We start from the raw sequence: 72,089 nt of genomic DNA, 5'->3' as shown, positions 1-72,089 counted from the left end.
TCGATGTGGAAAGATTGTGAGACTGAACTTCTTCTTCTTCTCATTCCTAGAAGATTCGCTACTTGAATGCAAAGAAATTGGGAATTGGGGACTGGAATTCGAAGCCATGTCCTTCGAATTGGAAATTGGGGAAGTGAGTGAGTTTCGGCTGAAGACTTGAAGTGAATCGGCGTTGAAGACTTGAAGTGATGAAGATGGATTTGGGGAAGAACTGAAGACTTGAATTTGGGGAAGAAGAAGAACCGAAGGTGTGTTTCAGGGGCTAGGTGTGTTTGATCGAAAATGACTAAATGCCAGGTAGGTCTGCAGTTATGCACATGCTTCAGTATAATAGGTCCACATATATATATATATATATATATAATTATATACAAAAGCTAATGGACTCACATGCTTTGCCAGCTTTGGTAGTTCGGTATAATGGGTCCACACACACACACACACACATATATATATAATATAAGCTATTGGATTCACATGCTTTAGTATAATATATATATTATCTAACATATACTCGGTTCTTGCCGGTTTTGAGTGTTGCAGAAAAGAAGAACGGGAACCGGAATCGAACTGCTATAAGGGGAAACGGTTCGGTGCAGACGAAAATGACTTCTTTCAAAACTACAAACCGAAAAGAACCGCCTGTTTCGGCTAGGTCCGGATCGGTTCCATCGGTTTTCAGTTTGAAAATCCCAGCCCTAGTTTTGATGATCTCATTATTCTTCATTTAATTGATTGCTTGCCATAGATTAAGTTTAATGGACTAGAGAATGTTAGAATTCACTTTTATGCTTGTTGAGACTTTTATCAACACATGTCCCTAATTCTGGAAAGGATAAAGGCACCTTAGGAATTACCACCATTGCCAAATATGCCATGTGTCCCTGATTGTATGCACAAGTTGTACACCCCTTAGATAAACCCCTTTAAGCCTACATGTATAAGCCTTTCTTTCATCACCCACATAATCTTCACCATGTGAACCTTAGTATAGTTTTAACTCTACCCTTATACTTAGAGCCTAGTAGAGCTTGATTTTGTGATGTATTGTGTGAAGGGATGATGAGAAATAAGTGTGGGGGTGGATTTGTCCAAGAGAAAAAAAAAAGGCAGTAAAAAAAAATGATGAAAAAAAAAAGTGTTGGACATGATTCTTTGTCTGTGAATTAGGAGTTTTTGTATGTTGAAGGCCCAAAATCATAATACGAGGCCTTTGTTCTTTTTCACAATGATGCAAGGAGTTGAAAATGATTGTTGGGCCTAACAAAATGACATCTAGCCCTTAATATGGAGACATAAGGTGAATTGTAAATGCTCTGCAAGGTTTTTAGGACACTTTGTGAAAATCCTTATCCCTTTGTTTCTTAAAACCTTTAGCCTTGGCCCTATTACAACCCTTTATAAGACCTTTTTGATCTTTAAGATGGGACAACCTTTGATCTGTGGAGATGAGTTATAAGAGTTGAACCTATGGCTTGGGTCCATTTGTGCAAGTAGTTGATATCTTTCATAAGATTTTTGAAAAAATTATATTCACAAAGAGCCTTTCGTTTCTAATATATGTGAGCTATTTGATTGCCTTAAAATATTTTCTCTCACATATAATTGAGTGATTACAAGTTTTTAAGCATTGCCTTGATTTGAGAAAAGAAAGAGTGGATATATCTTATGAGAATATGAATCATACTTGTCTAAAACATGCTAAGCTCCATCCCATCACCATTGTTACAACCAAGTCCTACTTATGTATATGCGGATTATATATTTGAATTAGCTCTTGAATATCTTGATTCTTGGTTGAGTGCTAAACTTTTGTGCCATGAAAGTATGAGATTTCTGAGAAAACATACTAAAGGGTGTAGTAGTCTCTTTGTGAGTCGACATTTTTAAGTCTTGCTGTCTTCAACATTTGCATGTTCTCTTTAGTCTTCTTTGTGTTTTACGATTTGCTTTTGTGTTTTGTGTTTTCTATACTTAGTTGTTTTCTGTAGTTTTAGTTTAGTTTTGTTATGTTGATTTTGCTAAGCGACTAGCAAAAGTAAAAGTTTTGTCATCAATTTAGCTGAAATTTTGTAGAGATGATCTATACATTAGTACCTAAAAACTGAACGGTCGAGATGTGGATATGAGACCGAAAAGTGAACCTAAACTCCAACCTCACACTTTAATTTCAGAGTGAGGCCTCACTCTGGATAGGATCTATATACACACACACACACACACACACACACACACACACACACATACACACACTGTAGAGAGATGGAAAGCATACTTTATTCCTGCTAGATTAGGTTTCTGGACTATATATAACAAGAACAGATCTGAGCATATAACTATGACATTTCACTCCACCCATTCTATTTATTTCAAAAGGCTCATAAGAGATTTTGAACACTAGATAAGAGTATATAACAATAATTTAGTACTTAACTATATGCTACTGGTATGATAGTTTTATATAAAAAGAGTAACAATGCAATGACACGTTTACAAAAAGTAGTTGTCATTTGCATGAATAATTAGCAGCCACAATCAAAAAGTATTACTGTCAACTAGTTTCGAAAAGCCTTACCAAACATCAACATCAACAAACAGCAAATTTATCAATATGAAACTATTGGATCATCATGTTCTGTCTTTCTCTTTGCCGTTGTCTTCTCTTCCATTCGTTGAACATTTTTTAGCCAAATCATCCCTCCATGTATGCCATTGATCAGATGGAGATTCATCTCTTCTACTAATATTAGATCGACTAGAACTTTCCACCCTCGTTATACCATTGTAGTTTAGATTTACTTGCTGCTCCATTGGATCTTAAGACATTTCTCTTCTAATAAAGTTATGCAGAAGACAACAAGCAAGAATTATTTGTGTCTAAGTATCTATCGGATAGAAGGAAGGACTTCTTAAGATAGCCCAACGACCCTTAAGAACTCCAAAACATCTCTCAATCACATTTCTTGCAAAGGCATGCTTCATATTAAAGTACTGCTCACGATTTCTTGGTCTACGACTCTCCCATTCCTCAATATGGTAACTAGTTCCTCGATATGTGGCAAGAAAGCCTTCACTATTTGCATATCCAGCATCCACTAGATAATAGAAACCTAAGAATTAAATAACAAAATGAGTTCAGCTTTTAATGGTTAACATTTTCATCAAATCTCTATGCATCTTGATCTTACCTATGAGAACTTTTAATCCGTTAGGCCTACTCAATGCATCACAAAGAACTCTAGAATCTGAGCCTGAACCCTCCCATGCATCTTGAAAACACATAGATGAACATCATGTTTCGATCACATATACCTAGGACATTTGTTGCAATTTCTCCCTTCCGTGTTCGATATCTTGGCTTATCAACCTCCGGTACTTGCATCCTAATATATGTTCCATCTAATGCACCTAGACAATTCTAGAGAAACAAAAATATCAACTCTACAACACTAAAAACAATTTGAATTCTATCAATGACAATATAGATTATAAACTTATAATGACCCACACATACCTTGAACGGTTTCCATCTAGCATCACTCTCATTATCACGCACAGGTTTTGGTGCTTTTAGTAGCTGACCTTGTAATCGACACACTCCTTTTAAAACCAAATTAAAATACCTACTTATAGTCTCTCCTGAGCGTTGGAACCTATCTTGTATTGTACGGTTCTTTACATGGTGAGCAAGAATGTGTAGGAAATTACGCACTTGCTCCTCTACCGGGACTGAACCATCATTCGTCAACCCCCGATCATGACGAAGTAATTCACATAACATGTGCAATGCCCTCCTATCCATCCGGAGTTCATTTATACATGTTGTGTTACTTGAATTTATGAACTTATCTAGAAGACTAAAACGAGTATCATGCCTAACAAATATTCGATCACTTAAAACCTTTCTTTTCTTGCGGGATCTATGCACCACAACACACAAATACAAAAACATCATTGCACCTATGATTTGTTTTTGTACATGCAGCTGCCTTACCAACAAAAACATCCAAATTTTTCTTCTATCATCATCTAATCATTAAAAACATGCCAAGAAGAAAAGAAAAGACAATAAGTATGTGACAGAAAAATTTAGAAATGACTATGAAACTTTCATAAAAACTACAGTAGCAAAACACATACAGTGACTATTCTCAGTAGTCAATAAATATAACAATATATATATGTGTGTGTGTGTGTGTATAGAGAGAGAGAGAGAGAGAGAGAGAGTTACTAGAAGAAACACCACTAGAAGCCATGATAACTCTGCACACATACAAAGAAGCATTTCATATCAAAAACTTATCACACTACTGAAAAGCACTAGACTAGAGGGAACTCCAAACCAAAGATATGAAACAGAATAGTACTAATGAGTTGCAATGAACTCTTAACTATAAAAATGGAAACGAGAAAGAAACCATGGCAATGCAACACATTATTTTCAAAATTTTCCACTCCTTGTTGCAGTTAGGCCATGTATAAGACACTTCTAGATAATCAACACATTGTTATCAATTCCCATCTAAGACACTTATTCATGAGTCCGATTGTTGCAACAAGAAGAGGGGAAAAATAGTAACAATCAAAATTGAAAATTACCACATTAATACAAATACATACAAACTACTTCATGACCTCCATTCTCAATGAATTAATCACATACATACAAACCAAATCTCAATTAATCAAAAATTCATATTACCCATGAATTAAACTTACAATCCCAGATAAAAACTACTTCATGACATCCATTCTCGATGAATTAATCATATACATACAAATACATACAAACCAAATCTCAATTAATCAAAAATTCATATTACCCATGAATTAAACTTACAATCCTTGATAAAAGGAGAAGAAAACCCATCAAATTAAAGAGAAAGATGCATTACATATGATTGAAATTGAATCTCCTAGAGAAAATAGCAGCTACAGATCGAGAACCACAAACAAGAGCTAAAATCGAAGAGAAATTTATCTCAAAGTGTCACGCCCCGAATTTTGAATAAAGAAAATTCAAATCCGAAACGAGAGAACAAACACAAGAAAACAAATATAGAAAATTTTTCATTTAAACTAAGTAACAAACAAACTGAACTCATAATGTCAATACCGACTCGTTCTTTAGAGTCACATATTACATTACAGATAGTTTACAAATCAAACTGAATGACAATTCAATAAGTAAACACACCCACCACAACTCACTACCCAGCGGAAGACTTAAAACCAAGAGCACCCTTCCACGTCCACGCCATCGAACATACACCTCAGCTTTGATAATGATCACTCGATAATCAAACCTGCACAAAAACCCCTACACCATAGTATAGTGCACCGGGAATGAACAAAACAAACCCTGTAAGCTTTTCAGCCTGTATGAGTAAACTCAATTAAAGTGACTCACGTCACTCATGCTTATAATTTCTCAACTTGTGAGATAATTAAAGCAACAATATTTAATTCCACAAAACACAACCAAACATCAAGTTCATATCATATCATATCATCTCAACGACAAATCACACTCACTTCCTCTCAACATAAAGCATTTGTCAAAACGATGACCTCACAACTCATTCCCCAATCACTACATATCACAACCCACAACTGTACCCACAATAAGAATTAAGCAAAATCAGTAATCCCTGCATAGAAACTTAGTTCAGGAGATCACATGAAAACGTACAAAAGAAATCATATAAATCCCTGCATAGAGTTTAGTTCAGGAATTTACATTAAAACAAACAATACAAAAAGCGGTAATCCCTGCATATAACTTAGTTCAGGAGATTACATTAAAACAAAAAATTCAAAAGACAGTAATCCCTGCATATGACTTAATTCAGGAGATTACAATTAAATCAACAATAGAATTCATAGAAATCCAAATCTCATGTATAAATTAAAGAAAGAACATCAGCAACATTCCTCGAAAACTACGTACTCATGATGCAGTAACACAGTTACCACCATGACCGCACGTATACAACAGACTACGTAATCATGATGTTGTAACCCAGTTACCACCATGACCGCACGCACGCATACCACAGACTACGTACTCATGATGTCGTAACCCAGTTACCACCATGACCGCACGCACGCATACAACCCAGTTACCCCACAACACAAGGTACTCTTTACAATACTTGGTTTTACAATCTAAAACCAATCAAAACTTCAAATACTCTTCCACACAAATAAATCAACAATTCACATTTCCGACAAGAGTAAATGCTTCAATATAATAATCTGAATAAAATCACAATTATTATACTTCACACAATGCCACACCATCCATATATATATTCCACGTAAATATATATATATATATATATATATATATATATATATACACACGAAGTCATTCACGCAGGAATGACCACTAATACCAACTATAGTTCATAAAATATACTTCTCAAAAATCATTTTATATCAAAACATTGTTTTAACTTACCCATGAACTGTTGTCGATCAAGTTCATATATTTTAAAACAAATAATTTGTTTCGAAAATGATTCAACAATTAAACAAGTAATTCCGAGTAATAATTAAATCTGTTCGTAAATGAACCACATGAGATTTACTCACCTCAATCCAGCTGCGTCTTCAATACAGCCCAAAATCACAATCACAACCGTCCGCCCAACCAAAACCGTCAATCACCTAATCAAAATACGATCCTAACTTAGCAATTGATTCATAACCCACTTAAACGACAATCCAATGGTCAGATTCTCACGGATTGCCCTTGGGATCATCCTATCAAAATTATTCGAAGATCCAACGGTCATATCTTCGCGAATTACAAACCGAAGATAATGCTTTAAACCGAAACCCTAGCATGTATCAACTTTCTCCACAATAACCTTATAATATATCAAAATGACCGTATCGATGCGTAGATGAATAAACTGAAAACAAAACACAAAAAGGAAGCTGGATGAGCCCCCATGCGCTGTCGGCAGTGGGCGGTCAACACCCGGTCAACGGAGGCAAGTCAACAGTGGTCAACACCGGCAAACCACCTCCGATGGCAAAGTGACCAACAACAAACTTGTTCAAAATGAAGAGATGAGCAACTTTCATACCTAGAGGTAAGTCTGGATCGGCCTAGATCGTCCTAGATCAAGCTTGGAAGTTGGATTAATCTTGGCCCTATGATCAGATTCCAGATTCGACCAGAACGGTCGATTTAGTCAAACCTTGATCTTTTGCTCCATACTCCAAATCATGATGCAAGGCCTATATAGGGATGATCAGCAGGAAAAGCCAATCCCAAAACAGTGAAGAAATCGGCCGGGAAGTCGCCGGAAACTGGGAAATCCAACCGGTCAGTCCACCGTCACTGTTCACGTCTCCGATCTCCTTCTAGGTTGCTCCACCGGCGCAACTGACACCAGCGGTCGAAGGAGGAGAGCTGGACGAGTCGATCTGGGCGAGTCCGCTGTCTTAAGTCACCGAAAAATGAAGATGGATTCAGGTCGGGTCGAGCGCAAGCTGTCGGGTCTGAGGAGAGAGAACGGAGAGAAATCTGGGGAGGAAAAGGAGAAAAACAAAACTTTTGGGATTTAATGAAAAATCAAGAATTTTCTTATATTTATAGAAATTTCTCCAAATTTCAATCGCTCATAACTTTCTCATACAAACTCCGTTTCTTGCGTTCCACATGTCCACGAACTCATATCAACGCGCTCTACAACTTTCATGAAGGAAGTTTTCGGAGAAACCCAACGTATAAAAAGTCAACCTTTGCGCTCCCCTAAAGTCATACTTTCCGAATAAAAATTCGTCCGAAACACTTCCGCTCCACTCTCGAATCACAAACTCGTACAAACGAATACTTTATTAATTCCAGGAAACATTTAGGAATTAATAACAAATTTCCGAGGTCTTACACAAAGATAGCAGAATGAGATCGGAGAAGGTTAGAGAAGGTCGGAAGCAATCGAAAATGGCCGCAAATAGTTGGAAAATTGGGACGGAGCAGATAGCAAGATGAACGTTTAGAGCGTTTTGCATGGTCAGAATGAGTCGAAAGAGAGAAATCAGAAGATGGATTTGTTTTATGATACCATTCTAAATGGATTTGTTATCCATGTCTGATAGGACACAAGATTTCAGGCCCAACCATATCTGGGCCTCCAAAAATGACTAGTGGTCAGATTTGACTTTTATTTTTCTATCTAGTCCTTATATATATGAAGGAAAACAAACCCGGCCAAATTTGTCTCCAATATGGTGCCAGATCTGAGAGACTTTGTCTTGAAACTATCCAACTACACATGATAGTGAAATATCTAATAAAGTCGATCCATCTAAAGTCACAATAATTGAATTTGACAAAGATTGCCAAAAACACCCAAAACTCGAAAATGCAACAAATAAAAATACTATGCCGTACAATTTAAAAACACTAATGCATGCTACATGATTCCAATAAATAGTTTGATTTTGTCTTATGTCCCTTTACTATGCCAAAAAAAGCTATCAACAAACACACATCAAATGACAGAAGGCCAATTTTCTATCATTTGAGTTTTTCAAACGTTTAAATGTGTTGTCTGAATACACAGAGAAACCATATTTTGAACTTTTTGAAAATATAGTCAGATTCAGACCACAGTTATATGTTGTTTTAATAGATTGAGATTTTCGATCTATATTGAACCCTAACAAAAAATTTAGAATTCCTTCTAAGAAGTTTAAGTATTTCCTTCTGAAGTGCACCTGCTCGCTGTCTATCAGGAACTCTGCATAAGAGGCGAAGAAATCTAACCATCCTTCCTTGATCTCTTTTGTTGTTGATGGAGGGAAAGTGACATGTTATCCACCGCGTCGTCACCATCCTCGCGGTCGTTTTGCCGCCGCTTCCTCTGAAGAGCAGCACCCTCGGCCCCACTGACACCTGCTACCCTTGCCGAGGTGTCAGGCTCCAGATCCGCTATGGTGACGGGCTTATTGGAGCTGGGCTCCTTCCGCGACACGACCTTCTCCTTTGATGTGTGCGGCGATCGCCAGAGACCCTCTAGGCCACCTTCTCAAGCCGGCTACCAAACAGGCCCCCTCCCTCTGCCGCATGCTCCAGATGGGTAGCAACTAGCCGGACAACAATCTCCCCGGTGTCGGGTAGGTGAGAGTGGTAGGGCATCGCTAGCAAGACCTCATCCTCTGAGGGATTGACATTCTTAGTCTGTGGGTCGACAACCGTCTTCCGTGCATTCATCCCTGAGACAAACATACCTTCTAGGTAGTTGTTTAAATCTGCGTTATCCATAACTTTCTCAAAGGCCGCGCGACTCAATTTATTGCCAGGAAGGGGATCTGCAAAACCAAAGATGAATTATACCGATAAGTAAAAAATAACGGTCCTCCAAGTCCAAACCACCACAAGAAGCATAAAGGTACGTACCTGGGAATTGTGTGAACTTCAACTCCACCAATAGCTCCCAGCCGGTCAATTGGCGCAGGTCAAGAAGATTGCGATTCTTCTAGCAACCAGCTATCCTCGCTATACGGCACATCTCATCTGGCGTCAACACAAAACGCAGTCCCGCTACCAAAAAAAAATAAAGAGGTTGGAGGAATTGTTTATTTACATACACGGTAAAACTAAGGCGGTACAAACAGAGCAATAAAGTTTCAGTGGCAACCTCGTATGGGTTGGAATTTAGATTTAATTCTAAACGTCGGTTCTTTTGTATTTATGGTCGCGTTGTACTCCCAACCCTTGGTTGCAATACAAAAGGTTGCCCACCAGGGGGACATGGAATCTAGCGGATTCTCAATCAACTAGGGCGCTCTAGTACGGCGAGTCAGATTCACTTGCCCGCTGCTGCCTTTCCGCTTGACATACATCAACTCGTAGAAGTGGAGCACCTCCGCCACTATAGGACCCTCGCAGCCGAATAAGTTCCAAAGGGCATTCAGCCCCATAAGCATCTTCCACCTGTTTGGACAAACTTGTCCAAAAGTGATATCGAACTCACACAACAATATTTGTAGGTTCGGCATCAGCGGAAACCTGAACCCTGGAGGAACACCGCCTAGTGCATGGCCACTTACCCCACTGGCAAAGAAGAGGCTCCCTCACCCTTTAGTGACGTCCTTAACCTCAACACCCCGGGAAGCTTGTAAACCTGCTTCAGTCTATTAATGGCCACCTGCAGCATCAGACCCCCCGCCTCGTCTACAGGCGTCCCATCCGGCAACTCCTATGATGACTCTACACTACCATAATTGCCGAGATGGCCGCCCTCTTCATGAGAACCACTAGCAACACTGTGTGGCTAGCCACCCGCTCATCTCGCTGACGACTAGCGACGGTATCCTCCCCCGCTGCTATTGATGTTTCCGCTCGTTTGCCATCGGCTTGTTCACCCACACCTATAGTCGGGTAGATCGTTTGTAGCAGTTCGATGTCTAGCGGATTAGACAGTGAGGTTCCTGCAAGGGCAAACGAATGCAACGAGTCAATAAACACTACACCAATAACGGGCTATAGAGACACCTAAGTTTTGCCACTAGAGAAGCACTAGGGACAAATTTACATTAAAATCTGTCCCTACAAGTATGAGTGACGAAGTAATAATTCGTCCCTAATTCTTGCATCTCTAAAAACTATTAGAGACAACTGACCCCAACTATCCGTCTCTATTAATTAAAGGCTGCCACATGGCAGAATGTGTCAGAAAACTTAGAGACACTGTATTCCATCTCTAATAGTATTAAATATAATATATAAAAAAAGTCTTCTTTTTATGTATTATAATTATACATAAAAAGCAAAAAAAGTCTTAACACACAATTTATAATTTTAACAACAAAACTAAAATTTGTATTTAAAAGATACATACAGTGAGTTCAAGTATTACACTCTAGAACTAAAGATTAAAAGTAAAAATAAAAACTAAATATTCTTCTTCAAAAGTCAGTGTAGCTGCAACCTTCAACAAAAAAGACCAGTGAACATACGAACTCTTACAATATTCTTTCAAGTAGCAGTGATTTTCCCAAGCTTAAGTTGCAGCATCACCCTTTCCCTAAGCTGTGGAAAAACATAATAGATCAGCATAAAAACCAAATGGTGGCATATCATAGTTAATTTACATTTCTAGTTTGAACAAATACTCTTAATTAAGTACAATATGATACCAATTTGGTCTAGTAGTAAGTAACAAAAGTTAAACCAAATAATCCACAACTATTGCAGCAATCTACTTAGGAAGTTAAGAATGAGCATTGTACATTACTAGCTCGATAATTTGCAAGGCTAATGCAGTGATTGATACCTACTTTGCACAATAAAGCTAAATTAAAACGCCCAATCCATACCTGGACAAAATGGAGTGTGAATTTAGCACATCTTTGATCTCTTATCTGAAATCCACAATAGGAAAAGATAAAAAAGGAACAAGAAAATGAATTAGGTGAGATAAATCTATGTAACATGGAAACTAAATCAAATATGGTAGTCAGGTACAACCATATATTTAAAACTTTAAAAGTAAAAAGCCTTCTATTGTTTAAGCAATCAACAGAACAACCATGCAGAAGAACACCGAAAACTGATAAATTACCTGACCCTTCCTCAATATGACACAACGATAATCACCAGCATTGGCAACAACAAGTTGGTTGTTTCTAAAAATTGCAACACAAGTTGTGCTCCCAGAAGTTAGACCACTAAAGTCGAAGTGAGACCACTGAAAAACATAACAGAGTTTATATTATGGAATGCATTGACACCATCATATGAAACCTATAGGTATGAGGAATTGAAAATAGGAGTTCAAGTGATTCCGTTTTCTTAAATGTAAATATAATGATACCATTTTCTCTATGTTCATTATAAGCTAGTTATCAGATTAATTTCAATGTAATTCAATAATCAAAGAAAGAATCTTGCACTTATTTAAGCACACCGATAAAACTACTGCAAATTCTACTTTCCTCTATCAATTGCTACTAAATGAAGGCAATTTTTACAATCAATCAAATTATCTGGGTCTTATTCATGCATCCAAATATAAACATCTGAGGGATAGAGGAGCAGGACATTTATACTATGATTGAAGAGGGACTTGGAGAGGAGTGGGCCTATGGTCCGCATAATTGTTTAGAAATTTCTCCTTGCCATTGTTTCCGCAATTGATTGGTATCAACTCCTCCTCAACAATCTTAGTCAATTGATCCTTTAGGATTGACAGCAAACAAACACAAGTTTGCAACCTGCAATTTAAACCAAAGGCAACATACAACCAATCAATAGAAAACCCATTGTTGGAGGTGAAAAATTCCGTAGAGGAGTTTTGACAGGTCCCGCCCCGGATTTCACCCTGAAATCCGAAGTGACCCTGAAATCCGAAGTGGCCCTGCGGGGTCCACCTTAGAAGAAATTCTTCCAAAAATTTGGCAGAACTTCCCCTAAAATGAACTACCCAAAACCTGTAGAAAGAAAATTTACACTCCTCAATCAATTCATCCTTATGCTCCTGGAGCCACCCTGCTCCCCAAATCAACATCAGTCTCCAATTCACAAAACACACATCTCAACTCGAGTAGCATAAATCACATAGGTAATCAGAGAAATTCTAACAGAAAGGTATAACAGGAAAACCTAATTCAAAGGTAGATGCGGAAGCCATGCTGTTGACTATGCCTCAACTCCATGTACGCCCAACCTCAACCAATTCGCCTGCAAACTGGGCATTTGAAACCGAAGGGCCCAGGGGAAAGTACATAAAATACGTTAGCGTGAGTGGACAAAAATAAACAATTTTTAAACCAAATGGATTTTATACTTTCCCACATTTATTTCCTTAAAAACTCTCGATGCATGCAACGATTTAGAAAACAAATCACGAGAAGCTCCGCTCAAGAAAAACCGACTAGCCCCGCTAGTCACAAACAACTGAGAGGAAAGATCAAAACTCCGATACTCAACAGGATAAGACCAGCCCCGCTGGTTACACGGAAATCAGACTAGGCCCCGCTAGTCGAGAAATGATAGGATATGGGGAAGAGATATCACCATACGGGAAATGGAGCCTCCCAGGCTCTACCTACCCTCAACTGCCACTCACACATAGATTGTGCGAGGAGGAGAACTAATAACCTCAACTTCCACTCACACATAGATTGTGCGAGGAGGAGACCAAATAACCTCGACTGCCACCCACGTGAGGAGGAGAATAAATCACCTCTACTGCCACTCACCAACACAAAGTAGGTGAGGAGGAGAACAAGCTACCTCAACTGCCACTCACCAACACAAAGTCAGTGAGGAGGAGACCTAATCACATAACCAGCGTATGGTGAGGAAAAATCATCGAAAACCAGTAAATCCATGTAGCTTCCCCACATTTCTCACGAGATAGAAACCATGTATTCAACGACGTGATCCCGCACGCCAAGATTACTTTCAATCTCAAAATGGATAAGTGAGAAATAGGAATAAATCGATGGCGTGTCCCACACGCCCAAATATTCTCAAATCCGTAACCAAAACCGGAAATTAGTATAAGTAAATCTCATTTCCAAAAATCTCTCAAAATCTCCAAGAAGCCAACCAAATCCAAAATCCTTAATTAGGCATTCCCGATGCCAAAATCGAAAGTCAATAAACAATTGAGAATATCCAACTCCATTGAAACTCATCTTAAAAATCTTCCAGGAGCTTAACTCGGTGATTAGGGATATGCTTAATTCCGGAAATTTACCTCGGAAATAAGGAATTCATCAACTAATATAATAAATCAAAACCAACCTTTGAAACTCATTATTGAAAACAAATCCATGATATGATTCGAAATCAATTTCCGAAAATTAATTCATTTCCTCAAAAAGTAATATGAATAATCACTAGGGCATTATTTTAAGAAAATAAATGCATGCATCGCTATTTAAAACAAAAGTCCACTCACAGTACTATTTCGACGATCACGCATTCGTGTTCCGTCATCGAGCAATAGCTGGGTACGTCGTCCTGTACACAATTATATTCCGTGAATAATTCTTCAATAATTTAATACAATTCCTAAAATCAATTCCTCATAATTTCGCCTCCCAATCCTCCTCGGATTTAGCCCAAATTATACCACTAATACCAATTCGTTAATTTAAGGGTTCCAAGGCAGAACCGAGAGATATCCGACAGTCGGATTCTCGTAATTCGATAATCAAAACCCTAAACTTCAAAAATTCATAATTAATTTCAAGTTTCTCCAAAAATTACCAAACTTCACATACAACCTCTACACAATTTATAGGATTTAATGGGCTAAAAACCGGAATTAAAACACTGCCCTACACGCCTCCACGCGCCACCAACAGTGGCAACGCGTGGGCCCCACGCGCCGGCGGCAATTACCTCCGATGGCCACCAAAATTTGGCAGCACCATCTACTCAACAAATCCAACCTCTTTCTTAACTACAACAATTTCCAATTTTACCTGGAAGAGCTCCAATTTTGCCGGTGAAAATTTTCCAGAAATTCCAAGAACCCTAGAAATTGAAATTGTTAATTCGACCTCTACACTGCAAATTGAAATGAAAGACCTTAGGGGAAATGATCTATGTCAAAAACCGAACCTTCGACGCCAATTTGGTGGCCGGAGACTGCCGGAATCGGAAAATATAGGCGTTGGCTCAAAACTGCTACAGTGACCGTCCTCTTCTTCTCGTTGCTGCACCTTCCACAGTTCATATTAAGCTACGAAACAAACCCAGAAATGAAGAGAAGGAAGAGAGCTTTCCAACGACATCTTACACGTCAAAATCCGTCGCCGGAAGGGGGAGTTATGGCCGGAAGAAGGTGAAGAGGTCGGAGAAGAAGAGAGAATCGGGGAGAGAGAAGCGAGAGGCTCGGTAAGTTTCCGAAAATGGAAACTTACCACAGTAACTCGGCTATTTATAGAAACTTACCATGAATAGTAACTTTAGTATTTTGGCCATAACTTTCGCATACGAACTCCGATTTTTACGTACCACATATGCACGCGCTCGGTTTAACGTCCTCTACAACTTCCATGAAGAACATTTTCTCAAATTTTGACCCGAACAAAAAGTCATATTTTAGGGCCCCCTAAAAGTACTGAAACGATAGTAAAAGTGAAAGTAAATGTCGTTTACCGTCCTAATGATTAGTAAATCAGTAAATTTAGGTTCGGGACGTAACAAGTTTGACCCAACAATTAATGCGGACTGGAGCGAGAGCTGACCTGGGAACAATTGAGAAGCTTCCCTCAAGCGTTGACCTGGAGTTTGACCGTCGGCTCGAGGAGAAGGGGGGTACCTGCAGAAAACCCTCCGATACCTAAGTCAGTATGTTTCTCAGTAGTGGAGTAGAAATAATTGGAATTCGATGGATTACTTGGACGTCGAGCCTCCTTTATATATGCGATGACTTACTTCAGGAACAAGCCGCCATTATTTCTGCTTTGATGGCTGCATGTATTTACACACTTATAATGACAATTATTGCCGTACTAATAACAGTTAATCATTGCATACTTACGACCATCATAAACCATCATTCATTGCGTATTTATGATAGTCATTCATCGCGCACTTATAATCATAATAATTGTGCGTAGTTATTGTCGTAATAATCGCCGCATTCATGACTGAAATTTAACGCCATATTAACTGCGGAGTTAATCGCCTTAATTGCAGGCCCAGCAGAATTTGACCACTCCCACAGTGCCCCCAAATTTTCTCTTTGGACACTGGTCCTAAGAGGAAATTTCCATTCTCTAGCTGCTTCAAATCTTGCCTCGAATATTTCCTTGAGCCCTGGCCGTCCCGATTCTTTCCTCGAGCCCTGGCCGCCCCGATTCTTTCCTCAGGCCCTGGCCACCCCAATTCTTTCCTCGGGCCCTGGCCATCCTAGCCGCCCAGAATCTTTCCTCGGGCCCTAGCCGCCTCGATTCTTTCCTCAAGGCGAAGATTCATTTTCAGCATGAGACATGGAATTGCCCCCATTTCCCTTTGAATCTGATCAACAATATTTTATTCTCCTTGGCCACCGGCCTTGGGTATTTACTTTGGACACCAGCCTTACACATACATTTCAATAACACTGACCACAAATATATTTCAAATATAAAAGGAAAAAGTCAGAATATGATTACTAAAGGAAACGCTAGTCTACGTTACCCAGACTTTTGTCACTTTGGGGCTTGTATTCCATCACTCCCAGTCCTTAGTGACAGAAATGGAATCCCGTCAGGGGCAGCTCCCGCCATCACTTTTTAGGGATAAGTGTTTCCCACAGACGGCGCCACTTGTTGGAGGTGAAAAATTCCGTAGAGGAGTTTGACCCAACAATTAATGCGGACTGGAGCGGGAGCTGACCTGGGAAAAATCGAGAAGCTTCTCTCGAGCGTTGACCTGGAGTTTGACCGTCGGCTCGAGGAGAAGGGGGGGTACCTGCAGAAAACTCTCCGATGCCTAAGTCAGTACGTTTCTTAATTGTGGAGTAGAGATAGTTAGAATCAGATGGATTACCTGGATGTCGAGCCTCCTTTATATAGGCGATGACTTACTTCAGGAACAAGCCGCCATTATTTCTGCTTTGATGGCTGCATTTATTTACACACTTATAATGACAATTATTGCTGCACTAATAACAGCTAATGATTGCGTACTTACGACGGGGCATTGTGAGAGTGGTCAAATTCTGCTGGGCATGCAATTAAGGCGATTACCTCCGCAGTTAGTATGGCGTTAAATTTCAGTCATGAATGCGGCGATTATTACGACAATAACTACGCACAATTATTATGATTATAAGTGCGCGATGAATGACTATCATAAATACGCAATGAATGATGGTTTATGATGGTCGTAAGTATGCAATGATTAACTGTTATTAGTGCGGCAATAATTGTCATTATAAGTGTGTAAATACATGCAGCCATCAAAGCAGAAATAATGGCGGCTTGTTCCTGAAGTAAGTCATCGTATATATAAAGGAAGCTCGACGTCCAGGTAATCCATTGAATTCCAATTATTTCTACTCCACTATTGAGAAACATACTGACTTAGGCATCGGAGGGTTTTCTGCAGGTACCCCCCTTCTCCTCGAGCCGACGGTCAAACTCCAGGTCAACGCTTGAGGGAAGCTTCTCAATTGTTCCCAGGTCAGCTCCCGCTCTAGTCCGCATTAATTGTTGGGTCAAACTCCTCTACGGAATTTTTCACCTCCAACAAGTGGCGCCGTCTGTGGGAAACACTTATCCCTAAAAAGTGATGGCGGGGGCTGCCCCTGATGGGACTCCATTTCTGTCACTAAGGACTGGGAGTGATGGAATACAAGCCTCGAAGTGACAAAAGTCTGGGTAACGTAGACTAGCGTTCTTTCCTTTAGTGATCATATTCTGACTTTTTCCTTTTATATTTGAAATATATTTGTGGTCAGTTGTTGAAATGTATGTGTCAAGCTGGTGGCCAGAGTAAATACCCAAGGCCTGTGGCCAAGGAGAATAAAATGTTGTTGATCAGATTCAAAGGGAAATGGGGGCAATTCCATGTCTCATGCTAAAAATGAATCTTCGCCTTGAGGAAAGAATCAAGGCGGCTAGGGCCCGAGAAAAGAATCGAGGTGGCCAGGGCCCGAGGAAAGATTCAGGGCGCCCAGGGCCCGAGGAAAGATTCGGGGCGGCTAGGAAGGCCAGGGCCCGAGGAAAGAATCGGGGCGACTAAGGCTCGAGGAAAGAATCGGGACGGCCAGGGCTCGAGGAAATATTCAAGGCAAGATTTGAAGCAGCTAGAGAATGGAAATTTCCTCTTAGGACGAGTGTCCAAAGAGAAAATTTGGGGGCATTGTGGGAGTGGTCAAATTCTACTGGGCATGCAATTAAGGCGATTACCTCCGCAGTTAGTATGACGTTAAATTTCAGTCATGAATGCGGCGATTATTACGACAATAACTACGCACAATGATTATGATTATAAATGCGCAATGAATGACTATCATAAATATGCAATGAATGATGGTCGTAAGTACGCAATCATTAGCTGTTATTAGTGCAGCAATAATTGTCATTATAAGTGTGTAAATAAATGCAGCCATCAAAGCAGAAATAATGGCGGCTTGTTCCCGAAGTAAGTCATCGCCTATATAAAGGAGGCTCGACATCCAGGTAATCCATCTGATTCTAACTATCTCTACTCCACAATTAAGAAAAGTACTGACTTAGGCATCGGAGAGTTTTCTGCAGGTACCCCCCCTTCTCCTCGAGCCGACGGTCAAACTCCAGGTCAACGCTCGAGATAAGCTTCTCGATTTTTCCCAGGTCAGCTCCCGCTCCAGTCCGCATTAATTGTTGGGTCAAACTCCTCTACGGAATTTTTCACCTCCAACACCCATCAAACCAAAACCTAATTTCTAATCTGAACCATATAATTTTAACCTAAACAGCAAAATTGAACAAACCAATTGGGAATACTTAAAGCAAACCAAAAATTAAGAAGCTTTCTTTTATAAAATACAGGACGAAGACGAAGGATAGGGTTTGGGGTGGTTTCGTTGAGATATGGGAGGGTGTTGGGGGTTTTACGGAGGTAGTGGAGGCGTGGCGACCTAGAAGACTCTCTACAATCTCTGAGAGAGAGAGAGAGAGAGAGAGAGAGTAGGGATAAAATTAAAAAAGATGGTGATTTTTTTTCCTTTTTTTTTATTGATAGGATGAGGGTTTTATTTTATTTTCTATTTTTACATAATTTAAAAAGTGAAACTCTAGGTGTTAGAGACGGAATAACATCGCCTCTAACATTAATTTGTAGTGTGGTGGAGATTTCATTCACAATGAGTGTGCATTAGAGACAGTTTTATTATTTCGTCACAGGGCATTGTCACTATAGCGTGTTTTTGGTGTAGTGAAAAATCCTATCAGAAGCGCTGAATGACACATCAGATGTTGATGTTTCCTCTCGTTCGCCATCAGCTTGTTCACCCACACCTATAGTCGGGTAGATCGTTTATAGCGGTTCGATGTCTAGCGGATCAGACAGTGAGGTTCCTGCAAAGGCAGACAGATGCAACAAGTCAATAAAAATCCTATCAGAAGCGCTGAGCGACACGTCAGACTCGAAATCCTCACTGCTTGAGATCTCTATGACGTTAGCCATCACAAACACCCTAAAACCCAAATTGTTAGTTTCAAATGAATCTAAACTACCCCTATGTCAAATTTTATCCAAGAACACCAAGAGCAAAGGTACAGAGAAACCCAGAAACCAACACAAAGAAAATAAAAACCCTTTAAACCCAGATTCGACCATCTAGCAAGTTACCTACCAAGAATCCTGTATTCAACCACCAAACTGCCCAAAATTAGTCCCTAAAAACCCTTTAGACCCTCAAACACATGTCAACAACACCATCATAAACTCAAAACACCAAAGTAAGCACAAAACCAGAATAAAGAACTCACAGGAACACGAAGCAAGGGACAGAGATCACTAACTTGAGAAATTTGAATCTTTTGACGATTGGACTGGATAAGTGTTACCTCTGATATTGCTCGATGCGTGTCAGCTACCTACTGGGCTAGTGTATGCTTGTAGATGCCTGGTTCAATCTGTCGTTCAACCTTCTTTCTCTTAACTCGATGCTCTAGCTCCAAACTCAAAACCTTGCTGCTGCAGTTTCTCAAAGGTGAACAATCTTGAAGACGAAGGCCAAAGTTTGAAATATAAAGCAAAGTGTTAACCCCTCTGGGTTCCCCCTCTTTTATGTCAACATCGGATAAATCTGAGCTGTCCATCATAATATGAGACTGCACAAGATGCGTACACGTGGCCCACTTCAGCATTAACTCACATTTATTGCGAAGAGATGGGCATGCTCAGGGGACGCACAACCACACGCCAGCCCAGTAGGCAGCGGACATGCGTCGGGCGATATCAGAGGTAACGCTTATCAAGTTCAACCGTCAAAAGATTCAAATTTCTTGTTAGAGAAGTCTCCGCTAAGCGAAACACCACTAGCGGAACTTCTCACCTTCAAATTTCGAGGGAGAATGCCTCCGCTAAGCGAAACACTGCTAACGGAACTTCTCACCTTCAAATTCCCAGGAAGAAAGTCTCCTTTAAGCGAAACATTGCTAGCGGAACTTCTCACCTTCATAATCCAAGGGAGAAAGTCTCCGCCAAGTGAAACTTCGTAGCGAAACTTCTCACCTTCAGACTCCAAAGGAGAAACTCCCCTCTAATCGAAACACCGTTAGCAGAGCTGCTCATTTCCAATTCTCAAACGGAGAAGCTAGCACCTGCGACACCCCTCGGGGCAACACCTATATCATCAACGACCTCCACACGGTGTTGTAGTCAAGTTTTTCTCCTTCGGAAGAGAGTAAATAGACAAGTCAACAAAGTCTTCTACTGCCCTGATCAGGTAGTTCACCCCCAACACTAGGGTATCAAAGATTAGGTTCGCTCCCTAACACTCACTGCTCAACGCAGCTTCCCTCATCAAACAAAAATTCAGCCAAACGGAGGCCCATCTCAATCAGGGAGTGGGGGACTCCCTGGGGGGCCTAGCAGGGGCCCACCAAAAAGGTTTAAAGTGTTTTCTCATAAAAAATCCATGGTTGACAACGCACTAATACTAATTATGCTTAGCAAGACTAGCAAAAGTAACTCTTCATAACTGCTAGGCAACTCCCCAACCGAGATAACCCTCCTTGACTGGGGACTTGGGGGACTTGTACTTACATAAGCATTTGCCTAACCATAATTAGCTATAATGAGCTACGCTCATACCACCTCTAGAGGTACCAACAACCAATAAGGGTGTGACTTACGAAAACACCACCAAGCGGGCTATCACTTGAGCGTTGGCTCAGCCCGAGATCACCGCTGAGGCGCAGCCACGAGCCGCACCAAGGTCACCTCACTGAACCATCAAAAGCTGGGAACTAAAGCATATCAGTCCCACATCGAAAAAAAAAAAAAGAACAGTCTCTCCCTCACCTATAAAAGGTCCACTTCTCTCTCTTCATTAATTACGCATTCACTACTTACCTAATGTTATTCTGTCAACATAAATACATTGACTGACTTAGGCATCGAAGTAGAGAAGACCGCCAACTGTGGTCTTCCTTTAATGCTTTGTGTATTTTACTAGGGGTGGGCAAAAAACTGATTTGGACTCAAAAACAGGCCGAACCGGACAGGAATTCCAGTTCGGTAACCAAACCGCTTGCAAAAAACACTGAAAACTGCATTTACTGAACCGAACCAAATCTTTTTGGTTCGGACCCGGTTTTGTCACTTAAACTGATCAGAGAAAACCGAACCGCCCGGATTAAAAATATATGTATATTTTTTTAATGTGTTGTCGAATTTTTAGTGAGTAAGGTTTATTTTGGGTGCACCTTACCACACACGATCTTAACACCTACTATAAAAGCTAGCAACCCTAGAAGCTTTTCTCATTTCCTCACCTCATCCCTCTCTCTAGATGTCTCAGCCGCTTCTCTCTCACGTCTCAGACTCTCAGCCCTCTCTCACCCTTTTCTCTTGCACCCTCTTCTATCTCACGTTGTCAACATGAGGTCCACCGCATCCACTACGTCATCCACCGCAGCCTCTCCTATTCAAATTAAGGTACTTCTCTGTTATACTGTTATTCTTTCATAAGTTTCATGTTCATAGATCTGATCTCTTTCAGTTTTTTTTTCGCTTCATGTTTTGGATTCATTGAAATTATTATAGATTCGACTAGATTCATGTTCATAGATATGCTATTTCTCTTTCAATTTTGATACTTTAGATTCGATCAGTATGTAATGGTGAGATATGGGTTTGTAAGCATCTGCCTCCCTTTAGATTACATGGGTTTAGAACAAACTTTTTAGATCCGAGAGGTTTTTGTTTCTGTTAGAGAAATTAGTTGCTTGCATATTTGGCTGGATTGGAATGATTATAACTGATTATTTACATAGTGTTTCTGATGTTTGCAGAGAATTAATAAAACCTTTGCCAAGAAATATATAGGCGATGGTGATGTTAACCTACAGATTCCAAATGGGAGCACTTGGCCAGATCAAATGATTTATTATTTATAATAGTTTGCAAATTTAGGCTAATAAGCTCAGAAAATAATAATCGGCAAATCTGAGCTATTAAGCTGAGAAAATACCAATTCATGAATCTCACAAGTTAGTTCATGAATTTCACTTTGGAACAAAAAAGAAAATACCAATGTTAGAAAACTGGTATAGTATTTGTTTTTTTTTTTTTTTAATACTTTACGTAAAACTTGGGCCTTCAAATTGGTCCAAAAAAAGGCAACTTAAAAGGAAAAATGGGCCAAAACTGAAAGTTCGGCCCAACTGGAAACCGAACCGGGCCGAGCCGAAAACTCGGCCTACTCATTTTTTATTCGGTTGTCGGTTTGAAATTGGGCCCAACCGACTACTTCGGGTCTGAAACTGTTTGGGCTTCAAACCGAACCGGCCGGACATATGCCCAGCCCTGTATTTTACTTGACAGGTAGCGGAAGCACTGCACTCTCCTCAGTAGTGGTCTTAACGTGGACCAGCGTTAAACAAAATTTAGCTATCTCTGAATCTTAGACATTAACAGATACAAACATGTGGGTATGTTTAATTAGTTTTGTGTTTGCTCGACCCGACCCGACCCGACCGACCCGACCCAACAAATTCTCTCTCCTCTGGCCATGACCCGGCCCTCGCCGTGCTCGTCGCTCCATGCCCAGCCTCCTACTGCCGTCACTTTGCCCTGCCGATGCCAGGAAAGCTGGATCGAAGACACCAAGCCAAGCCGATTCGGACCCGGCCGGAATTCCATTTTTTCCGGCGATTAATGGGCCGATCCTTCCCATTTTCGTGACCTCCTCCTCCCCCTGATCATCCTCATATCCTCCTTGCACGACGATTTTGAGTGTGGAGTGAAAGATCACGAGTTGAAGATTTCGACGTCGCTGATTCGATTTGGAATCTGATCAGACGCACGAGATTAATCCAACTTCAAAGCTTGATTCAGGACGATCTAGGCCGAACCAGACTTAGCTTTAGGTATGAAAGTTGATCACCCTTTTATTTTGAAGAAGTTTGTAGTTGACGACTTTTGCATCGGAGGTGGTTGACCTGCGTTGACCGCCGCGTTGACCACCATCTGACCGCCGCTTGTGGCGGCGCGTCTGACCTTTTTTTGAGTTTTCATTATCCGGACGATGATCTACGCATCCATACGAGCGTTTTGAAATATCACAAGGTTATTTTAGAAAAAGTTGATAAATAGTGGATTTACGATTTGACGTTACTATTTAACGTTTTTACGTTTTATCTTCGGTTTACGATTTATGAAGATCAGATCATCGGTTTTACTTCAAATTTTAATATGTTGATTGTATGACTGTCCCGATGAATTTGTGTGGTCACGGGCGAAGATCCGACCGTTGGATCTTCGTATAATTGTGAATTAGTGTTTTGGAAGGCGATTTGTGAGAATCCGACCGTCGGATTTTCTTATAAATCTGAGGAGATGTTAGTAAAGGCGATTCAGGAAGATCCGACCGTTGGATCTTAGTGACAATTTCGGGAGGATGATCCAAAGGGCGATCCGTGAGGATCTGACCGTTGGATCATAGTATAATTTCGATCCGACCGTTGGATAATAGTTTAACTTTGATCTAACCGTTGGATCATCATTAATTTAAAATCCGACCGTTGGATTGTAGTATTTGTGTGGTTTATGAATGATTTGCTAAGTTAAGATCGTATCTGACTAGGTGATTGACGGGTTGAGTTGGTGGACGATTATGAATCGTATTTTGAGCTGTTACGAAGACGCAGCGAGATTAGAGGTGAGTAAACCGCACATGGTTCATTCACGAACCGAAGTTCTAAATATTTATGTTTATTTGTGGAAATTGTTTTGAATTAAATAATTGTTTTGAAAAATATGAACTCGATCAACTACGGTTCATAGGGCTACGGCTCGCAGGTAAGAAAATGATTTTAAGTATAAAAAAAGGAATATATTGCTTTATTGTACGAGATCTATAGATGGTATTAATAGACATTCCTGTGTGAATGTCTATGTACATATATTATTCACATGAAAAATATATATGTGTTGATGGATTTGGTTTAAATCGTGAACCACGCTCTCGCGTCGGGCTGGTGGTTGCGATCAGTTAGAGCTCTAGTCTGTCTGCCAAATGTTGAGTGATCTTATGAGGGTAACGGGGAGTGACTCATAAGTGTATACATACATATATATATATATATATATATATATATATGAGAGTGAGAAAGTGATTGTGATGTTTCTACATTTCTATACTTGAGTTAAAGGAAATGTATTTTAATAAATCAACAGTTCATTCTTGTTTACTCATACGAGCTGTCAAAAGCTTACCGGGTTTGGTGTTGTTGCAATCCCGGTACACTATTCAAATTGTGTAGCGGTTAATCCTGCAGGTCAGGAGAATCAGGGCGGTGATCGTGCGGGTTAGAACATTTGTTATAGATTTACAGAAATTGTAATAGTGAGGTGAGTTAAGCTCATTGAGCCTTACAATTTGATTGGATTTTGTAAGAGTGTGCTGTAATAAGAAATTGAGTAGTTGGGTATTGTAATATTGAGTGGTGTGAGGCGTGTTACTCTGAAAGAAAAAATTTAGTTTGGTATTTGTAATTGTAATTATTCATGTTTCGGATTTGAATTGGTTATTCAAAATTCGGGGCGTGACATGAGTTTTGTTATAAAAATGATTTTTCGGGCTTTGTGATACGTGAACTATAGTTAGTATTAGTGACATCCCTGAGTGGCTGCCTATGTGTGTGTGTGTGTGTGTACACGTAGAAAATATATATCTTAGTGGAATTGGGTGTTTTGTTCACTATTTTGTGGGATGTGATTTTGAGAGAAATAAATGATTTTGGCAAAGAAATGATGGTTTTGTTGGCTTTATGATTTGAGTGTTTTGAAGTGTGGAAACAATATTTGAGGTGATAAGTTATTTTGCATTATAGAGATTTGGGATTGCGTTTTTAGTTGTACGTATTATAGAATTGTGTGATTGAGATGTGGTGGTTTGTGTTTTGATGACAAAAGTGGTGATAATATGTGTAGTAGTATCAAAGTGGTGATAATAGTGGTGCGGCGACCTTTGTGGTGATTGGCTTGTGTGGTGATTGTTGTGTTAAGAATGTCGATTGTTTTTGAGTTATTAATGATTGTGTTTATTACTATTTCTTTGATTGATTTATTTTAATTAATGTAATCTCCTGAACTAAATTCTCTACGGGGATTACTATTTTCTAAATTGGTTATTTTAATATAATTTCCTGAACTAAACCATATGCAAGGGTTACTATGAATGCGAATTGATTGTTTTAATGTAATTTTTTAAACTAAATTCTATGCAGAGATTACTTTGTTTTGATTTGTGCTTTTATTATGATCTCCTGAACTAAATTCTATGCAGGGATTACTAGGCCTTATTTTCATTAATTCAAGAGGGCTGTGATGGATCGAGATGTACGTCGGTTTTAGCAAAATCACTATTGCATTGAAAAATGATTTAAAATGTTACGAGGGTGACAAATGTTTTGTTTTCTAAGAAGCGAGTTATGATTTATGTGGTGCTAATTTCGTGTTCACCTCTAACATTACATGAGGTGAAACTATGTTGGGTAAGGTTTGGGTAATTGAATGTTGAGTTGAGAGTCAGAGCATGTGGGTTTTAGTTTATGAATTGACTTACGTGAGCATGATATTGAAGGATGAGAACTTGATTTTGTCGTTATGATATAATTGCTTATCAATGTTGTTAGGTTGAGATGATTTAAGCATGTATTTCTGTTTTGTTTTGTTGAGCTTACTCACACGAGTTTCATAAGCTTACTAGTTTTGTTGTTGCAATCCGATGCATTATTCGATGATGTAGGGTTTATCCTGCAGGTTAGGGTGACCAATTGGAGCTGAGAAGTGTCTTGCTGTTGCAGATGTAGGTTAATTTAGAAACTTGTTAGTCTTCGCTGTGTAGTGAGTGGGGTGCGTGAGTTTACTTATTGAATTGTTGTTTTAGCTTAATTTGTAAACTTAGTGTAATATAATATGTGACTCTAGAGAATGGGTCTATATTGACATTGTGAGTTCAAAATATCTTTGTGTATGTGCTTGTTCTTTAAAGAAATTTTTTTTTCAGGTATTTTAGAAAAAAATAACAAAAACTCTAAAATTTCAGGGGAAATTAGTATTTTTGAGTAATTTACCTTAAATAAAAAAGTCAACAAGAGAAAAACTGAAAAAAGAACACAAGAGGTTTGGTCTAGCAAAAATTTGGCTTGGCCTGTAAGTTGGGCGAATGTGAGTAGTAAACTCAAAGAGGTCCAGCGTGCAATCATACTCTTGTGAAAAACATTACCTGAAGAGAGCTCTATTCAAATCAGGTCCCGGCTCCGGATGTTAGCACACTTTGCGACTGTATTAGAAAAAAAAAAAAAAAAAAAAAAAGTAAAGCCAACTAGGCAAAAAAAACGGCACGTCGCACGAAACACAATGTACAAGAACTTGCACAACAAGCTGGTGCGCTTTGATGCCTTCCTGACTCCTAAAGCCACGCTAGTCGTCCTCTTCTTCTCCTCACAAAACCCAGTTCTGCTCTGATCACTGAAACTAAAACCCTCACGCTCTCCCATGGACATGAATATCGATTTCAAAGAGTACCAATTGCGCTGCGAGCTCCGCGGCCACGAAGACGACGTAAGATCTCTCTCACCCCCTCAATTTTCTTGTTTCTCAGTTTTTTTTTCAGCAAATCAATAATCTCCGTACTGTTCTAGACCTTCAAACAAGAATTGAATACTCTGTGATTGAAATTTACTTAATCAATTTAGGTTCGTGGAATTTGCGTGTGCGGCAATGCGGGAATAGCTACTTCTTCACGTGATCGAACTGTTAGGTTATGGTCCTTGGACCCTTCCGACGAACGCCGGTATGCGCCGGCGAAGATTCTGCTGGGCCACACGAGTTTCGTGGGCCCATTGGTGTGGATTGAGTCCAATGAGGAGTATCCAGAAGGCCGAATTGTGTCTGGTGGCATGGACACTATGGTGTTGGTGTGGGACTTGAAGACTGGGGAGAAGGTTCAAACTCTCAAGGGACATCAGTTGCAGGTCACCGGCATTGCTTTCAATAATGGAGACATTGTTTCATCTTCTGTGGACAAGTGAGTGTTTACTTACAAGTTTGCTGTATGAACTGGATGAATTATTAACCCTTATTGCTATAGAATAGAGGTTTGTATCGTGTTGATTGTGTCTACAAGCAATTATAGGAAAATGATTTCGCCTCGAGTGCCCATTTGAAATGGTTACGTGAATCTGGCTAGTCCATGTTGCCTGTTTTGGCAAAACAAATTGCTATTTGTTTTGTTAGAGTATGCTTATGTGCTGGTTGATTTACTATTGACCAGCTCTAGGGCACACAAATAGTTGATTCTCTTTTGGATTCCTAAGCTATTATGCTCTTCTGATACTATAGGTTGATGATTTTCTTTTGGTGTCTTTTCAACAGTACTTTAAAAAGGTGGAGGAATGGCCAACTGGTAGAATCTTGGGAGGCTCATAAGGCAGCAATCCAAGCAGTTATAAAGCTTCCTTCTGGCGAACTTGTCACTGGTATGGTTATAACTTGTGGAAGGATACATATTATATTTAATTTTTTTTTCCATTCACTAAGTGTTGGTATGGTTTCACTAAATTTTTGGACCCCCTTTTCTATAATTCAATTTGTTTCTGGCTTGTGATCCTTATTTTGTTCATGCCATATGCATCTGTTTTCGTAAAAAGTAGGTATGAAGCACATTATGTCGAGCATGAACTCTTAGGGGCCATCAAAGCATGTGCCATACCGGCCATTAGGCTATATGTCTACAGGAGTAATAGCATAGGTGATTGAGGGAGTTTGCTAAACTTCACAGGCTTGCTGAAGACTCATGCCATGCTTGCATTTAACTAGGGAATTTCTCAAGTTTGGACCGGGTTTAAAACACATGTGATGCATGTATCTGTGTAACTTTAGGACTGAAAAGAGCACAGTGCACATTGGCGGCACTTTCTATACAACTGTATACTTTCAGTGCTAAGTGAGCATGCTAGTTTGCTTCAGATCATAGAACCGTAGAATTTCACTTGCTCATAGTGTAACTTTAGTTGCACATTGGCTGCACTTCTATACAACTGTATACTTTCACCGCTAAGTGAGCATGCTAGTTTGCTTCAGATCATAGAACTCTAGAATTTCACTTGCTCACATGTAAGAAAGGCGTTATAGATTAGATATTGTTTGATCTTGTCATGTTGAGCTGACCACATTCTACATGAGATTCAAATGCATAGATCCATCTTTTTCTAGAAACTTATGATGTTGACTCTATTTTCTTTATCCAGGTTCAAGTGATACTACTTTAAAACTTTGGAGAGGAACTACATGTACTCACACGTTTGTTGGGCATGCAGGTAATTATCTTCTGTCATGCTATGTTCTGATATTAATTTTTGTATATCCTCAATAACAGTGATGGTGTTTTTGTTATTTCCTACATTGTGGCTTATATAAGAACTATGTATGGTCTAATAACTTGTAAGATGACATTTGAAGACCATTAGATTGAAAGACAGCTTGCTCTAATAACTTGCATAAAGTGTGTCTTTTTTTGTTTCTTTATTATATATATTATTTATTTTTTAGTAATAATGCAAATGCATAGAATCTCCTCTTGGAAAAAGAATTTGCATACAACGTCTTGCAGTCATTTATAATATGCATTTGCTCATCTTACAGATACTGTTAGAGGCTTGGCAATGATGTCTGGATTGGGAGTTCTTTCAGCTTCACATGATGGGTGAGCTTGTTTAGGCAGTTATTGTTGTTTTGGATGCATATTTTTTTTTTGTTTTGGGGGGGGGGGGGGGGGGGGGGGGGCGGGGGGGGGGTTGCGGGGGGAGTTTTGATCAACTTTCACCCTCAGCCAGACTCTCTTGTGGCTAATCACTTAGTTAACTGTGTTGCTAGCAAAGGTCTTTATATGCTGGTTGGTGCCTTAATTTATTTGTCTTCCCTTTGTTTCTATTCAGTTATCTACATTGAATATGGGTCTTCCTGATTACAATATATATACATTTTTTTGTTGGTCTGCTGCAGTTCTATCAGGTTATGGGCTCTCACCGGTGAAGTTTTAATGGAGATGGTTGGTCATACTTCTATTGTATATTCAGTTGATTCGCATGTTTCTGGACTAATAGTCAGTAGTAGCGAAGATTGTTTTGCCAAGATATGGAAAGGTGAATGCTTCTGATTTATGCTTCTTTTTAGAGATATCATTCGGGTTCTGACCTGTCTGAGTTTAGGCAAAGTCCCTTAAGTTCCCAAGGAAAAAATAGAGAGAGAAAAAATATCACACTCTTTTATATTTATACAAGAGGAATACAGTATTACTTCGCCTCAGGAAATTGCAGTAATTTTGTGAATTTTCTTCATGGTGACCCATTAGTACTCTTTTGGAGATGAAAATGCTATCTTGCGAAAAAGGATGTTGATTTTATAGAGTTTTATTGGTAATAACATGAGCAATTCTGGTGTGGAGTTTGTAGGGGAAGTGAAAAGGAACCTTCAAAAACTTGTTCAATTACTCCAGGGATTCTTGCACAGTGATTATTTTCTTTTATATCTCTTTGCCACTGAGAGTTGTAATGTAGAAAGTAGCAGAAATTTTATAGAGTCCTGTAATTATGTCATTGAAAGAAAAAGTGGTGATTTAAGGCTTCAATTGTAATTTAATGTGGGATATATGTCGTTTCAGATGGAGTTTGTGTTCAGAGCATAGAACATCCTGGTTGTGTTTGGGATGCAAAGTTCTTGGAAAATGGGGATATTGTAACAGCATGTTCTGATGGAGTCGTACGTATCTGGACAGTAAACCAGGATAAAATTGCTGATTCCCTAGAACTTGAGTCATATTTCTCCCAACTGACTCAGCACAAAATTAGCAGGTATGGCCCATCTTCTGTTACACCTATGTTATGTAACAGCTAAGAACCTGCTATGCCTCGTAATATGGGTTTCAGCATTTCACCCATTTCTACCCAGTGCTACACATTTATATAGACTAATATTTGCTTAGAATTGCTTCTTTAAAGGTTACTTGATACATCATCTATTTTCTAGGAATTTATTATCCTTTCTCTCGGATAGTTAGCTAATTTCTTTTCCCATGTGATTAATGGGTTTGGTTTGAATAATATCTGTTGTGAATACCAATGTGGAGTTGGGCGGAATAGCCAGGTCCATTTGGTCTGCGGTTCATGTATTTTAAGGGTCAGCAGGAGGATCAAATTTGGGCCTGGGTCAGCAAAGTGGGTTTGGAGATTTCTGTGTACCAAAAAGAAACAAATATCTGTTGTGAATAAACATTTGAAATTCGAATCTCTGCTTCACAATGTCTAAGCTATGAGCCTTTCCACCCATAGCCAATCGGTTTTGGGTTGATGCTCTAACTCTAGCAGTGTTCCTTTTTTGTTGGATATCAGTTTTCTTCATATTTCTGTAGATAAAATATGCATCTGCATTTGATCGGTTCTTTTATGATTTATACTCTTCTTGTTGGTTGCAAATTGTTTCATCTTCTTGACCTGGTTTACTTGTCTTAATAAACTTGTTTCTTTTAGGAAGAGGGTTGGAGGATTGAAACTGGAAGATTTACCTGGGCTAGAGGCTTTACAGATTCCAGGTACGATTCAATCTTTTACCTTTTTTGGGTGCTGATTTCAGTTTCACTCTTCTCTAGTGATTTTGTGCTTTTGCTAGTTATCTGGTTTTAACAGATATTTTTATTGTTTTAGATTGAAGATTTCTAGTTCGAATTCTGATTGAACAATTATTTCCATTTGAGGAACACAAGTCACCTTTGACTTGTTATTATATTTTGGAAAGAGGCATCCTCTTTATATTATGATCTTGGTTACCACAGCAAAGTCTTCTGTGAACAATGTCTAAATATTGTATTCTTTTGACAAGTAGTAAATTTTTACGTCGATCATGTTTCTGTGGTATTGTGATCAGGAACCAGTGATGGTCAGACTAAAATTGTCAGAGAGGGGGACAATGGTGTGGCATATGCATGGAATGTCAGAGAACAGAAGTGGGATAAAGTAATTTTGATTTTCATACTGATATCTTCCTTGGCTATTTGCTACCTTGTCATATTATCTTTCTTCTTAAGAAGTACCATATGAGTGCCTGGGTGAAATTTAATGATTGCGAGTCTTTTTGTCAATTTGTATATCTGGTTTATATTAAAGAAAACATCGGGAAGATGGTGAATCCGTTACCATTATGACTGGATTGCTTTTATAGGTTGTTTGACTGGTTATGTGAAACCTGTTTGTTGCATGCCCTGTTTTTGGAATTTATGGACATGTTTGATTCTCGTGTTTTCCATCTTTCTATTGAAATGCAACTCTTCAAAGGAAAAATGAAGTTCTTTTGAATAACTTTAACTCAATGTTAGGCACAAAATCTAAAAGAAAAAAAATATAAATAAGCCATGGTCTGCATGCAGACATAATTTTTTTTCAATGCCTCAGGTGCTTGTTTTTGATACATGTCACAGGAAATACTCGTGCTTTTGAGATCTTCACTTTGAGTTTCCGATTTATAGTAATTGCATTACTATAAGCCATAGTATTAATCACATGTAGTTTCTATATCTATTACTTAGTCTGGTGGCTTTTGAAGGTCAAAGTGTAGTTATATGGTACTTATATGTTGCTTTAATTATTCAACTTGTTTTTTCTTTGCATGCATTCATCACTCATCACAGATGTGCTCCCTAAATGAAGAAATGAAACTGCTAGCTATGCATATGTTTTCATGTTGGGGAAATTTGCAGGTGTTTTCATGTTGGGAAACTTGGAGATGTTTTCATGTTTGGGACATTTTTCTTTAATTCTTCAAATTTGGGAGCCCCTTACACTATTTCTTTCAACGTAGATTGGCGAAGTTGTTGATGGGCCAGATGATGGCATGAAGCGTCCTGTTCTTGATGGAAGTGAATATGATTATGGTCAGGATATGTCTCTTTCAGCATGCACTTTGATATCCATTTCCCGTGTATACTTTTGATTTATACATATATTCTTGTTCTGTAGTGTTTGATGTCGACATTGGAGATGGTGAGCCTATACGGAAGCTGCCTTACAATCGATCAGGTATAATTTCTTTTTTAATCCCTGGCTTCTTTATGATTTTATATTGTGTGTTCTTTTCTTGTTCTTATTTGTGGATTGTGTGTTACAGCTAAACATTCGTATCTTACCTTTTGTTTAATCCTGCCAACCTTTGATCTATTGTGAAGTGTAGATGTAGGACAATCTAAAAGACTGAAAAGCTAGTTTGATTGGCTCTTCTTATTAGTCAACTGATTAATCAATATGCATTACCTATACAATTACAAGTGTAGAGAATCTTTGATGTCTAAATGACTACATAGTTTTATAGCATTCATCCTGTCTAAGTGAAGACTAACATGTTAGAAACAGTTGTTACATATTTTTAATAGATTCCTTTAATTGTTACAGTAACACTTTGTCCTCAATATAGTTATTTGAATAAATAGAAACAAATAAAAAAGTTTAGTTTTTGATCTTGCAAAAACTTATGATTTGTGGTAAATTAAAGGTTTCATTACTAACATGATGTGGAAGAAAAAGCACAGTTATACCTTTTGGTATTTAGCCCTTTGTTGTTTATGTGACTCAAGAACATCATTGCAAGAATATGAGTCGTTCATTCAATTGTTTGTGTACAGATAATCCATATGACACTGCTGACAAGTGGCTTCTGAAGGAGAATCTTCCTCTTTCCTACCGTGAACAGGTTGTAGCATTCATTCTCCAAAATACTGGACAGAAAGATTTCACACTTGATCCAACATTTCGTGATCCCTACACTGGGGGTAAGTATGCTGTTGCCATGACCATTTAACGTCAATTCTTTGGTGGTGATTCAGGTGTTATATTGTGTCTCTGTTTGCTTTTCACTTGATTATGTAATTATTATTTTTGGTTTTCCTTGTTCCAGCCAGTGCTTACGTACCAGGACAATCTTCAAGCAAGTCTGGTTCTGCAAAACCTACATTCAAACATATTCCTAAGGTAGACTGTTGAGCTCTTATTCTAAGGCTTTCAATTCATCTTGAAGAAATTAAGTTGATCAAAATTATGTTTTTTTTTTCTGTGCTCAGTACCTTTTACCAAGGTTCTGAGCTCTTAGCTTTCATGCTCTTAAAACTATGGTTCTAGATCATCACCAATTTTTGTATCAAGATTGCTTAAATATCCATGCGGTTGATATTAAGGCCTGGTTTGTTGAGTCAATGGTTGTGATTTTGAACTTATTGTTAATTGTAAGTGATCTGTGCCATCTTAGATGATGTAAGTCGATTATTTTGTATGTCCATATGGAATTCCCTTCTTATACCTATTTTTAAAAGGTGGGCATTTTGAGAAGGAAAAGTCTTACAAATAGGTTTGAGCAGAAAACGTGCTATAAAAAATATATTTGCTTTGATATTTGTTTTGTTACTTAATGCATCTTTTCCTTTGGATTCTTTTATTTCAGAAAGGAATGCTTGTTTTTGACGTGGCTCAGTTTGATGGGATTCTCAAGAAGATTACAGAGTTCAATAATAATCTACTGTCTGACCAGGTTTGTTTTCTGCATATCTAAGGGACAGTAGTGTTCCAACTTTTTTATTCCTTTGTACAAATACACTTTTGTAGTGGACTGAGCCTCTTTGTAACATCTTGAAAGTGCTCTTTCGATCAGCTTCGACACACATTGGAGTTATACTTATTTATCAATATTAAAATTTCTTATTTGGCATGCTCATCATGAAAGTGCCATTTTTCATGCTCAAATATGTCGACCCTCTCGTGCCGTGTGTCGAGTTTAGTTGGCATGCTCATAAATTCATAATGTGTTGTTGAATATTGAATTGTTGAGATATGTGTGTGTGTGTGTGGGATGAGGTCCTCTCTCCTTAAACTTGAAAAGTGAGGTATATATATATAATTGGCATGCTCATCATGCAGTACAATTTTTCATGCTCAAATTTCCTAAGTTATGTTGACCCTCTCATGCCATGTGTCGAGTTTATATATATTTTTGCACAGATCATAAGATTTGTAGATGAAGTATTGTCAAATTACCAGATTTGCTGCATTCTTGAACTTCAAATTTCTTTGGGTCTGGTCACCCATTTATCGTGCATTTTGATGACCTTGCAACTTACTTGCGATATCTAGTTTTTAGTTCAACAGTTAGCATCATTGCATGGAACTGGTACTTCTCTTAAGTGGTAGAAAGGAATGCAATAGTTTTTGTAGATGTCTTAAATTATTCAATTAATTTTCATATTAGTAAATATATCTTAAAATTCTTGATCATGGATTTCATAGAAACCATGGAGGCCCCTAGTGTTATTTTAATTGTTTGCTGACATTTATTTTCGGCATAACTTGTTACTGTAGTAGAAATTGTTTTCCATCTAAACTTGTTTATAAAGTAGATTTCTTTTTCATTGCATGGTAGGGTGTCAAGTAACTGATAGTAGTGTGCAAGCTAAATTTCATACTACAGCCCCTCTTCATTTTTTATTCTTTAATCTAACTTTATTATGTATATTTTCTTATATTAACCTGGGCATTATGGACAGCTAAGTTAACTTGAAAGAGTAAAAAAAATAAAGAGGTGTAGATTGACTCGTTGGGTGTCTTAATAACAACACTCTTAATATATAGCAAAGCATCCCGTTTGTTTATTTGGTTTTTAATTTCTAATCTGGCTACCCAACCTCATGAGCAGCTTTCTTTAATTTTGTTTTTAATTGATGGAGCAGCATGATCTAGTTCTATTTATTTTGATATTTGTAATATATGCTTGATGATTGTTTTGGTAATATCTTGAAGGAAAAGAGCAACTTGTCATTAAATGAAGTTGAGGTTTCCAGGCTGGGTGCTATTGTTAAAGTACTGAAGGACACATCACATTATCACTCTAGTAAATTTGCCGAAGGTGACATTGCTTTGTTGATGAGACTGCTAAAATCATGGCCAGTTGCAATGTTATTTCCAGGTGAGCGCGAACATTTTAGTGTACAGCTGTGTTCATTTCATTTTTTGGGTAGTGGTAATGAAATTTAATTCCTGCGAGTCAATTGTATAAGGAAGGATGCACGTCTACATTCCCAAATAGTTGCTAGAAGGTTTCAAAACGATGTTCAAAATTTGAACAGTTCTAGAAATCATTTCCTAAGATGCAGCGAAATGGATAACAGGATGCTTACTATTTAATCTCCAATGACAAATTTATAACTGTTTGAGTTGGCTTGTGGCTGATTGTGTATTGGCTGCTATATGAACTCTGTCAGCTGACTACTACATTTTGTGTATGCTAGTAGCAATTTAAGTGGATTAATTGCCTTATGCTGTATAACAAAGCTTGAAATAAACTGAATAGTGGTAAAGAAAAGATGATGGAAAGAGAAAAAGATATTAAATGTTGGGTGCACTGGGATATAACTAATTCAAGTATGATCTTAGTGTAAGTTGTGTGTGGTTGTGAGCTTTTCAGTTTTCAACATTATGTTGTAATTTGCATGGGGATGTGGACCACGTCATGTCCGAGTCTGCAAACTACTTATAATGTATCCGTTTTTCAGGGATCTGGTAATACGAGTCATTCTTTGTTTTTATTTAGTTCAGCATGTAATGTTGGACGGCTCCTTCCCTATCTGTTTGTATTTTCGTGGCAATTAATAAAAGTTGTTTCCCTTTGAAATGGAAAAAAGAATTGTCCACATGGCATTTCTTAAATGATTGTTGTGAAGCTATGACTTTTCTGTAGCTTGTTAAATGCATTATGATCCGTTATTGTTCTTGAAAGTTAATTGGAGTGTAGCACTGTTGTAAATTGTATTGTATTGTGTCCATTTTGTGCCCACCTGTCCTACCATTTTTCAGAAATGGTTGTGTGTACTCAGTTGAAACTCGGTTACCATCTGCAGTTATTGATACTTTGAGGATGATTGTTCTACACCCTGATGGAGCACGTCTACTTCTCCAGCATGTTAGAGCTGAAAATGGTACTGCAGTTAGAGATATAACCTGCTGTGCTTTTATCGTGAAAGTTTATTGTGAGTTTGCGCAAAATGTGTACTGAAGTTGGAGATGTTCCATCTCCAAATGCACACATTTTATGGAAATTATTAGTAGTAAATAATGATACAGATTTGATTTTTTACTGCTCTAATTTCAATTCTGATTTATAACTTGTCTCTGTACTCTAACCAGATTTACTATGGGAAATGATAAAAAATGTCGCAATAAATCACTCGGTTCCCGCAAACCTCTTAACAAGTGTTCGTGTTGTAACAAATCTTTTCAAGAACTCGAGCTTCCACAACTGGTTACAATTGCATCGCAGTGAGGTTAGCCTTCTGAATTATTTACGACCATTAAGGTTGTTGGCATAACAATATTTGTAGCACTTCTGAGTGATTTGCTTGCATAAATTGATTTAAAAGTCCTGTTTGCAAACTTGCATTTTTGTGTCTTATGTATATTTTATGGTATCAGTCCACATTTATTAGATACCATATTGATTAGATTTCTGAATTGCCTTTTGCAAAAGTTTCATGTAGTTTTTTTTTTCCTTTCCTTTTAAACATTATCAGTATGATAATTAGTTATTAGGTACCTTATGATGATATCAGTTTTTTTTTTTATAGTAATTGTTATCATATGTGGTTATTTGCAGATTCTAGATGTGTATTCAAGCTGTTATTCATCTCCAAATAAGAATTTACAATTATCATATGCAACATTGATACTCAAGTAAGTTTTCTGTTGACTGCATTTTCAATATGTCTCCTACCATGAGCATAAGTAAATGGTTGGGCTTGTTTCCTTCCTTATTTTGAGATTTATTTGTAGGGGATAATTTTATCATTGCATATTAGCCTTCAATTGTAGCTGTTATATGAATAGCTTTGAGGTTTAATATGTTTCTCTATGAATGTGCTAGGCATTTTTTTATTATATATCCATAACAGATGAAAATATTCATTTCTCAATGGGTTGATAGGAATTGGTGACCCTGATGTAACTGTAATGCTGTACTGTAATTGATTTAAGTTTGAAATTGACCTTTAAGCTTTCTGCTTTGAGCTCTACAGTTATGCTGTTTTGTTGATTGATAACAAGGACCGGGAAGGTCAGTCGCAGGTTCTTTCAGCTGCACTTCAGGTATAAAGATATTATATCATCAGTCTACTGTCCTACTTGCCTCCAAATGTACGATTTGTTTTTTCATTTGTGTGTCCCACCTGAAACCTGCCCTTTATCAGACAGCAGAATATCATTTTATTTAAATAGAAATTTTGAGATCCTGAATCCTGAATTTGGTGAATCATGACAATAATATATGGTTTTCTGCAGATTGCCGAGGAGGAAAATCTGGAAATTGATGCAAAGTTCCGGGCATTAGTTGCCATTGGATCACTGGTATGCTTTGAATACTTTTTCTTACTTTGGGATGATTGTTTTTGTTGAAAATAAGTTGTCAGCATCTCACTTGCGTTCTTCTGTATATGATTATACCCCATTACTTGATTTTTCCCCAATAAATAAATTTTACCCATTGGGCTTTCTATCGTTTTATTTATCCAATTAATAATTATCACTTATTTTATTCAAATGACCTAAGGCAGTCCTCATTGCATTTATTCATGGCTTGCGTACTAGCCAGGTTCATTAGAAGGCTGTCCACTTGTCTATGTTCCAGCAAGTTTCACAAAATTTAAAGCTCATAAAAACCTTTGAATCTTCAATACCTTATGGGTATTGGGGGACATGAATTTGTTAAAACAAAATTACTGAAGCAGATGACGAAGTGGCCCACCTATGATAAACCTACTACAAGCACAGCAAATCAGCCGATCAGGAACGCCACTAGAATGTCTAGACAGCGTCTCCAAAAGAAACCCAATATTCTTACCTCTCCTCTTCCTTATTTTTGTGGTCCTTTTGTTCCCCTACAATTAGTAGAGTTCAATTAGAGGCAAAGCTGCACAAGGCCATAGAGTAATTGTCTGCTTGTTTGCGCGGATCCCCATGAAATCAGCAGTTAGCAACATTCTTGGAACATCCCACTCCATAATCCAGAATGGGGAAAAAATGGGAATTTGGAACATCTTCCCTATGAAAGTTATGACTTACATATTCCTATTGGGGTAGGGCAAAAGCTTATCTTGAGGCTAGAATAATGTCTTCTTAAAGCAGGAGTCTAAAACTGTTTCTCCCTTTTGTATGGAGTCTTAAATTATTTATGTGTATCTTTTCGTGTCAGATCTTCGCTGTGTTGCTTTCTACCTTGAATAATTGCTGTATCAGTTTATCAGCTCTTGGTGGCTATAGTAATTGTTAATTTTTTTGGTGTTTGTCTAAACCAGATGCTCGAAGGCTCCGTAAAACAGATAGCTATTGACTTTGATGTTGAGAATATTGCTAAAATAGCGAAAGCTTCTAAAGAGACAAAGATTGCTGAGGTTGGGGTTGACATTGAAGTGCTAACAAAACAGAGCTGAAACTGTGAGTCCCTGGTAAATGTCATTCCTGGGCTGTGAAGTTGGGATATTTCAACTAGCTGCTGTGTGTTCTTACGGTGGAAGAATTTTCATTGTTTCGATGACTCTACAGTTTACACAGGATTAGGAAGCGTTTATCTTCTGGTTGCAGATGCTGATTGGACTGCAGAATCCATGCTGAAATGATTTGAAATTTTGAATATTTACATCACAATTGGCATAGTGAGAATGATGCAATGGTTGACGGTCTCACTTTGACAAGACAGCCGCTTTTCTTTTGAGAAGTTAGCAGACTGAGAAAATCTGTTACTAGGGCGTCAATCGTAGCATTCAAATTTGTTGAACAAGAGCAGAAAATGTGTTAGGGCATCAAATTGTACCTTCAAAATTATTGATGAGTAGCAGATGGAATGAATTAAGCATTTAACAAACTGTCTCACTTGTCATTACTTTCATGGATGGCTTGAGCTCAACTGTCTGATCCATGCTATTACAATGACTGAAAGCATTGAAGCTGATTTTGAGCTCAACGCTTTTAGTTCCAAAACCATTAAGACTGTTGCAGACTTGCGACATTCTTAAAAAGGTGCACGTTGATGTTGTAGTTCATGTGGTAAATGGCATGTTAGAGATGTAGACAAATAAGACAATATATATACCAGGGCTATATCAGCCGATTTACAGTATGAAACTGTATTCTCGTCTACTTCTAATTTCTAAAGCTCATCCCTATTTTCCTATCAGATTAAAGCAACAAAAACGAACGAAGCCTCTTGATTTTCAATTTTTCACTGCCATTCTTTAAGATGAGATTTCAAGAGTATCATGCTTTCTTCAATTTTTAATAAATCCAGTTGCAAATTTGACGGTATTTAAGAGAATTTCGCTGCTGCATCGGGTGAAGAAGTAATCTAACCATAAAAGAATTTCTCGTAGTAATTTTAGCTCAGGAAGGTCTCGGATCTGGTCTCTTACTCGCATTTTGGGTAGCATTTGTAGTCCCACTTTGGTCTTTAGAGGGACAATCACACAGAACCAAGTGGTTACTACATTATCCTTGATTAGTCGACAAAGAGAACTCTTAGTATACCACAGATGATCTGCAATCATTTTAAGAATGGATTGTCTACTGTACATGGGTGCATGCCATGCACACATTGATCTGTGTGAGCATTGTATGGGCTTTCTCAATGCAGTGGCTGGGGCACCGTTGAATCAGTGCATATGGCATACACGCATGTATAGTAGAAGTTTTGTTTTTAAGAATACCTTTTATACAAATTTGTTGATTTAATTTTCTTCGATTTCAATACAAATTTGTTGATTACTTATTTCCATTTTGCATAAAACCTCTGGTCACTCCACAACAACATCCTATTCAAAGCAATCCTCACATTCCTCTCCTTCAAATGTAAATGCCTTGGCACTATTTTCTTCTCCAAGCTGAACCCAAAATACTGCGGAAACTTCTTCAACTCCTCCACATTTCTCTCCATCTCCTCCACCAAATACTCGTATTTTGGCTTCAAATTCCCCTCCACACTGTACCCAAATATCGCCGGCAGCCTCTCGCACACCTTCACCGCCTCCTCGTACGAAAACCCTAAGCTCCTCAGGAACCTTACCTTCCCTCTCAGCTTCTCCACCCTTGTGTTCAACAAATGCGCGTTCAGGTTCGTCGGCGTGCTCAGCTTCTCGACTCCCACCTGTTTGAGAAAATGCAGCGTCGGTCGGAGGCAGAACTCGACGTCGGAGAAGAGGAGGTCAGGGCAGCGGAGGATGAGGCCGCAGGACTGTTCGGGCGAGGCGGAGAGGTCGTCGGCTAAGAAGTCGAAGACAGGGGCGACGTCGGTGGGGTCGAAGTTGGAGGAGAAGAGGTTGGGGAGAGGAAGGCGAGTCTTTGGAAGTCGGAGTCGGAGAAGCCCTTGGACTTGAGGAAGTTAACGGTGGCAAGGAGGTGGTCGGTGGCGTCGGGGAGGGGGAGCTTGTTGGGTTTTGTGTCAGGGCGGATGACGCGTAGGGTTTTGAGGTAGCGGATGTTTTCGCGGTAGGAGGTGCGGAACTTGATGAAGTGAGGGTTTGGATGGGGAGAAGAGACTAAGGATGATGAGGAAGAAGATGATGGAGTTGGGAGGAGGGAGAGAGAGTGAAGTAGTGGCATTGTGAAGTTTAGGGTGATCGACACTGAGATGGAGCCAACTTTGGGTGGCCGTTATTTTAGAACTTGGGGATGAAGAGGATAAGTTTAGTGTTTGTCCAAAGAAGCCAATGACCAAAATAGTACCAATTAATGAAAAAAGTTGGAGATATTTTAATTTTTTTAACCTAAAAGTGTCATTTTTGGCTAAATGCAACTGAGATTTTTATGGAAAGCTGATCTATTGTAACCCGAAGCGAAATATTCCGAAAGCAAAATATCCCTCCATACAAGTTCAATTCAAGCCGAAGCCATCAAATATCATCAAACACAATATTTCACGAAAAATGTGAATAGTTCGTTGAAAATAATATTTGTAGTTCAAGCAAATATGTTCATGTTCATGAGGAAAATAACCTCATCAAATTAAAGGTTTGACAATTTGTTGGTGATCTTAAGCAAACGATGATATATGAAATTGGGTTCTTGACCCAAAGCATCAAAATGAGGGAAAATTATCCCACTTAGCTCAGCAAGAGATTTTTATTCCCATTAACACAATTTAAAAGGAAATGACAAATATGCCCTTGACTTAATTAATAAACTACAACTATACGATTCTCTCTCCCCTTCTCTCCAATCACGATTCACAACTCTCTCTCTCTCTCTCTCTCCCTCCCGCCTGCCGGATTCCGTCGATGACAACAACGAGAACGTTGATTACAAAAGCTCCGTGTCTGACCAACCCAACCCCGACGATCACTCCGAGTCTGATTCTGGCCTTCTCCCCTGCACTCATCCCTCTGTGATTACAGAAGCTCAGAGTCCGATCAACTTGACTATATCTGCAGCAGAATCCGGCAGCGGAACTCAATGAGTTTGTCGGCGCCCTAGCCACTCCTTTGGATCCTCTCACTCACTGATCGGATCTAAGGTACGATTTTCTTCACCGCTTGGTTTCCGATTCAGATCTGTTTCGCTTCTTATCTTTTCGCGTTAATTACGATTGATTTGTGATCTGAAATTCATTGGCTAGAGGAAGACAGTGGATGCAATTTCATTTGTGAATTTTGTTCATGTGGTGGTTGAATTTTGATTTGATTGGATTGGATTACAGTGATCGTGGTGGTGAAGATGTTGACCAAATTCGAGACGAAGAGTAATAGAGTTAAGGGAGTTTGATGTATTAAGTTGATTCTTGTAGAGTCTTTATGGAGTGTTACATTCAATCATTTTCATGTTTCTTGTTTTGGTGCATTGATCAGATTGGAAGAGTTTTTGGGCTTGAATTTTTGCTGCAGTTGTATGTAGCAGGAGCTATTGGTGGCTCAGTCTTTTACTTGGTGCACCATACCTTCCTGAACCTGATTCGAATTGTTGTTTAGATGTGTGTGTTTGTGAATCGATTGTGACTAGAAACTTGAATTTTGGAGTTGCTTGGGAAATTGAATGTTATTAGTTGTTTTTACAAGATGGAACAATTTCAATAGAGTTTGAAAGCTGACCCTATTTTAGTACACAAATGAAATAACGCAGACACAAAAATTGCTAACGCAGTGTAAACCTCTCCACTGAGGAAACTTCACTGCGTGGCTTTTTACGTAGCCAACACGAAGAATCAATCCAATATGAAATAATCAAGTTTACAGTATACAAGTAATGTTTGTTCACAACAAACACTTTCACTTAGCAACAGATGCTAACTTGTTTTACAACTGTTCTAACTTCTAATTTATTCAACATCAAAGACTAGCCAATCTGTATTCGATCATCTTCATATTCAATTTTGTCACTGATCTTGAGAATGAATTATGCAAGTGATTGATTAAGAAATGACATACATGAAACAAACACTGAGAGTTTTCAAAAACCGATTTGAACAACCAAACTAAGAGTTCAATCAAAAACTGATTTTATGCAAAATAATGCCCGCTTGTAAATCAGTTTGTAAGACCCTTTTATAGGAGCAGGACTCCCCCTCAAATAAATCGTATCTTAAAAACAGAATAAGATAAATATGGAAGGGTTTTAAAACTGATTTGAGCATGTAATCGGATATGCATAAATAAGGAGATTTTGAGATCAATTCAAATCAATGCATATCAATTTAGAATCATGTAAATATGATATGTATTAAAGAGACCTTTATCTCAAGATCAGTGAGATAGTTTCCTTGAAATTCTGTTCATGCGATCTTCCTTTATTTCCTTTGTTTCTACGAGCAATTAGGAGAGATACACTCCTAATTCTTTGCATGTCTGTTGTCCTTGAGATCTTGGGAAAGTCATGTGTTGAAGGGAGTAGTCCAAGTACTTACAATCTCCCCCTTTGGGCAATCCCATTCAACACATGACAATTTTTCAACTTGGTATTCCTGCATGTTAGATTTCAACAGACATATACAAATTGTGACAAAGAGCTACTTGGATACAGGAATCAGTTTCCATCCTTTTCCTCATCCAAGTTGCCAAAGTAAAGTTACTTAATAATAATAGAAAGCATCCAAAAATTATCTGTGCTTATGCACTTACAACTTCAAAATAAAATAAACTTTTGTCCATCAAAAATTAAAAACATGCAAAAACAGAAATAATAATAAAAAATTGTTTTTACTTCTTCTCCCCCTTTGAATGGGAATGCCCTTCGACCTCCTCCATAAGCTTGACGACATGATCCTGAAATTCCTCGCTGTCCATCGAAGTGGAGCTCTCCTCAGGGGCGACGGCTACTGGTACAGCGGTGGAGGGACCGGGAGCGTCAAACTCGGGAGGGTGACGCTGTAAGTTCCGGATCTCCTGTGTGAGGGTGGTCAGAGCATGACGAGTACGAACCAGAAGGGAATGCATGTCATCCATGTCCGTTGTGAGGCAGGCAATTCTCCAGTCAGCCACCAGGAGCTGGTCACGGAGACTATCCAGAGAGACAGGAGGAGGAGGAGGAGCAGAGGAACCAGAAGAGGAGGAGCACAGAGGAGGACTTCGACTGCGTTCACGCTGCATGCCGGGATGAAGAATCCCGGCGCGGACAGCGGCCTGACGGCCGTCCTCTGGAGGAGGCAGGCGGCGATGTCCACCAAGGCGAGTTGTTTGCTTTGTGCGGACCATTGTGAGACAAACTAGTTAATGAATAAACCTGCACACAGAGACAACCAAAAGTAAAATCCGAGGGAGACAAGAGAGGCTATATATATGAAACAGATAGGTTTAGGGAAAACCAAAGGACACACCGATTGGGATAGCGTCTCAATTGAAGAGAGAAGTTATGACAATTTATTTTTCCTAGAAGTACGCATGCAGAGAACGTCTCCCCCTCAACTTAGGCATAATCATTATGGAAATTAAGTACAGTCAGATGGCCATTAAGGAAGGAAACGAAGAGACAAGAGACAATTGGAGAATCAGCAATTATAGTGGATGATCGCTTCCTTTGCTAAGAATTAAGACACTGAATGCATAGGTCATATCGAAGAGAGAAAAAAAAGCATAGTGTAATCACAGAGAGCACAGATCATGTAGTGAAGTGAACATAGTTCAAAGTATGGAACATGATGTATTCTATCAACAAGGAGAATGGGTACTCATATTCAGATCTTAGAGAAAAACTCGGTGATAAAAGTGAGTATAACCAGTGAGTGGGGCATAGAACCATGTTTAGTGACAGAGAGAAAGAGTGAAAGAAGAGAGCTAGATATCCGAACTAGGCTCATGAGATCTCCTTAGAGGGGTAGGAAACATTGTTCCTAAGCACGTATGTTATCGAAGTCAGAGACCGCTTTGATTTAGTGACAAGTAGTACTCATGTAACAAGACTCTTCTCAGCAACTCCCAGAATAGATATTCTTAGGGTACTAAACATAACAAGGATGCTCCATGGAGAGAGTCTCGAGTAGTTGTCTGTATATTTTGTTGTACGTGCAAATATCACTCACCGACTCGTTTCTTGCAAACCTTAGAAAGTTCACCACAACTAAGGCCTGATTACTTAGAGAGATGAGATGTAGTTATCCATTCTCGTTTCTTACAAATCCTAGAAAGTTCACCACAACTAGGACCTGATTACTTTGAGAAGAGGGAAGAGATCATTTGAGCAATTCAAGTAGTTCACCTATTTCACCGAATCTCTCTGGACATTAAACAATGAGGAGGCCACCACATAAGCTATAAGTGTAGGTGCATATGAGGATTTTCCGAATAAGATATGAAACATGAGTACACAATGTCTTGTCTAGAATAAGGCATGTAAACTAAGAATACATAGTGAACAGTATGTACATTTCACTAGTGACTGTGGTCAAGGGATACTAAGATCACAAATTTCTCACTCAACAGAGGACAGTCATTCGTGTGCCTTAGTGCTTAGAACATATCCCAAGTGCATTTCTTAACATCTCAAACCTAGCAGTGTCAAGGGGCTTAGTAAACAAATCAGCAAGTTGATTTTCAGTGGGCACAAAGCTTAATTCAAGTATGTTTTGTTCAACCAAATCCCTAATAAAATGATATCGAAGATCAATGTGCTATGTTCGAGAATGTTGAACAGGATTTTTTGTAATGTTAATGGCACTGGTATTATCACAAAAGATAGACAACTTACCTTGAAGGATGCCGTAGTCATGAAGCATTTGCTTCATCCAGAGCATTTGTGTGCAGCAACTTCCAGCTGCAACATACTCAGCTTCTGCAGTAGATAGAGAGATGCAATTTTGTTTCTTGCTGTGCCAGGCAACCAGGTTGTTACCAATGAAGAAACATCCCCCTGAAGTACTTTTTCTGTCCTTTAAGTTTCCTCCCCAGTCAGCATCAGAATATCCTGCAATTTCCACATTAGTGTCAAAGGTATAGAAGATTCCACAGTTAACTGTGCCAGCAATATATCGGATGATCCTTTTGACAGCTTCTAAGTGGGACTCCTTAGGATTAGCTTGAAACCGAGCACATACTCCCACACTGTAGGATATATCAGGTCAACTTGCAGTGAGATATAATAAGCTACCAATCATGCTTCGATAGATTGTGGAGTCAACAGGTTTCCCATTCTGATCTTCACTCAACTTTGTGGTGGTACTCATGGGATTATTGACCACTTTCTTGGATTCAAGACCAAATTTCTTGATGAGATTTTCAGCATATTTGGTTTGAGAGAGAAAAATACCTGCATCAAGTTGCTTTACTTGCAGCCCAAGAAAAAAGGTTAGCTCACCACACATGCTCATTTCAAATTCATTTTCCATGACAGACCGAAATTCTTTGACAAGATATTTCGATGTGGAACCAAAGACAATATCATCAACATACACTTGAGCAATAATAATATCATTGTTTTTATGTTTGACGAATAAGGTCTTATCAATGGAACCCCTAGAATATCCTTTGTTCACAAGATAATTTGAAAGCCTTTCATACCAAGCACGAGGAGCCTGTTTCAGTCCATACAGAGCTTTCTCAAGCCTATACACATGGTCTAAATGATGTGGATCTGTAAAGCCTTGAGGTTGTTCCACATATACCTCCTCTTGTAAAATACCATTTAGAAACGCAGTTTTGACATCCATTTGAAACAGTTGGAACTTAAGATGACATGCCACAGACAAGAGTAATCTTACAGATTCTAATCGTGCAACAGGAGCAAAAGTTTCATCAAAATCAAGTCCTTCGACCTGTGAATACCCCTGAGCCACAAGCATGGCTTTATTTCTAACCACATTACCCTTTTCATCACTTTTGTTTCTAAAGATCCACTTAGTTCCTATGATATTGCAATTTCTGGGTCGAGGGACCAAGTACCAGACATTATTTCTAGTAAATTGATTTAGTTCTTCCTGCATAGCATTGATCCAGTGATCATCTAACAAGGCTTCCTTTACATTTTTTGGTTCAATCAAGGATACAAAACCAAAGTGAGATATGATATTCATATTGAGCAAATGTTCAGTAAGAAAACACAATAAAGCATTTCCTTGACTTACCTCATCTTGACATACCTGTGTTGTAGCTTGCCTTCTGGTTGTCAGTCCATCGGTTATATTGCCAATAATGTCATGACTAGAATGGTCTTTCTGAACTTGCTTGAAACCTTTTTGCATTTTTGGGGCTGGTTCAAAAATGTTATCGGTGAGTTCCTCTTCTTCATTCTGAACGTCATGGCTTGATATTTGAGGAATTGATGGAGACGTAGATGATGTATCTGCAAAAAATTCTTCCTGTTTCATACATTGATCATCAATAGAGACATTAATGGATTCCATAACAACTCGAGTTCGTTTGTTATAAACTCTATAAGCTCTACTATTTAGGGAATAACCTAGGAAGATGCCATCATCACTCCGAGCATCAAACTTACCAAGATGCTCTCTATCTCGTAGGATATAGCACGGACTTCCAAACACATGTAAGTATCCAACATTTGGCTTCTTACCTTTCCACAGTTCGTATGTCGTTTGATTAGTACCTGGTCTGAAGAAGACTCTGTTGATTGTATAGCACGCAGTGCTGATAGCTTCAGCCCAAAAGTTTTTGCTTAAGCCTGCAACATGTAACATAACTCGAGCCATGTCCAGCAATACCCTATTTTTCCTTTCTACAATGCCATTTTGTTGAGGAGTGATTGGAGCTGAGAACTCATGTGACACACCAAGCTCATGGAAATAATTAGAGAAGGCAACGTTTTTAAATTCAGTACCATTATCCGACCTTACTCTAACTATGTGAGTATTTGATGATTGCTTTTCAGTGATTAATTTTTGGCTCAAGTTTTTAAAAGATTCAAAAGTTTCAGTCTTATCTTTTAAGAAGTTGACCCATGTGTACCTTGAAAAATCATCCACAATAACACGCATATATTTCTTACCTCCAATGCTATCGGATTGAGCTGGTCCCATGAGATCCATGTGTAACAGTTCCAATACTCTTGAGGTTGTTGCAGAATTCACTGCTTTGTGAGATGCTTTGGTTTGCTTTCCAATCTTGCAATCGCCACATATCTTGTCAGTTTTGCCTTTTAGATTGGGTAGACCTCTGACACATTGTTTGGAAGATAGCTTTAGTAAGTCTTGATAGTTTATATGTCCCATCCTTCTGTGCCAAAGTTCAAAGGTTTCTTCTGTGGATCTTACAGACATGCAGGACTGCAAGCTGAAAGATTTATTAGCCGGAATATGGTAGCAATTATCAAAAGATCTCTTACCTCCCATAATACCTTCTCCTTTCTGATTTAAAACCAAACATCTCTGTTTGTTAAACCAAACATCTTCATAGTCATCAGCCAAATGGCTGACACTGATAAGATTTGCAGTTAACCCTTCGACAAATAATACATTTTTGAGATTAGGTATACCTGGAGTGTTAACCGTACCTCGAGCTAGTATATTAGCTTTCCTCCCATCTCCAAAAGTGACGGATCCAGTTGTGTGTTCATCTTCAAAGGAAGTGAACCAGGTTTTGTCTCCAGTCATGTGTCTAGAGCAGCCACTGTCAACATACCAAAAGTCTCGTCGCTTTTCAGCTAGAGCAGTCAGGGCTACTAAACAAGTTGCCTCAATATGAGTTGTATTAGCACACGCAAAGAGACATGTAGTATCAAATTCAGTTTTCTTAGTCCAGACATCTTTTCTTCTTTCAGTTTGAAGATCTTTCTTAGAGAACAGTTCAGTTAGTTTGTTAATGAGTTCCTTTTGTTCTTCAAGCTCACACTTCAGAGATTCAACAGTACACTTTTCTTGAGAAAATTGTGAGATTGAAAATCTTTCATTGCATCTAGGTCTGATATGTCCTATCTTACCACAGTGATGACAAGTAGGAATGAAGGTTCTAGAGTTCACGTACCTGTTTCGACCAGTGGTGGATTCTTGGTCAAGCATTACCTGATAATTTGGTGGTGGTTGATCTTCCCTCCGTTTCTTCATAACTATGACTTGATTCTCCATGGAAGCTTCTTGCTTTTCTACGGATGATCTCGATGCTCTTACGAACTTAGTGCTTTTGGAACTTTCTCCATTATACCCTAATCCAGAAGTGTCATGAGGAGCTTTTCCTGATCCAAGCAACTTGGACATGGAACTAGAGCTAACATCGAACTTGGTGAACTTTTCTTGAGTTGATCGTAACTCATCTTGCAAGGTCTCAACTTTAGTTAATAATTCCAAGTTCAATACTTGTTGTCCTTTAACTTCCAGTTCTAGCATTTTGATTCTGTTGATGTACTCAGTCTTTTCACTCTTCCAAGTTGAAGACTTCTGTTCATCTTGCAACTCTGCTAGTTCACCTACATGTTTGCTTCTTTCTAGTTCCCATGCAGATTGTGATGTCTCCAAAAGTTTCTCTAATTTTTCTTTTTCGGTTCTCAGGAATTCAATTTCTTTTTCCAAACTCAAGTTTCTGAGGAGAGTTGCCTTTGAAGCTTTGTAGAGTTGTCTGCAGCGGATATTTGTTTCATCATCAGAGAAGGCTTCATCACTATCGGAGTCAGGTAGAAGTGATGATACAAACGTAACATTTTCAACTTCCTGAGACTCATCATCACTCCAGGTTGAGAGAAGTGATTTATTGTTGCTATTTCCATGCTTCCTATTTCCGCAGTCAGTAGAAATATGACCATAGCCACCGCACTCATAACACTTAGTTTTGCCTGAATGAGTTCCCTTGAAGTTCGTTTTCCCATTCTTGCTGTTGTAATCACTGCTGCTGCTGCCATTGTAGGAGTTTTTCTTAGATGTGTTTGGATTTCTGGATGAGTTCTTGTTTTTGAGGAACCTTTTAAATTCCTTTGTTAATAGTGCAAGATCCAATGTCTCCTCTTCCTCTTCTTTGATTGCCTTGAAGGCCACACCTTTATTTTTCTTCTCAGGCTTCAATCTCATCTCATAAGTTTTAAGATTTCCGATGAGTTCATCGAGTGGATACTCATCAATATCAAATGAGTCCTCTATGCTTGTGACTTTTGAATGAAATTTTTCTGGCAAAGCTCTGAGTATCTTTTTGACAATCTTGTCTTCATCAAAGGGTGCCCCCAGGCTACGACATTGACCAGAGATTTTAAGAATTCTACCATGAAAGTCATCTACTGTTTCATCGTCTCCTATGGTCATTGTCTCGAATTCAAAGATCAAGGCTTGTAATTTCTGAGCACGTACCTTTTTATTTCCCTCGTATGTAGTCTGTAGAAGATCCCATGCATGCTTGGCAGTATCACAATGACTGATTCTCAGTTTTTCTCGCTCAGATAGAGCTGTGAAGATGCTGTTTTTGGCTTTGAAGTCTGCTTGCAGATCACGAACTTCTTCTTCAGTCCAGTCCTTCCTTGGTTTGGGAGTGACAGTGGAAGAGCTTTCTCCTTTTGCTTTTATCACAGGTACAGTCCATCTCCACAATATTCCACACATGTTCATCTTGAGCGTAGAGATATGATTTCATGTATATCTTCCACTGAGTATATTTTTCACAACCACCATCGAACCATGGAGGACTATTGACAGATCCACCAGCAGCTCTATCACGTGAATGTTCCATCTTTCTCGGGATCACTAGAAGAATCTAGAACCCGCTCTGATGCCAATTGTTTTTACAAGATGGAACAATTTCAATAGAGTTTGAAAGCTGACCCTATTCTAGTACACAAATGAAATAACGCAGACACAAAAATTGCTAACGCAGTGTAAACCTCTCCACTGAGGAAACTTCACTGCGTGGCTTTTTACTTAGCCAACACGAAGAATCAATCCAATATGAAATAATCAAGTTTACAGTATACAAGTAATGTTTGTTCACAACAAACACTTTCACTTAGCAACAGATGCTAACTTGTTTTACAACTGTTCTAACTTCTAATTTATTCAACATCAAAGACTAGCCAATCTGTATTCGATCATCTTCATATTCAATCTTCTCACTGATCTTGAGAATGAATTATGCAAGTGATTGATTAAGAAATGACATACATGAAACAAACACTGAGAGTTTTCAAAAACCGATTTGAACAACCAAACTAAGAGTTCAATCAAAAACTGATTTTATGCAAAATAATGCCCGCTTGTAAATCAGTTTGTAAGATCCTTTTATAGGAGCAGGACTCCCCCTCAAATCAATCGTATCTTAAAAACAGAATAAGATAAATATGGAAGGGTTTTAAAACTGATTTGAGCATGTAATCGGATATGCATAAATAAGGAGATTTTGAGATCAATTCAAATCAATGCATATTAATTTAGAATCATGTAAATATGATATGTATTAAAGAGACCTTTATCTCAAGATCAGTGAGATAGTTTCCTTGAAATTCTCTTCATGAGATCTTCCTTTATTTCCTTTGTTTCTGCGAGCAATTAGGAGAGATACACTCCTAATTCTTTGCATGTCTGTTGTCCTTGAGATCTTGGGAAAGTCATGTGTTGAAGGGAGTAGTCCAAGTACTTACATTAGTGTCCGTAAATCACACCTCCGAAGCTCCCTCGTAGCTAATTTGAACTTTTTAGTGATGCAAAGCAAACAGATGGTAGAACTTTGAACCGGCTGACCTGGCTAATTTTTTTTTTTTGGATAAAATGAGGGCAGAAGAATAGAAGGAAAGAAAAAAGAAAAAGAAAAAGACTATTGGAGGGCAATAGACGCCTATTAAATGTCTATTGGGGGTCAATACACGTCTATTGAGGGGCAATACACGTTTTAAATTGATGTAATCTCCTCTTTTTTTTCTTCAATCAAAGTTTTATTTGTTTAATTATAGGAAGATTAGTTCCCATTTCGGTAATCGAAACGTCTATTGGGGGGCAATAGACGTCTATTGGGGAGCAATATACCCCTATTGTATTGGGAGGCAATAGACGCTTATTGGGGGGCAATAGAGATTTTCAGAGAAATCCGGTGGGTGACGGCCGGTGACCGGATTCCGGCGACCGATGATCAAAATCGGCAACCGATGACCGGAATCCGGGCGACCGATGACCGGCTCCGGCGAAGTCTCCTATGGTTTCTCTCTCTCTCTCTCTCTCTCTCTTTCTCTCTAAGTAATAAAGGATGAGGGTAAAATGGTATTAAAAAAAATTAAAAACAAAAAAAATATATTAATGGGGTATTAGGGAAGACGTCCTTAGAGTGTTTTGGGTAAGAGAGAATTAAAAAAATTTAATGGGGTAAGTGGGAAAAAAATCCCTAAAAATGGGGTAAATAGATAAAAATCCTATGAAATTCTCTCCACATGGATGGAATTAGTTCAAAATTGCATTTTTCCAACCAAGACACTAAAATTACACAATTAAATTTAGAAGAGGGAAAAACAGTAAAACGACAAGTCTGTAAATTTTGTTATTTTATTTTATTTTTTAAAGAAACATGAAGAAACCTGTAAATTAGTTTACTTTTATTTATTAATTTTTTTATTATTTTTCACATTTTCATGTCAGAAATAGAAGAAAATTACATATGCCAATTTACCCGCGCTACAAAATAGTCCGGAGAAAAATGAACCCAACTAGATGTATTATAGAGGTCCCAACCCAAAGAAAACTAAAACATAAAAAATAGGGCAAAATCTGTGTGTGTGTGTCTATAATGAAAAGAAGTTGGACAAAAAGGAAAATCTAGAGGAATGAAATATGACGTATATACACAAAATGGTTTTCGTTCACATGGCCAATTCCAATCTCTTTAAGATCATTGTTAATCAACTGCCTAATCTTGTGTTCCACTATGGGGAGGAATGTTATGCATTGCCTTTCTGATAGAAATATGACCACTACACTATAACATGTTGCAATCAAATGCCCCATTTCTTGAAAATACACCCAATACTTTTCTGGTGCATTTCCAGAGGTAGAATAGTTAAGCTTCTACTAAACCTTCTCAACCTCCTTAGTTCCACCAAAGAGAATTACATATAGCTCTCACATATATGCAACTCATTTATTAAATCCTACGAACTTTGCACATGATTTTCAACCATAACCCATTGCTGGAACCACAACTCTATGTCCACAGTTGCCATCAGATTCAACTTCATATGTACCTATAATATAAGGCTGAAGATTGCTCATTATATTTGTTTGTAAGGGAAAATCCAATATCTTTTGGGCACTGTAAAGTGAGCACAAAATTTTTGTGAGAAAAACAAGTGAAATATTGAATGTGCGAAAAAATAATAGGAATGACATTTGTAGCTTAATTTTAGTAGTAATCCTTAGGTTTCTTACTTGATGTAGTATTCTGAATGGGAATAATAGGACCATGGGGAACATTTTGACGAACTTCATAAATAGTAGGTTTCTGTGAGTGACTGTCATGACTTGTAAGGGCAAATCCAGTATCTTGTGTGGACTCCCTTTTGACTTCGCCCTCTCAGCAGGTTCTTTTAATAAAGTACTACCTGGATTCATCAACTCATCAATCTTTATCATTAACTATCGTTTATCTTCATCACTTTGTTGTTTAATCCATATCTCCAATTGAAGCATATGTTGTTTTACCAAAATCTTTTTTTTTTAGTGTCACTACTATCATTAAACCCTAGCAGCCTAAAAAAAAACAAAATCTGCTTGGAGGACACTACCACCAAAAGTCATAACCACGGATAAAAAAAAAACAAAAAAAACTCTTTGCTTGGAGAACACTCCCACTAAATTACAGTAAATGACTAAACCACGGACATATAAAAATGCAATTGGCCCTTAGGTCGGTGGGGAGTCCACAAAGCAAGTTCTTCTCTCTCTCTCTCTCGCATTCTCGCTCCAAATTCGCGGCATCTCATCGACCAAGGAGCAAGCGCTCGTGGGTTCCAAATACTCGTAAGGATTGTTAACAAATTTCTTACAAACTTGTGGGTTTTTACTTCACCAAAATTCTGGGTTTCCAATTTCCTGTGTGATCCTTTTCTCTTGATTCCTGACAACTTATGTAAGGCAAGCTCTTGCAGGTTTTCATTTTTTTGCTTTGCAGGAACTTGCTAAATTTTCTTTGATTTTGTAAGAAGCTCTGAGTTATGATATAATTTCTTATATGATTGTGCAGGGAAAGAAGGTTAATTGTTGAAAAATTTGAAATCAACTATCTGGTGAGCCTTTTTGGTACCATCTGATTGTAAAGGTATCTGGGAATAATGCTTTGTCTGCTGTTTGACTAAATTTGAAGAATCAATTTTTGTCAATTTTGATGAGATATGACTAAATGGATCAAATATTTTTAATGTTTGATATGGTTATTAGTTCATGATCATCGCGAAACAAGTAGCATATTGTTTTCTTTGTTGTTTGAATAGAGCAGTATGTCTTTTTGAATGGACAGCACCTATAAGGCAGTATGCTCAGCCATTCTCATCGTTTAGTAATGTGATAGCATGAGCTAGATGGAGTTGATGATAAGCGTCTTGTTACTCTCGTATCATGTCTGAAGCTAATTAGACTGCTAGGGGTTGCAATATGTATCTATATTTAGGAAATTGGACAATTGGATGGAGGTTTCTTATCCTTTGACAATGTAAAATCTGGCGGTAAACCTATGTTCTTTTTTCTCTACATTAGTTATTTGGGATAAGCCAAATACCCGTTTGTGAATATGTCACAATGATACAGAGTGGGTTGTTCAAGGAAGTATGGTTGTGTGATGCTTCTTTCTTCTCTGTTAGAAAATTGGCTGTAGCTTTCTCTGTTTGTATTTCTTCATATACGAAACTCCTTCAAAATATAAATGCCTATCATATGCGATGTTGCAAAATATTTATACAGCTATTACTTTGAGTTGATGGCTTGATAGGATAGGATATACTATTACATTTTCACTTTGGGATTTCTGAACTTTGTGGTTGATTATTGGTGGGTTTTAGGACTTTGAAGCTCATGGATGGGAGTGATGGTGGTAGTGGATTCACCTGCAACATTTGCTTTGAATCTGCTGATAAAGATCCAATTGTAACACCTTGTGGCCACCTTTACTGCAAGTCTTGTATATATACATGGCTTCGCAACCCAAGACATGATTCCAAGAGGTGCCCTTGCCCTGTATGCAATGCTATTATAGAGGATAGCAAACTGATTCCTCTGTATGGAATAGGAAAATCACAAGATTTAAATCAAAAGTCTCGGCCTATACCTGTAGCCAGTGTTGAGATCCCAGAAAGGCAAGCTGGTCAAAAGTCTGCCACTACTTCAACTCCATATAGGCCAACTCCTTCAGCTCCAGAGTGGCTGACTGGTCCAAGACCTGCCACTCCTTCAGCTCCAGAGTGGCCAACTGATCCAACACCTACTCCTTCGGCTCCTGAATGGCCGACTGGTCCAAGACCTGCCACTCCTTCAGCTCCCATATGGACTGATCCAAGACCTGCCACTCCATCAGTACCAAACTGTTCATCTGATCAAACACTTGCCACTCCTTCAACTGCCAATGTCATTCTGAACCAAGTTTGTAGGCTGTTAATACGTGTGGGACAGTACATGCTAGTGAGGATAATAGATGTTGCCACAGATAAGCTCATTGAAGCTGTAGAAAGAAAAATCAATGAGTCGAGTGAGGCAGCAGAAGAGAGGAACGATGTTAATGAAGAAGGAAGTGGAAATAATACTGTATCAAGTGAGGAGGTTGAAGTGATGGATAGCAATGGAGAAGGAAGCCATCTGGGACCCTGGGTTGTGCTCAACCCAACTTAGGCTTCACAAGCTTCATTGAGGGACAACAGTGGACCAAGATGTCCGGGGTTGTAGCTCTCTAGCTGTTTTGAGTTTGAAACTGGTTCTGAACTCTTCATTAGAAAATCAGGTTGCCAAGCAGAAAGTTCATTGCTCTGTTTTACTTGTCCTATAATTATCGCTTAGCTTATCATTGTAACAGGTCTTCACTGTAGGATGATTCTCTTATCTCCCGTGTTAAGTTTCATATGAATGAAGTAGATACTGATTCTAATCTAGACCCAAGCTAACAAGATAAATCGAACATGCATCTGGTTTCAATAGTATAGTTTGATTTTGAATCTGTTTTTGTTAAATTACAAGGCATGTTTGAGTTGCTAAATGAAAGTGTGAAAGTCTCTCAAACACAAAGCTTTCAGGCTTGGTCTCCGGCTGACCATGCTCCTAGGTTTTCAGTGCACTAAGCAAATCAAAGCTTGCATTAGTCTAACCATCAAAATGTAATTTAACAATGTTGGGCCTGCAAATGTAGACTCTAATAACGTAGTGACTCGGAGAAATTTCAAAGAATATGCAGGGGCTCAAATGAAACGGTCGGCAGCGCTATACTTTTTGGAATAATTACATGGTCAATTGCTAACCGAGGTCCCTTTTAAATTGAATCATTTCAGCCGAAAACGTAACTGTGCGTGTTAAGTTTCTAAAAGTTAAATTTTTTCTCTTGCAACATGCAAAATTAGCAGTGTGTTTGTCGCGCCGCAACACTATCTACGTAACATGGATGTCCTAGGCAAAATTTTTGTTGTCTTAACAAAATGAATTGCATAAACATGTAACAAATTAATAATTTCAAGTAGTGAGAATTTCAGATTTTTGTAGACCTATGTTTATAAAGTTCATGGATTCGGAGGTTTGCATTGACTTCTTACAACTTAGCAGAACTTGCTTAAATAATACTTCATACAATTGTCCATGACGATTGCAATTGTAAGCGAATGCAGCTTGAATAAGAAATGAGCATGAACAGACCGCATAATCGTGGCCTCCAGAAGAAGAATCATTACCATGGCTAGCTAAAACATGAACAACGTTATTTGTTTGTCTAGGCTAAAAAACATCTGAGACTTGAAGAAGTTCCCCTGAAGAAGCTCTATATCACCAACTATTACCAAAAGATGAATGGTCAGCTGCCTGCACAGCGCTGGCCTATGTGACCAGCAAACAACCCACCACTTTCGAAGCTGTCTCGATGCTCAACTGGTCCACCAGTTGAGACGAACACCACTACGAGCAAAGATGCACCACACTTCCAAGTTCCAATGCCACCCTTTGAGTCCGATGGACGAGAGGAGCCATTGACAGAACAAATTAAGTAATTTGGCAATGGAAGAAATATATAAACAAATCAAATATTGTATACTTCATAATAGAAATGTAATATATAGAGGAAATTGTTGTCCATGTGTGCTAACCATGTTAAAGACTTGATATTTTCTTGGTGCCAGGCCTTGATCGATCGAGCAGGAAAATATAACCAACAAAGGCTGGGAGAAAGGGGAATCATTCCGAGGTGAAACTGAAACTTACTACATCATATTTAATCAGAGGGGACTAAATGTCAAATAAAAGGTATAACCTAAGAGACCTGACAAGGATTAGTGATTCCCAGTTTCAACATGTTACAATAGCTAAGAATCTGTTATAACCATATGACCTTAATTTTCAGATACATGCTTTGTCTAACAAACGGCCGGGGCTTGAGATTAAATATTAAAATCAATAAAACTAGCTACAGAAACAACCACGGTAGAGAAAAGATCTTGTACTCTGCCATTGTTGCCTCTCACACGAAAGGAATAAGCCCTCCGATGGGATGCACAACAGTATGACTGCTTCCATCTCCATTGTTGTCCCTTACTTCTCCTTCCCCATTGGATCCATTGTTAGTCATGCTTGCCTCTCCATAAGTGTTTTCTCTCATTTCTACTGTCTCACCAACTCCATTGTCATTTCCACTTCCTTCTCCATTCACATTGTCCATCACTTCTGCTGTCACATTTGATCCAGTGTCATTTTCGCTTTCTTCTCCATCAACATTGTCCCTCTCTCCTGTCCAGTGCTTCATTGAGCCAGTTCGCGGTACGTTTTAAAATGCCCAAAAGCAAACCCTCCCCAAACGAAATGAACATGACACACAAATACTTCACAATGAAACTGGGAACTGAGACAGCGGCAACTCTTACACCACTGGGCCGAATTGGAAGCAGTCCAGTTATGTGTAATAAGGCAAATCATAGTTAATCAGATACAATCATTAGTCTTTCTCGATCTTTTTTATGGAATATTCTGAGGTAGTAACCATTGAGAACTGTTTTATGGAATATTCTGAAGTAGCAACCATTGAGAAGGATGGTAAAGAATACTTGAACTGTAAAACGAATTTCAACAATGCTTGAATATTTCTACTACAGTGTCCCAATAGATTTTGGATGAGTTGATTTACTAATAATGTATAAATTGTCCAGCACCAATCAAAAATTTGGTCGACTGTAAATCTGTGTCAATCTGTTTTTCTTATGGTGTAGCAAACTTATTTGTAGCTTCCAAAATGTCTCAAAGGTTTTCAGCCAACAAGTTTTTGTAACCCATAAGCTTGAACTGATGCAGAAATATGGAGCTTTAGACTATTATCTTGCTGATATCAAATAGCAAAACTCTATAGTACTTCCAGAAGTACAGTACTAGATTTGCTTTTACTTAATTGTTATTGACTTGAGAATATTGTTGTACTTTTTTCTTCTTTCTTCTTACTATGTTTACTTCATTCATCAGGTTATATGTTTGCTTTGGGTAGATCTTTATCCATATTACATGTCATTATAAAATGTAAGCTTGCTAAGTTAACTGTGTTGGTAGCAGAATCATAGCAGTATTTGGAAGGTGAATTGCTTGAATGCCAAGTCTATCTGCAGAGCAATAGTTCTGTTCATATAGATATATAAGCCTGAATACTCATCGGATTAGAACAATTAGCTGCATCTCTCTGCTTTTTCTTTTGGGGAGTGAAATCCACACTCTCTAATTTGTAATCCACATTTCCTCTTTACTTCTTTGGTCAAAATTTTCATAAAAAGACAATTTAAGTTGGTAAAGACAAAATTTAAGTTACCAAAAAAAAGAAACATGGGGTGTATTGGATTGTAAAATAGAGAATGTGATCACTTTCACTCCCCTTTCTTTATCCCAATTGTACGCATCATTGTGTTTTTATTTCAAACAAAGTTCTAAAAGCATTGGAATCGATCAAAAATCCAGTTAAGAGATGCTTGCTACAGAAAGTATTCCCAAACAAATCATGATGACAGTTTTCAAACCTAAATTTAAGCCATTAAACAAATCCCAAAACAAGTTCCATTACTAGGACTTACCATAACTTGATGACTTACCAAACAACTGATATTACAGCCATATTCCCTCCCCCACTCCCCCCACCCCCCCAAGGAAAACTGAGTTTTAAGTCGTACGAATTCGAATCGACTTTTAGGGAGTCAACAAAACTAGAAGTGCATTACGGATCAACTTTCAGGTACATACTTACCAACTAATTGAATAACATTGTAGCTTGTGCCTATATTATGAACTTTTTTCAATGAAGAATACAACCATAAAAATTGATGATAATTGCAACATTCATTTCATAACTGGACCAAAAAGAATGGAACTATCTATGACAATGTACAAATCTCACACTTAAGAACACATAATTGAACTGCCATGAGTAAAAATATGACTTTCCCATCACTTATTATAGCTAGATAATGATATTGGATGACAGACTGAAGAGAAGAGAAGGCCAACTTACCTATAATGACAACATTGCATCCATATTCTGATAGACTAAAGTTTGTTTACAACTTTGACACCAGCATTCTTGTCCCAATCCTTAGGGGAGGCTACATCTGCCATTATCTTTTCTTAACTACACCACAAGACAAGAACAAGGATTGAAGAAAATATTGAAACGTACAATCATCTTTTACCATATTTCAATGGTGGAGTGCAAATGTGCAATAAAATGGGACTAAACTCTTTTGCACAAAGAAGAACATCACTAGCCGGCATCAGTCTAGATGACGGGACAAAAGGTTGAGACAGGAATGATGGATATCATATAACAAATTTTTTTTTCTTTTTTAAAAAAAAGCCTACACAATTGGTGCAATTGCTATGAATTTGTGAATGTGGTTTTCATGATTTATTACTTTGTTGCAAATGAATTTTCTTGTTTCTTCTACAACAAAGTTAATATATAATAAAACAACAAATTAATGTATTGAAGAAAGGTATCCAAACTATTTCCTTAACAGAAACAAACAAATTTCAGTTATGAACTATGATTCATATGGATATATAAATATAAGGATTAATTCCAGTTTACCCCCCCTGAGGTTTGGGGGTGTCATCATGTCACCCCCTCAACTCTCAATTTTGAATTTTTACCTCCCAAACTTTTCAATTTCAGTCAGTCATGTCCAATTTCTCAGATTCCGTCTAAATTGGACGTTAATTCTGACGATCTAACTCACTTTGAAGCCTTCTAAGGACACATATGAGTTTTTTTTTTTGTCTTAAAATGACCATAAAAGGCTTCAAAGTGGGTTAGATCGTTAGAATTAACGTCCAATTTGGACTAAATCTGAGAAATTGGACATGACTGACTGAAATTGGAAAGTTTGGGGGGTAAAAATTCAAAATTGAGAGTCGAGGTGTCACCCCAAAACCTCAGGGGGGTAAACTGAAATTAATCATAAATATAAATTACTAAATTTGTATGTCAAGAATTAGGAGGTTTTTTGTTAAGTCCTGAACCAAATTTTTTAATGTTTAATTGTTATTAAAGGATGAATGACAATTTCAGTTACATTCTAATTGTTTTCGGTACTTTTAGTGGCCCAAAAAGTCGACTTTTGTTCGGGTCAAAATTTGAGAAAATGTTCTTCACGAAAGTCGTAGAGGACGTTAAACCGAGCGCGTGCATATGTGGTACGTAAAAATATTATGCATTGCGTTTCTGATAGAAATATTACCACTACACTATAACATGTTGCAATCAAATGCCCAATTTCTTGAAAATACATCCAATACTTTTCCGGTGCATTTCCAGAGGTAGAATAGTTCAGCTTCTACTGAACCTTCTCAACCTCCTTAGTTCCACCAAAGAGAATTACATACAGCTCTCACATATATGCAACTCGTTTATTAAATCCTACGAACTTTGCGACATGATTTTCAACCAAAACCTATTGCTGGAACCACAACTCTATGTCCACAGTTACCATCAGATTCAACATCATATGCACCTATAATATAAGGCTGAAGATTGTTCATTATATTTGTTTGTAAGAGCAAATCCAGTATCTTTTGGGCAGTGAGCACAAAATTTTTGTTAGAAAAACAAGTGAACTATTGAATGTGTGAAAAAATAATAGGAATGACATTTGTTCCTTAATTTTAGTTGTAATCCTTAGGTTTCTTACTTGATGTAGTATTCTGAATGGGAATAATAGGACCATGGGGAGCATTTTGAGGACTTCATAAATAGTAGGTTTCTGTGAGTGACTGTCATGACTTGAAAGAGTATTTTCAATCTCAAAACCAGATAGTAAATGGCGAGTACTAGTGTCAATCTTGTGTGGACGCCTTTTCTACTTCGCCCTCTCTACAGGTTCTTTTAAGAAAGTACTACCTGGATTCATCAACTCATCTATCTTTATCATTAACTGTCGTCTATCTTCATCACTTTGTTGTTTAATCCATGTCTCCAATCGAAGCATATGTTGTTTTACTGGAATCTTTTTTTCCAGTGTCACTACTATCGCCTAAAAAAAAAAAAATCTCTTTGCCTGGAGAACACTACCACCAAATTATAGTATGACTAAACCACGGATTAAAAAAAAAAAAAAAAAAAAACCTCTTTGCTTGGAGAACACTCCCTCCAAATTACAGTAATGACTAAACTAGGGATATGTAAAAATGCAATTGGCCCTTAGGTCGGTGGGGAGTCCACAAAGCAAGTTCCTCTCTCTCTCTCTCGCATTCTCGCTCCAAATTTGCGGCATCTCATCGACCGAGCGCGTGCATATGTGGTATGTAAAATATACAGTTCGTACGCAAAAGTTATGAGTGAATACTAAAGTTACTATTGAAGTAAACTTCTATAAATTTCAAAAAGTTATTGTGGTGTGATTCACACGCAATTTTCGCGTGTTTCTAGCCCTAATTACCTTGAAATTAGCGATTACTCAATCATTATTTCGTAGTATTACTTTGTTTTCTTCATTTGTAGGAAATTATGGTCAAGAGAGGAAAAAGACGAAAGAAGTAGCGAATTTGAACAAAAAGTCAACTCTGACTAAATGACAAAAAGTCAACTACAAAAAGTCAAATGGTCAAACAAGTCAACTTGGCCCGATAGCAAGAAGTCCAAGGCCCAAGACCAAAGAAGCACACAAGTGAAGACCTAAATCCATTTGTATTACATATTTGTATTCAAATTTCAAATTTAAAATAGATGTAAAAACAAGTTATAAATATGTAATACAAATGGATAGTAATTAGTGGACCACACACCTCACACACATCACTCATGTGGATGAGATATTTATTTGTGTTCACACTAGGCACACACTCACTTACATTTTTGCCCTCCGGTTTTCTTTATATTTTCTAAAATATTTTCCAAACTTCTAATTCTCTACATTTTTATTAGGGTTAATTAAAGTTTACCCCCCTGAGATTTGGGGGTGTCATCGTTTCACCCCCTCTACTTTTAATTTTGACTTTTTACCCCCTAAACTTTCCAATTTCAATCAGCCGTGTCCAATTTCTCCTATTCAGTCCAAATTGGATGTTAAGTCTGACCCTTGAGGGCTAAAATGGTCATTTCAACATAAAAAAATAAAAAAATAAAAAATAATTTTTTTTTCTTCTGTTTTTTTTAAAGAGTATTTTTTTTTTTTGGTCTTCAACCTATACACCACAAGTTATAATAGGTTTATAAAAACAAAAAAAAATACTCTAGGTGGGTGAAAGCCGCTCGCTGGTCTACGATTTTTGTGATATATATCCGATAAAGTGAAGAATTTTAGGATATATTCCCAAAAAAGTGAAGAAATATTTGTAAAAAATAATTTTACACTTTATTTGTAAATAAATATCTGTGTAAAATCATTTTTGGTCAACATATTTGTGATATATCTCCAATAAATTGAAGAATTTTAGGATATATCCCCAATAATGTGAAGAAATATTTGTACATCCCCAATAAAATGAAGAAATATCTGTGTAAAATCATTTTTTACAGATATTTATTTACAGATAAAGTGTAAAATTATTTTTTGCAGATATTTTTTCACTTTATTAGGGATATATCCTAAATTCTTCACTTTATCGGAGATATATCACAAATATCGTAGACCAACGAGCGGCTTTCAACTACCTAGAGTATTTTTTTTTGTTTTCATAAACCTATTATAACTTGTGGTGTATAGGTTGAAGACCAAAAAAAAAAAAAGAAAAAAAAAAACGAAGAAACAGAAGAAAAAAAAGAACTAAAAAACAGAAAAAAAAAAAAAAAAAGAACTAAAAACAGAAGAAAAAAAAACTAAAAAACAGAAAAGAAAAAAAATTTATTTTATTTTTATTTTTTTAATTATTTTTTTATGTTAAAATGACCATTTTAGCACTCAAGGGTTAGACTTAACGTCCAATTTGGACGGAACATGAGAAATTAGACACGGCTGATTGAAATTGGAAAGTTTAGGGAGTAAAAAGTCAAAATTAAAAGTAGAGGGGGTGAAATGATGACACCTCCAAACCTCAGAGGGGTAAACTATAATTAATCCTTTTTATTTTACCCATTTTCTACTTGTTTTTGAGCCATTCGATCTAGGGTACAAGTCTAATCTTGACCCTTGAACCCAAGGGGGTATTTAAGCACCTTTTGCACACACATTTTACAAGCTAAAGACCCATTTTTCTACACCTTAGGCCTTTTGGCCGAATTTGAGACTTCTCTCCCTTTTCACCTCTTCTTCTGTTCTTCATCCCCAATTCTTCACATATCTAAGGTTGCACAAGGAGGAGACACACACATTTCCAGTATCTAGGCCGCCATCTCTACACCATGGCTTCATAAGGGTAGCAAGAGAAACCATGAAGTTATGGCAATAGCTAGTGACAAGCTTTGCCTTAACTTTCATGGATTTCTCCTATCTTTCCCTGTTATTTCTTACTTATGGTGTTGTTTGATGTGTATTGATATATACTTGTATGTGACTTCTCATGGTTTTAGGGTTTTGAAACCCAAGTTTAGTTTTGTATGGTTTTGTTGAGGAATTAATAAAATTGATGTTTATTCATATGATTTGTGTACTCTTGCTTTAATTTCTTCACTCTAGATGTATGGTTTAGGTTTTCCCCTCCTTCGTCTATGTTTGGTGTGTTGGAATTGGAATATTAAATTGGGGAATTTATATTTCAATTTAGAATATGGCATGAGTATGGTGGAATTTGCCCATTACATATCTCTATTTCCATTTGGATTTCTTAGATTATGGTTCTCCAATCACCCAATTTTGACTATTATTACCCTTGATTGTCGGAATAATATTCGGAATTGTTGGGCAGGGTAATTGTTATCACAAGTACTCTTTTCGACCTTGTTATTTGTGGTGATGGTTGCTAGAGTGTGTTACAATTGATTGTCGAAACATAAAGCATTTAGTTCTGAGCACTTATGGCCCTAACAAGGCATAAGGTTTGAGACTAGTATAGGGTAGCCAAAAACTAAGTATTCTTTCTTCTTCTTGTTTTTGCTTAGGGTTTGACTACTATTTTATGACAATCAATTTAGCTTTCTTTTCGACCTCTTAATGCTAAATGGAAATCCGACAAAACATTTGAAGTATCATTTGAATTAATCATCGTCATTCCATATGATTTTAGATTCGTGTGGAGAACCTTGAATTCCATGGTGACCCTTGATGCGATGCATCCCATCCTTCTATCTATCTTATTTTTATGTCGTAGTTAGTTAGTTTATTTATCATTTATGAAAATAAAAAAACACATTGTGACTTTCCCACTACCATTCATTTGCAAATCCATGTGGGCGTGAGCATTACAAGCACTTTTGTGTGTTTTACGGCCCTATCTAGGCCTTGCTTGGTGCAAGGCCGCCTATATGACTTTGTGTGATGCAAAGTCATGCTTGAATGAGGCTTGGTGTCTTGTTTAGCATTTTTTCTATTTTTATTTGTTTGTACAAGTGATTTTCGGTGACCTAGAACCATATGATTCTTAATTAGCTCGTAATCTCTGAGGTACGATAAACCGGGACGTAAATACATCACATCTTTGATGACTGTGTTGATTGTTATGCGATAGGCTAATGAAAAACGCTAAAATCATGGTAGGTCAGAACCTACCACACCGGTAACGGTAATTCTCTCTCTCCCCTCCCCAAGCTCTCTCTCTCCCTGTTACTGTTCATCACTGCAACTCCTCCATCCGGCCACCTGGGAGCGTGCCACTAGCACCGTTCGATTCCTTTCTTCATCCTCAACACATCTGTGGTGGTAGACCACTACATCGTGGCTGGAAAAGGAAGATATAAGCCGTGGAAGTTCACTGTAGCAGTTGGAGCTCAACGCCGTTTTCTCCAACTTCGGTGATGAAACTTGAACTGTTGAAGTGCCTTGGAGTGTACTTGAATCCCTCCAAGTTTCATAACCCAAATCGAAGTGTGGAAGGAGAAATCATGACGGGAAATTTTCTGCACTATTCCTCGTAGGTCCTTTCGGGTTTGCTTGGTTTTCAACTAGTTCAATGTATTTTCTGAACTATTGTAGTTGAGAAACATGTTTGGACTGTTGAGAGGAAGCTGTTGGTAAAATTTGGTAGCCGGAGGTGGTGTTGGCTAGCAGCACGTGGGCCCCATGCGCCGCCGCTGTAGGTGGCGCGTGGAGGCTTTGGCTTCGCTTTTTTAGCTAGTTAAATCCTATATTTAACTGTGAGTGGACTTTTATTTTAATAATAATGCATTCAATAATTTTTCCCGAATTAATGATTTACTTATTTATTTATTTATTATTTTATCACATCTTTGGCTTATGATTTGTTTTCGGGAATTTGATATTAATTTATCTCGTGGTTTTACTTGCAATGATGATTTTCGGAAATTGATTATAATTTATCTCGATTATGATTTAGGAAATGGAATTGTGATTTAAATTATTGTTTTAAATTATTGAGAGTACTAATCAGATTTAAATATTTATTGTTATATCGATTGGACTTTCGGATTGAAGTTTGTTATGCTCAATTTTGGACTCGTGATTTATGTTGGAATATTTGATGAATTATTTTTCCGAGGTGATTCCGGAATTTATTTTACCTTTTTACGTCAATTATAATATTTTCGGATTATTTACGGAAATGAGATTTTCGATAGAATTATATATATTATTACTCTCACATTTTTGTTTATGAATTCGGGATTATTTTGGTGTGCAGGGCCACGTCATTGGAATATATTTATTTTTTCGTGATTTTATTGTGAAATTTGGGGAGCCTTTATGGATTTATTGGTTTTTGAATGATTTTCTTCACCATACTTGGGTTGTTATAATTTGTTTGTTTAGTTCTCTCCTCACGTGAGTGGCAATCGAGGCTCCTCCTCACTTACTTTGTGTTTGTGGGTTCAAAGTCGAGGATAGAACCTAGGAGGCTCCGACCTGATTCTGGGAGACTCCTTCGTTGTATGGTGATATTCATGTTCCCCTTATTTTATGTTTATTTGACTAGCGGGAGTAGTCCGTTTTCTTTAAACCAGCGGGGCTGGAATGTACATTTCATATACTTTTCCTCTGGGTCCTTTGTTTTCAAATGCCCAGTTTGCAGTGTAGCTGATCGGCTGAGGAGTTGAGGCTTAGCACTTTCACTGCCATCTATCATTTGTAGGTTATTCGTTAACCTACTGTTTGTATTATATTTATTTTTCCTTAAACTGGTGTGATGACCTCCCACTAGGGCTGGGCACGGGCCGGGTTCAACTAAAACTTTGCTGGGCCCGGAACTGGCCCGTTTTTTACGGTTCGGGCCCAAAACCCGCTTTGCAACCATTAGGGACCGGCCCGTTCCATTTTGGGCCGGGCTTCCGGGTTTTCGGGCCCAAATGCATATTTTCTATATATTTTCAGATTTCAACATATTCCAAGTTCAAATACAAATTCCTTTTTATTTCCGTTTTATTTCCTTTTTCTGGGCTTTAAGCCTTTAATGCCTCCATAAACAGAAAAAAGAGAGGAAAAAAAAAAAGATCCGTAACTTGCTAATTCTCAAATAACTTAACAACGTAACAAATTAAAACAAGAACACCATGTTCATCTAGTAATCAACCAACAACATAACTAATCAAATCTAATCTTTACAACAAAAAAGAAAAATCAAATCAATTTATATTAATTGATCCAAGCAAAGGACCAGAAATCAGCCGAGTCATGGAGATCAAATTACGCAAATTGACGAAACCATCACTGACATCCTTCAACCCGACTTTTCCACGGAGGTAGAGCGGAGTAGCGGACTGCGCTTCCACGGCGGGCAGGAGAGGAAGAGCGGATCGTGGGATCCATGGAAGGGGATGATCTAGTTGGAGAGAGAAAGAGGTTCTGAAAATCTGAGCGGGCCAAAGCGAAAGGTAGGGGACGAGTGAAGACGGGGCGATGAGATCAGTGAGATGGTGGCCTTAAGGAAGGTTCTGGATTTCAAAGATGAGAAGTTTCAAGAAGAGAGAGAAATGGAGTTCTGGTAACCAAAAGGAAGAAGAAGAGAGAAATGGAGTTATGCGGCTGACAGAAAAGAGAAGAGAGGAGAGAGAGAGAGTAGGGTTAGGAATTAATATTAGAGAGAATGATTTGGTGTGGGGAGGTCTACAATATAAAAGTATGAGCCCTATTTTATAGCCAATAATATAGAGACACATGTCTCTTTTATGTAAAACGGGCCTGACGGACTTTTTAATTTTTGAAAGTGCAGGCCCGGGCCCGAACCGTATTTTGAAAGTTAAGGCCCGGCCCGAACCGTTTTGATAATAAAAAAAAATGGGCCCGGACCGTACTGGTCGCGCCTTGACAGGCCGGTCCGGATTTACGGGTTTTCGGGCTTAAATGCCCAGCCCTACCTCCCTCGGTTTTATATTATTATATGTATATTGATGGGTTTGAGATTGAGTTGAATTATTCCGAGATGGACTGTAGACTTGGCGTATTCAGTTGTGGTCTTATAAATTATCAGTTGAGTTTATTGATAATTTGGTTGGTTAAGTGGTTGATTCAGGGAGCTGGCTCTAGGAGTTGGAAGATGAGTAGGTATCTAGAAGTGTGATTTTGTCTTCTTTTCTCAAGTTAGGGTTAGCTCCCCTGCTTATAAGCATCTCGTGCTATTGTGTTTGGTAACCCGACTTCTCCTCAGCTTTTTCCAGAAGTCAGCGCTTCTTTGCGTCAGAAACCCGAAGCCGCCGCCTCACCCCTGCTTTTAGAAGCAGAAGCCGGCAGGAGTACTGTGGTGCCTTTCACTGTAGCTTAATGAAGATTCATTAATACCGGTTGCTACCCTCCCTTCGTTGAAGCAATTACGCAGATGCCATGACATCCTTCTCTTCAATCGTTAATGCAGATGCTGCTTCACGATTCTGGGTTCGGAATCGAAGCCGCAATTAAGCAAGGCAGCTTGGCAATTTGATTCAGGGTTAGTTTTTTAACTATTTCAGTTTCAAATTTCTTTAATTCTGATGAATATTTGGGTTCAGTTGCTCTGGGTTTTAGAGATATGATTTGGTATTGAGATTGACGGTCTAGCTATGGCAATTGAATTCACTTTAGTTTTAGATCCTTTGTTTCTGCTGGGTATTGAGGAAGATTTGCGATGAGTTGGACATAGAATTTCTGGGTAACAGAGAACGAAAGCCATGGAGTGAATTTGAATGATAGCAGTAGGTGTTGGTATTTCTCACCTAGGCCTTATGTCCCAAGTTTTGTACAGAATTTGGGTTCGTGTTTCTTTTAAGTTGTGGTTTAGGGTCTAATTTAGGGTCTTTTTGATGCAGCAATCTGATTTGAAGGGCATGAAGGTGAGGCTTGAGGCGACTAAGAAGAAGAGGAATTCTGTGCTCAAGTATTTGAAGAATGGTTTTGCCGATCGTGGCCTTGATATTAATGCATATGGAAGGGTAAGTTTATTGGTTCATTAGCTTTTTTGCCCACAAAAGCTTTGATCTTTATATTGATATTTGATTATTGAACACCCATGAATGCATTGCCTTTTGTTCATGATCCTGTTTAGCCTTTTTTTAGTCTGCTGCAAATGTTGCCAGAAAAATAGGCTTTCTTGGTGCCCTGCCTCATGATTTCAGATGATTATCTGTTTTCTGGCCCTTTTGGCCAGAAAAATAGGCATATTGTTGTTGCTTCCTCTCAGAATCATCATATATATATATGTTCACATATGCACATGTTTGATGATGCAGTACATTTAGGAGACCTATTTTATGTTGCCACCATGGCAAAAAAAAAAAAAAAAAAAATTCATCCATGGATTGGAGGATGTTGATCAAGCATTGAATGCCCTCTGTTTACTCACGAATCATTTATTCTGTATGAATTGGATAACAGATGTGTCTGAACATTTATACCTAAAAAGTATAACAGTGGTTTTTTTTTTTTTTTTTTATGAAGAAAGAATAAATGTTGAAGATGAGAAGAAAAACCTACATTCATTCTTGGTCTAAGACATACATAAATTATTGATATGAAAAGCTTTAAAAGAATGACAACAAGAGTGACTTGTTAACTTGTTTTATTATGCATCTTTGTTTCAAACCTGACATTGATTACAAAGTACCTCAGCAAATCTGCATTATTAGGATCATGCTCTGGTATGTCTGGCCATCTCATGTGATCAAGATATTGAATTTCTTTTGGACTCAAATTGCTCTGTTGGATTCATTTTCTGATTTGATCGTCCTCTAACTCTCAGTCCCATCTAATTCCAGAAAAAAATATCTGAAACTAAGGTGTTTCCGGATAAAGAAAAAATAAATAAGAGTTGCAAGGAAAGCTGTCCTGAAGAATGCAAGGAAGCTGTTGCATCTGTGATATATGCTACAACAAGATTTCTTGATTTACCAGAACTGCATGACCTCAGAAACATATTAGCTGAAAAATATGGAGATTCCGCACAATCTTTTGTAAATAAAGAGGTAATAAGTCATAACTTGCTCTCTGCAGTTATGCTATAGGTTTGTTTCTGGTCTGACCCAATTAGTTGTTTATGCTTAGTTTGTGGACAAATTCAAGCCAAAGCCCCTTACAAAGGATATGAAGGTACAAGTACTAATGCATGACATAGCCAGAGAATACTCAATCGAATGGGGGATGGTGCCCTTGGGAGTTATAGTAGCAGTAGCAAGGCTAGTGTATGACTCAATTATAAAACTGAATGTCTGAGAGTGAATTTGAATGATGTAATGATTGAAAGGAAATGATCCATGATCAATTGTAATACAAAATGGAGTTTATAGATCCAAGTTTATCCAGCATGCACATTGAGAAATTACTATACCAAGTGGTATCGCAGTGTTCTTCGTTAATGTTTCTCAATACGTAGAGGATTGAGAAACATAATACACTTGACTACATTGTATTACCAATAAAATTGAAAGTTAAGAAAAATTTATAAGGACAAAATACACTTGACTACATTGTATTACCAAACAATCAAGTTAAAATAATATTTCATGTCCAAATTGGTCATTCTACAAATATAAAGCATAAGCCAGTTTTGAGCTTATCAAATACTTTGTCACTGTTTTTGCCACAGCACTTATAACCAAACACCCAGCTTTGCTTTTAAGCTACTTATTCTTAGAAATAAGCACAAGCCAACTTTTCTTAAAAGTACAGCCATACCAAACACACCCTTAAGTACTCAATTATTTTACTTGTTAAACAGATGGAGCCTCTTGATTATTTATCTATCTCTAATTGAATTAGATTTATGATTCATAATTGCTCTTGGCTTACGATTCATGCACTCGCCGTTAAAGTGCTTCAACACAAAATGAAAGACATAATTGTAGACATGCCTGTAATTCAAAATTAAAAAGAGAGCTCTGCTATTCAAATACAAAAAGCTATCGTGAACCACATAGCATCCAAAAATGAGAAAATTACTTAATCGTAAGTGAATCTTGGACGTTTTAGATGCTTCCAACATTATACAGAACGAGTCACTGTGTCACTCTTCAATCCTATTTGCAAACCCTCTAGCTAGATTGCTCCCAGACTCCAGTTTCAAATTGGCATCACAACACTAAGCGGCCTCTTTCATCCGAACTTCGCTCATAAACCAGTCACTAACCAGTCTGATTCTTGCAATTTTATACTCAGTCCACATTGACGCTCTATCTTTACAATAATGCTTCATGGCAATTGTCTCATTGAGCTATTGTTTTCCTTTACTGAAATAATACTATTTACATAAACAAGACACTGTGTTCGTGATGGACCTTCTGCAACATGAATTGGAAGATACTTGAGTGTTTGGGTATCAATGTTATAGGAGACTACGCATCCATCAGCAGTACCCACAAGAATCTCGTCACTCTTCCAAAAGCTTAATGGAATGTCACATTCTACAGGTCCGATAGTTAAATGCTTCGTCCATGAACCTCTAAAATCACCAGGCTCACCCATCACCCATATATCTAGGAACTTAGGATCATCATCTCGTTTATAGGCAACAAGAACAATGGATTCTTTCCACACAGAAAAAGTCTTGAGGAATCCTTCCATATGATGGATACTTTCTGGAACTGATATCTCATCAAATAGCTCTTCACTCATATGAAATGAAAGGAGGACTTCTTTATCCCTTATTAGTGCAGACCAGTAACAAATTCCTTTTAAGCATATATTAAAAGAAGGATGCGAAAAGACAGTAACTTTTGTATCAATCTTGATCTCTCTCCAAGAACGAGCACCCAAAGTGAAAACCTCTGCTCTTGAAGGATGTGTATCCGCGTAGTAACCTGACGTAAAACCAACAATTCTAACAACCTTGTATACTTTAGCTTTTGAATCGAATCCAAATCCCACACCTCTCGGATCCGATCTTAATGCATCATAATAATCATCTTCATTATCAAAATCATTGAAATCTTTGTGAGGCAAAAGAAGACATGACTTGGGAAGGAATTCAAAGTCTTCCTTGATTGATGGATTGTACAAAACAACATCTTCATCGTTAACAAGAGAAAGACAAACAATTCCATCACAATGACCTGCAAGCGGTATATTAAGGGCATAGAAACACATAGGAGAAGGAAGAGGAAAGTCCTCAACAATGCAACCAAAGTTTTGGTCATCGTGGTTGGAAAGAGTAAGTAATGAAAGCAAAGTTTCCTTCCTATTGTTGTTATCCTCGGATAGGATTGAAGTAATTTCATTCTTGTCCTTGATGGTATTGTCCTTGAGGACAGTACGCTTGAAGACGAGGGAAGTGGAGGATGCAAATTCATTGTTCTTGG

At 38.1% G+C, this 72,089-nt stretch overlaps 5 protein-coding genes across 11 annotated transcripts in view; 3 read left to right on the top strand and 2 right to left on the bottom strand.

The window, feature by feature from the left end:
- The first annotated feature begins 26,581 nt into the window (after window positions 1-26,581).
- LOC112172063 (phospholipase A-2-activating protein) lies at window positions 26,582-39,131 on the top strand. 3 transcript variants are annotated; one of them, XM_024309234.2, is made up of 22 exons: window positions 26,582-26,755; window positions 26,890-27,221; window positions 27,569-27,672; window positions 28,444-28,512; window positions 28,838-28,898; window positions 29,198-29,337; window positions 29,856-30,045; window positions 30,721-30,782; window positions 31,115-31,203; window positions 32,045-32,117; window positions 32,203-32,262; window positions 32,862-33,008; window positions 33,134-33,207; window positions 33,674-33,760; window positions 35,023-35,188; window positions 36,120-36,197; window positions 36,406-36,542; window positions 36,872-36,948; window positions 37,290-37,359; window positions 37,552-37,617; window positions 38,565-38,703; window positions 38,812-39,131. In XM_024309234.2, exons 1-21 carry the CDS (start codon window positions 26,690-26,692, stop codon window positions 38,697-38,699), a joined length of 2,283 nt encoding a protein of 760 aa, XP_024165002.1. In that variant the 5' UTR covers window positions 26,582-26,689; the 3' UTR covers window positions 38,700-38,703; window positions 38,812-39,131. The 3 variants fall into 3 exon arrangements, with proteins under 3 accessions (XP_024165002.1, XP_024165001.1, XP_024165000.1); XM_024309233.2 differs by having other exon boundaries at window positions 38,565-38,714; XM_024309232.2 differs by having other exon boundaries at window positions 38,565-39,131.
- Window positions 39,132-39,992: 861 nt separating this feature from the next.
- Window positions 39,993-40,975, bottom strand: LOC112174132 (transcription termination factor MTEF1, chloroplastic). The gene is given in 2 exon segments (XM_024311848.2): window positions 39,993-40,584; window positions 40,587-40,975. Coding segments are annotated over 2 exon segments (831 nt in total). The 5' UTR covers window positions 40,861-40,975; the 3' UTR covers window positions 39,993-40,027.
- A 12,552-nt stretch (window positions 40,976-53,527) lies between these two features.
- LOC112173591 (E3 ubiquitin-protein ligase TRIM47-like) lies at window positions 53,528-55,721 on the top strand. The gene is made up of 2 exons (XM_040509393.1): window positions 53,528-53,605; window positions 54,640-55,721. Exon 2 carries the CDS (start codon window positions 54,653-54,655, stop codon window positions 55,460-55,462), a length of 810 nt encoding a protein of 269 aa, XP_040365327.1. The 5' UTR covers window positions 53,528-53,605; window positions 54,640-54,652; the 3' UTR covers window positions 55,463-55,721.
- Window positions 55,722-67,739: 12,018 nt separating this feature from the next.
- On the top strand, window positions 67,740-70,096 carry LOC112172974. 4 transcript variants are annotated; one of them, XM_040507823.1, is made up of 5 exons: window positions 67,740-67,872; window positions 67,976-68,251; window positions 68,610-68,732; window positions 69,555-69,761; window positions 69,841-70,096. In XM_040507823.1, exons 3-5 carry the CDS (start codon window positions 68,628-68,630, stop codon window positions 70,006-70,008), a joined length of 480 nt encoding a protein of 159 aa, XP_040363757.1. In that variant the 5' UTR covers window positions 67,740-67,872; window positions 67,976-68,251; window positions 68,610-68,627; the 3' UTR covers window positions 70,009-70,096. The 4 variants fall into 4 exon arrangements, 3 of the variants coding, with proteins under 3 accessions (XP_040363757.1, XP_024166281.1, XP_040363756.1); XM_024310513.2 differs by having other exon boundaries at window positions 67,758-67,868; XR_002925410.2 differs by having other exon boundaries at window positions 67,757-68,251; window positions 69,539-69,761.
- Window positions 70,097-70,603: 507 nt separating this feature from the next.
- The window catches only part of LOC112170947 (putative F-box protein At3g21120), a 1,935-nt gene continuing 449 nt past the window's right edge, over window positions 70,604-72,089 (bottom strand). For both annotated transcript variants that reach the window (XM_040509721.1, XM_024308212.2), the window contains one exon: window positions 70,604-72,089. This exon is cut by the window's right edge. In XM_040509721.1, coding sequence (XP_040365655.1) covers window positions 70,984-72,089 — 1,106 coding nt within the window. In that variant the 3' untranslated portion in view covers window positions 70,604-70,983.

The sequence above is a fragment of the Rosa chinensis genome, chromosome 6, assembly GCF_002994745.2.
Source record: "Rosa chinensis cultivar Old Blush chromosome 6, RchiOBHm-V2, whole genome shotgun sequence".
NCBI lineage: Eukaryota > Viridiplantae > Streptophyta > Magnoliopsida > Rosales > Rosaceae > Rosa > Rosa chinensis.
This window is presented reverse-complemented; position numbering and strand designations above follow the sequence as displayed.

Bases quoted from the DNA above. Each gene is read 5' to 3' on its own strand.
- LOC112172063 (XM_024309234.2), top strand. From the start codon at position 26,690: ATGGACATGAATATCGATTTCAAAGAGTACCAATTGCGCTGCGAGCTC. The intron at 35,189-36,119 runs GTGAGCGCGAAC...TACCATCTGCAG, and splicing joins AGTTGCAATGTTATTTCCAG to TTATTGATACTTTGAGGATG. The intron at 36,198-36,405 runs GTACTGCAGTTA...TACTCTAACCAG, and splicing joins GCATGTTAGAGCTGAAAATG to ATTTACTATGGGAAATGATA.
- LOC112173591 (XM_040509393.1), top strand. From the start codon at position 54,653: ATGGATGGGAGTGATGGTGGTAGTGGATTCACCTGCAACATTTGCTTT.
- LOC112172974 (XM_040507823.1), top strand. From the start codon at position 68,628: ATGAAGGTGAGGCTTGAGGCGACTAAGAAGAAGAGGAATTCTGTGCTC. The intron at 68,733-69,554 runs GTAAGTTTATTG...ATCTAATTCCAG, and splicing joins ATATTAATGCATATGGAAGG to AAAAAAATATCTGAAACTAA. The intron at 69,762-69,840 runs GTAATAAGTCAT...GTTTATGCTTAG, and splicing joins AATCTTTTGTAAATAAAGAG to TTTGTGGACAAATTCAAGCC.